Below are 64,218 nucleotides of genomic sequence, written 5' to 3'. Positions count from 1 at the left end.
ACTTCTTATTTGAGCATTTTTTTACCAATTGTTATTTGTGTTTGTGTGTAATGGTTATATGATTTAAATTGAAACATTTTTAAGGTTTTAAAATTTTTAAAATTATATGTTTTTTGGGATTGAAAGGTATTGATCATAAGGTTTAACTTAAAATCACACAAAACCATCCAGTGGTCTTCTAATTCTATGGCATTGCTTGCTATCATTTATAAGGAGAATTGGTGTTCAAATTCCCTTCCCCCAACTTATCAACTTATCCAAAAAGATATTAAATTGTAAATTGTACCCTTCAAGCTAGTTTGGGATAATTTTGATTTTCTTCCCAAAAGTTTCAAAATTTTGATTCTCCACTAAAATTTTAAGCATTAGTATACTAACAACAAATACAAAAAACATTTATGTGATGCCATGTTGAACTTAGGTTAAACAACAACTCAAAAAATTGAAACTCGGATTAAAAACAATAACAACTAGGATTAAACACAACAACAACTAAGATTAACAACAACAACAACTCACACCCAAATTAAAAACCTAAAAAAATTGAACTTAGATTTTTGAACTTACCTTAATGCAGTTCTAATTCTTTGCACAGACAGCAAATACGATAAAACCCACACTAGCTTTAACTCTGGTTTCTAAGGTTGATGGTGTGGGTTGCGGTGAGGGTTACGGTTAGGGTTTTCGGTTGCGTTTTGGTTTTAGGTAAGGTTTTAGTCTATTGATAATAGCAAAGGGCTTTGTCGCGATTGAGGGAGAAAGAAGAGGAGCTGGGCTAATGATTGGGAGAGATTGAGGGAGACAGAGAAGGCACTTTGGAGACGTTACATTCAAATGTTGTTTTTATTTTGTTCAAAACTCGATTTTCCAATTACTGAGTTACTAACTTTCTAATTGGAATTTTTTAATTGGAAAAAGCCACGGTTTCTCAACCGGCGTGGCCAAAATATACCTATAACTCAATAATCATAACATCGAGTTACCTTGGAACTCGATTTTATGATAATCGAGTTTATGTAAAACTCGATCTTTTAAAAATCGAGTTTCAAAATAGGGACATAATGCTTAATAGTTTCAAAACAGGGGCATTGGGCTGAGTATTTTTAAAAATAAGGGCAAAGGCCCATTTCCCCTTATTTTACTGTTTAAAAACATTTTACAATGAAACAAAATGCAACTTTTAGAGCATTCACATCAGTCTGTATATAATAGAAAAATGTGTACAATTTACACAGTTTTGCTTAAAAATGACCCACATAAGTCTGTGTACAATGTGTAAATTTATAAGTTTTCCACAGTAACCATGAACAAAAACACTGACACTATTTATTTTGCATTTAGTTATTTATTATTTCTTTATGTATCTCGATGATGAAGGATGAGAGTGGACGATGGTTGTTGTATGTGAAGAAAAAGAAATGATTAAAAAAATTAAGAAAATTTGATATTTTGATGAAATGTACTATAAAATAGTAATTTGACGTGGGATTTTTTTTTTTGGTGGCCAAAATTCAAAACTAACCCTTTAAGTTTCACATTTTGTCATTTCAGTCTTCTAAGTTTGAGTTTTGTCATTTCAATTCTTTAAGTTTCAAGTATAGTCAATTCAGTTCTCTGTTAGTCTTCTATTAAGTGTTGCTGTCTACTTACCAAAACAATGCCGTTTTGGATTTTTTTTCTTAGTTTGTTTTAAAAAAAAAAAGAAAAAAAAGAAGAAACTAAAGGGCTAAGTGGAAGGATTTTTTTTCTAAATAACCAAATCCCTCAAACAATTTTATTAGTTAGCAAGGTTTCGAAACAAATTAGCAATCTAACAAATCGAGTCTGGGGCACTTGATTTTGTTTTCCTAAATCGAGTTGGGAAGAGTCGAATTCCGTGGAAATCGAGTCTCAGAGACTCGATTTCCATGAGACCCAACGAACATTAGACTAGAACAAGAAAATACACCAAAGAATCACCAAATCGAAAGACCCAGACAAGAAAAACAACGAATGTGTTTGCCTGGAGCTTTGTCGCCGTTGTCGTTGCCGTCGCCGCCTCCTGGAACTGCTTGTTTGTGTTTCTTCTTTGTTGGTTTGTGTTTCTTTTTTGTTGGGTTTTGCCTTCTTCGTGTAGTTCGTGTTTCTTCTTTGTTGGGTTTCGCCTTCTTCGTGGTTCTTCATTTGGGTTTTTTCGTCTGGTGTCCTCATGGAACTCAAGTGTGAAACACTCGATTTGACTGAAACTCGGCTGTTCTCCGCTCGATTTCAAAGAGCAAAATTGAGTCATTTGGTCTCGATTTGTTAGATACCAAAATAGTTTCAAACATTGGCTAACTAATAAAATAGTTTGGCTTTTATAGTTATTTTCAAAAAAAATCCTAAGTGGAACGACGTTGTTCCCCTAGCCCATTGAATATAAAAAATCATTCCCATCCCCACCCCCACTAATACGTAGTTGTGACCTGAGAAATTTAAGGGATTGTGGGAGAAAGAAAGAGGTGGTAAGAGAGACACCAAGGGATTGGGAGAGGGGGAAAAGAGACCGGGAGGGAGAAGGAGAGATTTCGCGGTGGCTCCACTCCACTCTATCGGACTAGGGTCTACCCAGCGGCTCCAGCTAATACGGATTTGGGTAAGTTTTGAAAACAATAATTTTTTTCTTTTCAATTTGAGTTGTGTTTGATTTAGGAAATTTTAAAACTCTTTTATTGTTCATTATATTTAAGAAAGAAAGAAAAAAAAAAAAATCATTTGGTGAATTTTTGGTTGAGGCTCAGTTCAATTAATTGATTTTTGATTGTTGAAGGAGCAAAATCCATACCCTTGGCTTGTTGTGGAAGCTGCTCTATGCTAAGGAACTAGAATTCCAAAGTGATTACCAATTGCAAGAGCTTAGAAAAGGCTTTGAACAGCAAAGTGAAGATGCAGTGGAAAGAAAAAGTTTTTAAATAACGGTTTTTAGTTTTTTGAAAAAAAAAAAAAAAATCTAAAACAACGTTGTTTTGGTTAGTAGATGGCAGCACTTAATAGAAGACTAATTGAGTACTGAATTGATCATACTTAAAATTTAGAGGATTAAAATGACAAAACTCAAACTTAGAGGAATGAAACGAAAATTTTAGAGGGACAGTTTTGTATTTTGGCATTCATTTATTTTTTTTTTAAATTTTTTTATTAATTTATAAAATGTGGGATATTTTGAAAAGTGAGTATTAGGGTTTGTTTGGATACTGCTTAGTGTTAGTTTGGATACAACGTTTTTTTCTCAACGTTTGCGTTTGTGTTGTTACGTGCGTTTTTTAATGGGTCTCGTGTATTGTTCACAAGACCTGCAAGTATTTTTTTTAGCGAAAACAACTTTAAAACTAGGTCCCACAGTATTATTCACACATTTAAAAATTATTTTGTTATAGTATTTTCAATTTTCAGTAATAAGCGGTATCCAAACAGACCTTTATTGCTGAAAACTGAAAATACTGTAGCAAAATAATTTTTAAATGTGTAAATAATACTATATGATCCACAAAAAACGCCAAACGACACTGAAATAATTTCAGTGCGATCCAAACGCAGGCTATGTGTTGGTTTGGATACAAATTATTCACGTTTGCGTTTACACTGTTGCGCGTTTTAGCCATTTTTTTTTCTTTCTCAGCTGTGCCGTGATTGTTGACTTTGGTACCAAACTTATCGCACACCTCAGCAACTTGTCAGCACTTTAATCAACTTTTTCTGTGTTTAAAAATTATTTTAATTAATTTTTCAGTACCTTTTACACAACTTTTCAATTATGGGGCTCATAAATCTCATTTTTTAACAATTTTTTCCATTAAAAATGTGTCTCACGGTACTATTTACACATTTAAAAATTATTTTATTACAGTGTTTTCAGTTTTCAGTTTCAATCAAATATGTTCTATCCAAATAGACCTTATTATGCTAAAAAATTGACAGAAATTTTTGCACGAAAATGCTCTTACTTGGAAAAAGAAAAAAGAAAAAAGAAAAAAGAAAAAAGAAAAAGGAAATGGTAAACAAAATACTGAACATACGGAAATGGCTTTCTAGAAACACAAATTCAAAAAGCCTCTTTTTTTAAATAAGGCGGGGGAGATTGAGGAGTCTTCTCGAGTACGCTGAAACAAATTCCCCCATATATACCAAAACCCATCTCTCTCGTTCGCTCGCTCTCTCTCTCTCTACCAATTTTTATTTTGGTTAGTTTAATTTTGTTGTTTTTCTGAGAATGGAATTGGACCCAGATGATGTGTTCAGAGACGACGAAGAAGACGCCGATAATGAATTCTATCGGGTATTTACATTTTCCCTCTTCATTTTTTACTGTGAGAGTTGGGTTTTGAGTTTTGATATAAATACTATTTTTTGGATCAGGAAAAGGAGGCCACCAAAACGCTTCTGGTTTACCTTGTCGATGCTTCCCCCAAAATGTTCTCCACTTCTTGCCCTTCCGTGAGTTTCCTAACATGCCTCCCCATCAGTTTGATGATTCTGTGTTTCTCATTGTTGATTTTGGGAATTGTTGGGTGGCAGGGAGATCAAAAGGATGAAACTCATTTTCAGATTGCTGTTAGTTGTATCTCGCAGTCGCTGAAGACCCAGATCATTAATAGATCGTATGATGAAGTTGCTATTTGCTTCTTTAACACCGTAAGATTAAATGGTTCTGTTCAACTAAAACATATGCTAGATTTTTTTTTCTTCTTTCAAATATGAATTTCTTGGCCATGATTTGCTGTTCTATTGCAATCTTTATGTTTTCAATAGCATGGATGATGTAGGATAGAAGCTTTAGTGGGCTCTAATACCAAATTTGATGTATGATCTTTAGGAATAAAAGGAAGCACGGTCATTTATTTAGGGTGCCGTACCCGTGTCGTATTTGTGCCATATCAGTGTTGTACTGTTTGTTTTATGTTATAATTTTTCAAAAATTGCTCGTGTCACCACGTTGTACCAGTGTCCATACCCATACCTGTATTTGTGTCCATGCTTCCTTATTCAGCACTAAATTAGGGTTCTTGATGAGATCTTGAAGGGTTCTCTCTTCAAATAGGGTTTGATGTTTAAGGGTTTAGGTAATAAAAATATTTAATCATAAATGAGTTTGATGGCTGTTAGGTGATAAAATAGAGAATATAACAATAAACTAAGAAAGATAGACCCTAAGCAATCTTGACTATGCTTCCCAAACAATCACACTTAGGAAGGAGAAGGAAATCATGCCTTAAAAACTTAATAAACTCTAGGACTCATTTTAGTAACTATTAACGCAAACAGAAAAAGGACTTAGAAAATCGAATAGACTCGTGGGTCTTGTATCAGACTACCTTATTTTAGTAAAACTTTATTAAAACTGAACCAACAAATTTCTAACCTAAATAAACTTAATGCTAAGACTCAATAATATCTAAAGGGACCTATGAAAGGTGCCAAGAAGGCTTCACATTGAAACTGGACTGTAATTCTTGGATCTTTTGGTATTTAATCTATATTTCCCTCAATGGAGGCAAGTTGGTCATTCATTTAAGAGTAGAGAGATGATTTTCCTCTTTGAAAATTCTAAGATGTCAATAGCATGAGTGTGGCACTATAACTGGACAAATGAGAAAAGAAGAAAAAAAGAAAGAAAAAGATGTGGGCATTTGGCACTATAAAAAAATATGGTTTTTTCACTCTTGCTCCGGACTTTGTATCGTAGCGTCTGCCATTCTGTATTTTTTTTTATAATCTCCATAATCACTTGCAAGTGAAAAATATCATTCCCACATGGAGACATGTGTTGATCATGTTTGTTCTCAATTACTCCATTCTTAGGGGCACTTCTGATGAGTTTGACTTCGGGTTTACACTAGGCTTGTTAGGTCAAGGCTATATTTTTGTTATGAATCATTTGCATTGGGAAAAGAAGAATTTGCTGGACTGGAATGGTGTATTTGTATATAATGTTGCAGAGTGAGAGTATCTTGACAAGCCTTATACTTATAAATGAGTTTTAATTTTAATCATATTTATATGTTCTAGACAAATCATAGCTTTAAAGTTATAAAGTTAGTACTTGGGTCCTAAATACTAATATAAATAGTTACACACTCTGAACCCTATGACTTTTTCAGAAATGAGTATACTCTTAGATGGAGACTTGTGTGTTGATAGTATATTTAACAGCTTCATAGAAGGCCTGATTTGATGCAGGGAATGTGAATGGGTTGCTGTTTAGGCTAGATTGAATTTGGAAATGAGAGTTGCTTAGAACAAATTGATAGTTGGTTAGGCACTTCTGCAAAGAACACTAAGGGTATGTTTAGTAACTGTTTTTTCCCCTTATTTTCTATTTCCAAAAATAATTTTCTATTTCTGAAACTAAAAAACTTGTTTGGCAATTCAAAATGGACAGAAAACAAAAACTGTTCTCAAAACTGAATTTGTAAAGGAAACTGAAAACATGCCAAAAACTGTTTTCAGTTTCTAATTTTCAAAAGTTAGTGAAAACACGCATTTAATTTAATGAATTTATCTCATTTAATTAGTTAGCATTCGAGTTCAAATCTTAGTGACAACATATTTTAGTATTTTCTATTTTTTTTCTTCAAAAAACTATTTTTTAATATCAACTAACCAAACATATATGTTTTTGATTTCAAAAATACCAAAAAATTGTTTTTTGTTTATATTCCCCAAAACAAGTTTTTAAAAATAGAAAACAAAATCGGTTACCAAACATAACCTAAGTTTTTAGGGAAGAGCTCTCAAAGGCTCATTTTGTTCACAAACTAAAAGACCTCCTTTACAATGCTTATACATGGATATTTATAGCCTAGGAGTTAGTTATTGGCTATGACATCATCCATGAATAACTCACATTTATCACATGCTAGAATACAATTGTAACATATTAATCACATGCTATATTTAATATAGCACATGGCTTCTACTTCTTACAATTTCCTAAAATCTAGCATGTACATGTGCCTCTAACTAATTTTGCCTCCAATTTTCAAATATTACAATGCTGATGTGGATTTAGCTACAATAGCCATGTGGGATATGTGAAATACAGCCCTTAGGCTTTGCTGGCCTTGTGCTTTGTCTCTCCCTTGTGCCACGTCACCATACCATGTCAACATCTTCCATGTATTGCAATAAACTCCTGCATCATAGTTTTCGTTTGCTTTGGATCTGCACTTGGCTTGTTTAGAATTAAGGCTTTTATTTTTTAAACAATATGATTTATTCTCTGTTGGGATCCTATTTTCTGAATTTTTTGCAGAGGGAAAAGAGAAATTTGCAGGAGTTAAATGGAGTTTTTATATTTAATGTTGCTGAGAGGGAGTATCTAGACAGGCCAACAGCAAGGCTTATAAAAGAATTTGATTGCATAGAGGGTAAGTTCTTGGCTGAATAATTTGTGTTTCATGCTGATAATGGTGAATGTCATATTTTATTCGTGGCTTCTCTTTGTTGGATATACTATTTTTACATTCATATACAATTTGGATATAATGAGCCTATTTTTATGCTATTTGGATATTAATGAGCCCATTTACTACGTGCTTGTGTTTCCTACCAATGAAAAATAAAGAGCCTGTTCCAGTTGCCTTCTTATTCCCTTTTCAATCTCATTTCTCTTACAAAAGTGATCTTGGGTGCTTTTGTAACACACTGATTAAATAAATAAAACTTTTAAGAGATTATAAAGAATTTCCACGAAGAAAGAGCTTGAGGCCTTGAGGGTGTCAAAGCTTTTTAATCACTTTTAGATTTTGTTGCCAGCTTGTTCCTGGTAATTGCTGCTTTTTTTTTTTTTGACATAGTTGTTCAGTATAATATTATAAATATAAACCATCCGTGGATGTTGATGGAAAATATGTGAAATACTGATAAAAAATGCTTAAATATTTGTTTTAGTTCCTGGAGAAACAACTTATTATTAATGCAAATTGCTTTTCTACCGTTAATATTCTTGTTTTATAGATATAATCTTAGCTTTGAGGATAAAGTTTAGTGCTGCTTGCATTTCAATGAGTGGTGTTCTATTGACTGCGTGCCTCTTTGATCTACTGAGGGCAAGCCTGGTTCTTGGAATGTTTTTCATGCAGAAAGGTTTATGAAAGAAATTGGGAGTCAGAATGGTATTATCTCTGGGACTCGAGAAAATTCTCTTTACAATGCTCTTTGGGTAGCACAAGCACTTCTGCGTAAAGGGTAATTCTACTTTGTTACTGCTGTTCAGTTTTCTGTTGAACTTTCTTGTAGCTTGCCAAGTAAAAAAATTAATTTTGTCCTATGACTCCCCCTCCGTGAGTTTTGATAATACTTGTTAGATAACCTATCTCAGATCTGCAAAGACAGCTGATAAACGGATACTTCTTTTTACAAATGAAGATGATCCTTTTGGGAATATCAAGGGAGCGACAAAAATAGATATGACAAGAACCACATTGCAGAGAGCTAAAGTACTTATTTGCACGCGCTTCATAGTTTAACGGTTTTCTTTGAAGGGATTTTAATCTTTTGAAAGTCACTGATACTTTCCTCTTCTCTCTCTCCCCACAGGATGCCCAAGATCTAGGCATCTCAATTGAACTTCTTCCCTTGAGTCAGCCTGATGAGGAGTTCAATGTTTCACTTTTCTTTGCTGTATGGACAGCTTATTTTGATTTATTGAGTGACTTTCTTGTCTGATTAGATTAGTTACATTGCTTACTACTTCAAACTTTATTTGTTACAGGATTTGATTGGATTAGAAGGGGATGACCTTGCTCAGTTTTTACCCTTAGTGGGAGAGAAGTATGCCTTCCTATCTAGTTTTTCTTAATGGTATTCCTTATGTGCTAATTATTGTTGCATACCACTAGTTACACACTACTGTACAAAGCTTTTGAAATCGTGTTTTGACAACATGATTTCACAATTTTAACTGAAATTGTGTTTTCAAAACATGATTTCATCTGTGTCTCATACACACAGTGTGTAACTATCACCACTCTTCCTTATGTGCAGTTTTCAGGACTACCACGTATCATATTTGAAGTGGGGGAACTGATTGGTGCATTATGAATCTGACATTGCTTAAATTTCTTAAAGTTTTGATTTCTGAAGTCTGTTTGGCTTTAAATTTGAAAAGAGTTATTGTTATGTGAAGTTGATGATATCTCAAGAGCTGTAGGAACGTCAAGGTTTTAAGCAGAAAATGGTTTGACTCAAAGAAAGCTATAGAAAAGTTTAGATGAACATTGAGCATATATGTTGATAAAGAAATAATAATGAACATCAATATTTTTGAAAATAGTGCAATGTACTTTGAATGCAAAAGATTGTAATGTTTTTGACAATGGTGCAATGTACCTATTGAAGAACCATCATACTGAACTCCTTAGTCCTTATGCAACACTTAGCAACATAATTTCAATGTAAAAGATCAAAAAAAAAAAATCAAAGGTATGCCTGAAAGGCTGAAACATATCAATGCTTCTACTGTTTTCTGCACCTTGTGATGCATAAATAATCATCAACTTCTGATAAGTATTAATCACGGTTATATTTGAAACAGTAATAGAAATGTGATTTTTTGTTATTCAAATTTATTCCTTCCCATGAAATGTACACAGCATGCTACAATGATATAATCTCCAGGTCAGGTTTTTTTATATTGGGTTGAAGATTTTAGAGTATTCAATATTGATGCTGGAATTTATATTGTCAAGTTCCTTTTCCTAGTCTTAAGTATTTTCCCACTTTATGCCAAGAGTCTTGTAGCTTAGTGGCACTCCCTCCTCTCCTTTATTAGGAGAACCAAGGTTTGGATCCCCCCTCCCCCATTATTCTAACTATAAAAAAAAAAGTATATTCCCATAAAATATCTATATTCCAATTTCAGGTTGGTAGATATGAAGGATCAGCTGAGAAAGCGTATGTTCACGAAGCGCATAGTTAGAAAAATTGCATTTTCAATTGCTAATGGATTATCAATTGAACTGAATACATATGCTTTGATACGTCCCACTATTCCAGGTATGTGTCACCATTTTGTGATAAATTTTAGTTATTAAACAAGAAGTGAGTTTCTGCATATCACCTTGTATACACAGTTAATAACTGTGCTACCCTTGGTTTTGCAGGAGCAATTACCTGGCTTGATTCTGTTAGCAATTGTCCCTTGAAGGTGATACCACCCTATTAAATTTTCTTTTGATGGCATATACACACATAAATCTAGCTACATTGTAGTTTTGATGAGGCCCAAATAAATGACCATTGCTTGCACATCACACACATGCACACAAAAAGGTACATCTGCATGCCTCTTTAATGGGTGATACCAAAGAAGGTGATTGATATCTATCTTATTTGGAAAAGTTTGTTTGGTCATAATATTGCTTCTTTTGGGGTGCAGTCCTTATTTTCCCTATGTGGCTGATCTGTATAGAGGGGGAAAAAAGTATTTGTGAGGGTGTTGAGAAGTCTATTTTTGAGGTTAAACTGGAATTTGGATCTCATGTGATCTATGTATTCAGTTCAACTGTCATTGGTGGAGCTTCTTTTCCTTTAGTTGATTTGGTAGATCATAGATTTTAGATTTTAATTCCTTAAGAGATTCTTGTGTATGCCCAATTAGAACTTGAGTATTTTTTCTCATTTAATCTTTTGTTAGTTATAGAAAAAAGAGTCTTGAATTGAGTGATTCTAGAAAGTTGATGATTAAGACCAACAAGTATTTTTTCTCATTTAATCTTTTTTTAGTTGTTGAAAAGAGTCTTGAATTGAGTGATTCTAGAAAGTTGATGATTAAGACCAACTGATGTGGATTTTGTGATTAGACTACACAAATGGGTGTTGGTGAGTGATTCTATGAAAACATCTCTAGAATGTTGGAAATTCTCAAATGCCCAGAAAGGATACTGTTTATTTTTTTCTTTTAATTTTTTTAAAAGGGTTGGTGGGTTTTGCTTATTAAAATGATTTTGATATGGTGTTTCATACTTTTTGCCTGTCATTTAATGTTTTTCATGTTTGTAGTAATGCTGTAACCCAGATTTTAATTAGTTCTATGTGTTGATCTTGCATAGGCTGAAAGATCTTTCATCTGTTCGGATACTGGTGCATTGGTGCAAGAACCTCTTAAACGCTACCAACCTTACAAAAAGTAAGTGGATTTTGCTTTTTCCATTATAATAGCATAATAGAACTGCAGTGTTATAGATCTGTAGTTTGTGATGTTATTTATTGGGGTGTGATTTCCTGGATAAATAGTAGTGTTGTCAGTTTGCAGATTAAAAGTAATAAATCAGATTGTGTTAGGTTTCTAATTTGAAATATACGTAGTAGCGTTGCAATTTCTAATTTCTCTATGTTAGATTTGTTTGAGCATTGTAATTTGCGTGATTGACTATACTGTTCTTATAGTATACCCCGTGTACTTGGGATCCTTTTTCTGTTCTTATAGTATACCCCATGTACTTGGGATCCTTTTTCTGTCATTAATATAACTTTGTCACTTATCCCCAAAAAAAAGAAAGAAAAAAAAAAAATTTAAAGCCTCATTGAGTTAGGGTCATAGCAGGGCTTTATTATAACTCAAACTAGATTGCTTAAAAGCCCTTGGATTGATGAGAAAAACTGCCTATGAATTTGCGATGGCAATATACATGTTACATAGGGGATTTTGAATTATTGACTGTAATGGAGGAGATTTGACTCAGCTGGAGAGAATAGAAGACCAAGACTGGGAGAGAAGACCCTTCTCCATCAGGGTTTGCTTGGGAACCATACTAAAACGCCTTTAAATTTCTATACTCCAAAGAAATCAACAGCCCCTAAAGTTATCCTAAACCTATCATAGCATTTAAATATGGTCTACTTATCAGTCTAAACTATGGGATTGTTTGCAATATGCACCTAAACTACAAAATATTTTGCAATCAACACTCTAATTTGAGATTAACATGCTCACTAATTTGCTAATATAGTGACTCATTTGCATCTAGGAGTTTGCATCTAGGGTTGGCTAGAGTCATTACCAGACCATTTGAATAATTCCACGTGAAATTTTATCATTAATCAAATTGTAAAGAATTATAATATTGTGCATATATAGACTACTAGGAGTAAACCCTAATCCTATCTGACTACGAAAACCCTAATTCTAATTCTAATTGAGGAAACCTAATTTTAAATGACTTGGGAAATCCCATTTATTGAATTACAAAAATACCCTTGGCTCTAGCTCAACTGACACCTTTTCTCCTTAAAATTTCTAGGTGGAGGGTTAGGTTGTGGGGGCAAGACCTGCTAGGTATGCATGTAACTTATGAATAAAAAAGGGACAAAGTTTGGAGCCTTGAGCTCCAACTACCAATAGGAACTAACATTAGTGGTTGTCATGTGCAATGCACACGACTCACTTAACCCAACCAACTAAGTGAGTCATGTGCATTGCACATGATGAGAAACATGTCATCTTTTGATTGGTGGTTAGAGCCGAAGGTTCCAAACCTGTTTGGAGCTAAACCTCTTCCATAAAAAAGGCTCTTGACTCTAGGAGTTATATAAAATTACTAATATACCTAACTAACTACATAGACTTGAGATATAATACAGGTGACCAGTAAAAACACAATTGACTCCCAAAATTAAATGAAACTAAATTATAATATATATTTCTTTTTGCTTCCCAGATTAGGATAACCACATTTAAACCTGATATAAATATGATATTGAGTAAAAGGCTAATTAGTTATGCAATGTGTTTTAACTTTTAATGCTTCTAGTAGCATTCTGTAATCCCGCTGGTTCTGTTGGTAGCTCTCATGGCATCACTTAATTTTTTATGCAAATAGATACATTACATGTTCTCTCTCTTTCTCTTGTAAATGCTGTCATGTTAGTTTTCTTCTTCAAATTTTGGTCTAACTTTTCCACTCTCTCTAGTGAGAATATTAAAATTTCAGTGGAGGAGCTATCAGAGATAAAAAGAATTTCTACTGGACAGCTTCGTCTTCTAGGATTCAAGCCATTAAGTTGCTTGAAAGATTATCATAACTTGAGGCCATCGACATTTATTTTTCCCAGTGATGAGGTTGCTTTTGTTCTGATCCTGTTATGGTACTGAAATATATGTTTTTTTTCTTGCTTGTGCTGCTTGTTTCTTTTTAGTTTATTGGTTGATTATTTGTTGTCAAACGCATATCACAATTCTATTAGTTGCTTATTTGATGATGTGGCTTGTGAGGTGCTCAGGTCATGGTTCAACAGATAGAACACACATTTATAAAATAGTCTATTATGAAAATAATTTTTTTGTTCAGATACATACTCCTAACTTTAGTGTTGCTGTCAGTTTGGTTCCTTTTCATAACTTGTAATTGGTCTTTTGAATCTCAAATTTCTATCAGTGTGGCCTTTCCATTAGGATTTGTTAACTGTTGAATGTTAGGTGCCCCAAAATTATGCTAATTTTTTTTCTTCAAAAAATTAGAAAAAGATTAAAAAAGAAAATAAATACAGAATAATCCAAAATTACTCTCTTTCTCTCTCTACCCTGCCTGTTACCTAGTCAGCACCAATACCTCCCTCTTTGACAACCCATCATCCCTACTCTTAATCTGAAATCTCTCTTAAAAAATGTGGGTTGTGTATAGCCCTTTTTAATCTCAAAAGATCTCTCTCTCTCTCTCCCCACCTCCCTCTTTGACAACCCATCATCCCTACTCTTAATCTGAAATCTCTCTTAAAAAATGTGGGTTGTGTATAGCCCTTTTTAGTCTCAAAAGATCTCTCTCTCTCTCTCTCTCTCTCTCTCTCTCCCCACATGAAAAATGCCATTACTACCATCCCTCTAGTCCCAAGACAAACCCAAAACCCCACAAAATTCATTTTCTAGAAACCCATGAATCGGAACACCAACCATTGTGAAATGCTGTCTACATTTTCCCTACACCTAAAATATACCATCACCAGCATCCAACCTCGTCGCTGGCCTGTGTTTCAAACCTAGAGATGGAAGGAAAATAGCAGAAAATCAAAGAAAAGGGGAAAAATTGACATATCTTGTCTTCGACATAGAGGAAATCTAGTGAATGGTTGGTGATGGTACTGACAACAATCAGAGACAAAACAGTGGTGACTGAAACTGAAGGGGATCTTCTGAGCTCAGATGTGATGATTACAGTATAGGCTAATAGTGGTGGTTGTGGGGAATGGGCGCAAAGGAAGAGAGAGAGAGAGAGAGAGAGAGAGAGAGAGAGAGAATGGACAGGAGATGGTTTGAAGGGAAAAATGGGGTGGAAATTTTGGCAAACTATATTAAAAGGCTAATATATTAAAAGAGGGAAAAATTACCAATACAACATGGTCATTTGGGGAAGTTAATTGTCAACATGCATCCTATCAAAAGGGCCAAATTGACAGCGATTCATATGTTATTGGGGGTTAATTGCAAGTCTTGAAACTTGGGCAACCAATTAACATATAACTACTGGATATGTACTCATTCATTTTCTTGATAATGATGTTCCCAGTTCCCTTCTTCTTCTTGTCCTTGCTGGTCGGAAAACATTTATAATTTTATCGATTCTTTACTTAGCATAGATGTGATACTTTGTGCTGTGATTAGTGATATAAAAGCAACACTAACACAATGTATATGTATGCTGTTATATAATGATGTTTATGTATTTTGAAATTTGCATAATGTGCTTTCCATGTGAACCTTCTGCAACCAACAGTGCTGTGAGCTTTTCTTACTCTGGTTCTTGGACAATTTTTTGTTGTTGTTTATGATGGATGGCTCTGTTGTTGGTTTTTTTTTTTTTTTTTTTGTTACAGGAAGTGTTCGGTAGTACTTGCATTTTCATTGCCCTGCACAGATCGATGTTACGGCTCGAGCGGTTAGTACTTATAACATACAATGTTTTATACTACGGCAGTATAATTTTTCTAACTTTGACCACTAATATCTATTATATAGATTTGTTGTGGTTCTTGATATATTGTTGTTGACATCTTTTACATATGTTAGTCATGAAATTTTGTTCTCAGTGTGGTTGACATTTTACAACTGGATGATGCATTTTCCTTATTTTTTTCTTTTAATAACAATTTATTAGCATGCCGCATGCAACCATGCAAACTTGATGCATTCTTGATTGCCTAGCTGTTTATTTAACTTGAGTTGTATTACAGCTTGTTGATTAACTACTTAAAAGATTGGTGTTGGATGGTATTGAAGTTGGAATCCGTCACAAGTTATTGTGCACTACAACTTTTGATGTTTTTATTGTTTCCAGATTTGCAGTTGCATTTTATGGCAGTTCTTCTCATCCTCAGCTGGTTGCCCTTATTGCTCAAGTAAGTTGTAAATACTTTCAGAGGAGTTTTATATTGATGTATATTTTTCTAAAATCAGTACATTCGACCTGTACATCATACTTTGCAGTTACTTTCATTGTTAACTGGTACCCGTTTTTGCTCTATATGACCTGTAATTGCTCAATTATATTTAATTTTCTACACTACGTCAGTGTCTTTGAATCCTCTAAATCAATATGGCATTGGAATATTTAGTAATCAGCATCATTTATTAACAATGGTCACAGCTGCAAAACCGTCTCAATTGCATTCTTCCTTCCTGGTTTTTCTCTTTCACTTCAAAATTTTGGTCAGAATTATTTGAGTTGAAATATTCTTTTGTTACGCATTATCTTCTTGATATAAGCATTCTTTTCTATTGCTCAGTAATAATCGACTTGGTACATTATCCTCATTTTTAATGGTTCTAAACTTTGATATTGCAAGCCAAATAAAACATCATCAGGCAACTGACAGCAGTCATTATCATCCATTAGAAAAGCATTAGCCCTTGTGACTAAGCACAGTTGCAACCAAACAACCAGCTTTTGATAAGTGATGAGATTTTATTGAATGGAAGGGATACTCCTGAGAGAGAAAATCTATAAAATTTACAGCTGAATGCATGTCTTTTATGCCAATGGTGTGGGATAACTCAAACAATGATCTTAAAAATGCCGATTTCAACTTTATGACTGATGCAAAAGAAAAGTTTGATGCTTCAAAAAAAGAGAGAAAATTGAGTTGTGAGAGAGAGAGAGAGAGAGAGAGAGTGGTGACAGAATGAGAGAGAGAGAGAGAGAGATCTCAGATGCCATTTCTGATCACAAAGGAAATTCTCATACAATCATAAAGTGAGATTACATTGGTGAACCTTCACTATTTATACACCAAGGATATGGTTATGCTGACCTCATGTGGACCTCATCCCTATCTAACTAACAAACTATAGTTGGCACTAACTACTACAACAATAAACCACATATCTAAAACTGTTAACATGTCTAAAACAATCATGTTTAAAAGAAAGTACAAGAAGTAATTCCCCACACGTGGAATACTTGACCGTGTCATCATGCATGTGGAATTTCCATGTTGAAATTCCTTACGTTAGAGGATTCCCCCTCTAAAATTAAATAGCACATTCTTACTTAAATGCTACAAGTAGTATAGAAAATGTTGGTTCTCAGCCAATCTTACTTGGTTTGAAGATTTGGTACAAGGGGAGTCTTCTTCATCATAAGTGCTAAGTCTTCTTCATTACCTATAAAAAAAAGTGCAAAGTGTCCATTTGGGAACAACTTATTTAGTTTTTTACTAAAAGTGTGTTGAAATATACTTGTACTTAGAAAAAGTGAGAAAGTAAGAAAAAGTGAAGTTTTAAAAAGCTGTACATAGAAGCTAAAAAGCAATAAGCTAGCTTATAAGCTGTACCCAAACACACACCAAGCTAGCTAAGCCCTCTTCAACTTCAAAATATCCTCCAATTTCTTCACTTTTGATGCTGATTATAAATAGGTGACTCAATTTCCTTTTTCGTCTCCTCTATCTCCTCCAACAAGATGCTTTATTGCAGTTTCCCATTGTTTTTTGTACTACCCAAAGATAGGTGACCAGGTTCTCCACGCTTACAAGTTGCATCACTTGAAGCTTACCCATTAGGGCTGTTTTTTAGCAACCACATTTTTGGGATTTGGCTTGTTGGATGAAGGCACAAGAAACTTAGTGGTTCTTGCTTGTTTCTCATCAAGATTGCCACCTATACCATCAGTTGAAGTCAAAGAATCAGCCTTGAAGTAGTTTTGAACATGCTTTCCATGCCTGGAAAAACTTCGATTTTGTTGCTTCTCCACCAACAAGGCTTGGTTACGAGGCTTGTAAACAGTTGAAAGGCAGTGTAACACGAGGATACCTTGCATGTATGGCTTTAAACCATTGAGTTACCTTGCCACCACTTGCTCTTCGTATCAAAGTCTTTCACCTCATTATTGTTCCTTTGTGTCCCAACTATCTTCAGTTCATATTCCTTAATAGTGTACATGATGCTCTTGCTGAACCTAGGTGGAAAGATGCTATGATTGAGGAAATGACGGTAATGCATAAAAACATTACTTGGGAATTGGTTCAGTTTCCTAAAGATATAAAGACAATGGGTTGCAAATGGGTATATACAATTAAGCAAAAGGCTGCTGGGTCTATCAAGAGGTAAAAGACTAAACTGGTTGCAAAGGTACACTCAGCCCTATGGGATTGACTATCAAGAGACATTTGCTCTTGTGGCTGAGATGAATTCCAAACATATCCTTATGTCATAAGCTGCCAATTTGAACTGCACACTTTATCAACTTTACGTAAAAGAATCCTTCCTCCATGGTGATTTAGAAGGAGGTTTATATGGATGTTCCTCCAAGTTCCAAGAGTATTTCAACTTGCAAGAAGGTATACAGCTGAAGAGATCATTGTATGGATTGAAATAATCTCACATGGCTTAACGGTTTAGTTGCATCATGTGAGCCTATGGATACATGCAAACACAGAGTAATCACACTTTTCTTAATCAAACACTCACCTCTAGTTAAGGTAGCTCTTATTGATTATGATGATGATATGGTGGTAATAGGGAATGATCTTGAGGAAGTAAAATAATTTAAAAGGAAATTTGGCTAGGGAGTTTGAAATTGAGGACCTTGGAGATTTGAAATATTTTATAGGAAAATGGCAAAATCTAAACAAGGTATATTCATATCCTAGTGGAAATATGTACTTGATCTTTTATAAGAAACAAGAATGCTTGGTTGCAAGGTTAGAAATACCTTGATAGAGCAAAATCATAAATTGGATGAAGATCCAAAGGGTGTATTAGCCAATAAAGGGAGATACCAATTCCTAGTCGGGAGATTGATTTGTCTGTTCTCACACTTGTCCAGATTTGCTTATTTTGTTAGTGTGGTTAGCCAGTTTATTCATGCACCTTGAGTTTCCATATGGATTTTGTTTACTGTATCCTTTGATATATGAAGTCAAGTCTTAGTTGAGGATTACTTGTCTCCAAGCATCCTCACTTATTAGCGGAATCCTATATAGATGCGGTTTAGGTAGACTCTATTTCAGAATCCGATATAGCAGGACTAGTGCAGCACTAGGTTGAATTTCATGCAATTGCTCTTGGTATATTTGTGAACTTTGAGTGAAGATGGTGTTGAAAGAGTTGGGGTTTAATACACAAGAACCTATGCTATATTGTGACAACAAGGAACTTATTAATATTGCTTGCACTACTATACAATATGATAGGACTAAACATGTTGAGATTTACGGTCATTTCTTCAAGGAGAAGCTGGATGATGCCATTATCTATACTAAATTAGAACCTATTAAAAAAAAATCTATACTTAATTTGTGAAAACAGAAAAGCAACCAGCAAATATTTAAATTAAAGGTAGTCTCGAGTATAGCTTTTATACCATTCTAAGCAGGCTGGGCATGTGCAATATCTATTCCTTAGCTTAAGGGGGAGTGTTGGAATATAGAGTCTAGATAGAATTTGAATTTGTAATTTTTAACCCTTGTGTATGTATATTCATAATTTGCATATTATTATTTGTGTATAATAAAATCGTTGTTAAAGTTAGTAGAATTAACCTTACACATTTTTTCCAAAATACAATTGAAGCTGTCACTCGCCACCATTGGGAGGCCACCTCTTCCATTAGTCCGTCACCGCTGCCTGGGCCATATAGTTGCTTCTTGCCTTGACACTCTCACTCATAGCAATCGGGTTAAAAGCCTCTTTGAGTGGTCGTTGATGATGTCTTTAAAGAGTATCAAATGTCTTGTTTGCAGTTAGGTCGTGAGCTTATACCAAGAATAGATTTAAAATTAAAAACAAGAGATATTTCCTTGTTGAGCATGTGGATTTGGCCTCCAGTCAACCTTATTACTAGCTGGTTAGAGCCAAGCCATGCAGCTCAGCAACTCAAGCCATGGTCTTGTAGCCCAATTTTAAAAAAATTAGCACATGCCTATATTGGAACTCCCGCCAAGTGTTCACTGCTCCTGCACCTGCTCATGGTTGTCTTTCTGGCATATTTACTATCTTCTTATATTTGTTATTTCATATGTGATATTCTTCTTCTCTAGAATAGTTGAATTCAACTTGAATTTCTATTACTTCAAATCCAGCATGACGTGTCAAGAAGTGTAGTACCCCGACCCATCAAATAAAGGCTATACACTCCTGTTTTGGCTAATTCAATATAACCATATAAACAAAATCCCCTATAGACCAGACAGATGACCTTCACTCCAGGCTGGAAATGATCCATTGAATAAAGGGAACTCCACATCTGGAGAGGATACAACATATTGAAATCATATTTCTATGCTAGTGCTGATTAATAAAATTTATGGTGGGAGGCTGCCACACTCATCACCTCCAACAGACAGTTAGACAGTTGGCATGATTAATAAAATTCCATTTAAACTTTCTCAATGGTCTGGTGCTAATTCCAGCCAACACTAGGTTTCTAATTCCTAGGTTCTGCTTTCTTGCTTGGTGCCTATTTTAAGTAAGCCTAGGTGCTGATTCCTAGGTTAGTTTTATTTTTTGGTTCTTCAATTTTGTTGTTGTATCTATTTTGGTTTTTTCCTGCATCAAAGGTCTTTAGAGAGATCACTAATTCATTTCTTAGAAGGCTATATGGAAAGAAAAGGTACCAATAAAGTTAACATTCTTTGTATGGATTGTGTCTTTGGGAAAATTCTCACGATGGATAATCAAATTAAGCAAGGAATGGTTATTGTAGATTATTATTGTATGTGTAACTAAAGCAGTGATAATATGGATAGTTTGTTATTTCATTGTCCAATTGCTATGGAGTTTAGGTATTGTCTTTGTGCTATTTGATGTTAGATGGATGATGCCTAAATCAGTGCAGAGGTAGCTTCAATATTGGAGAAAGAGACAAAGTTCTTTCAGATATGAGAGTTTGGAATTTAGTACAATTATGTCTCATGTGGACTTTTGGAAGGAGAAACAAAAGAACTTTTGAGGGTGAGGAGTTATCGGTTGTGAGATTTTTATTCCATTGCTCAATGTGATCTCCCTCGAATCAGTTGTTAAGCAATGAGTTACACCATCTAATATTGTAGACTTCTTGGATTCTTTATATGTTCGAGATGTTTTATGGGGGATGGTTGAGTATTGAGCCAGCAAACTATATCTTGATTTGTACTCTTTGTAAATGATCAATACAATTATTCATTGCTTATTTGAAAAAAAAAAATAAGGGTTTGCTTTTCTTAATGGAGGAAACTAGTTTCTGGTTCTCAGTCATCTTTTTTCTCTAAGTACTAGTTCAAATTACAAAATAAAGTGAGCTGATTTCAAATTTCAAGTGGATTGTAATATTAATTTTGTTTATTTTATTAAATTTGACATTGTGTTAGTTTTACTTTTTTGGTTAGCATTACCAATTTCCTGAAAATTCTCAGAAAGAGATTATCAGCCATGGTGGTCAGGTTGAGCCGCCAGGAATGCACATGATATATCTTCCATACTCTGAAGACATCAGACATGTTGAAGAGGTAAGAGAAATAATTGAGCTGGTTAGTTGACTTCTATTAACATATCAGTAATAAATACAGCGACATCTTGCAGCTTTATTCAGATTCAAATGGTGCTGCACCAAAAGCAACTGATGATCAAATTGAGAAGGCTACTGCTTTAATGAAACGTATCGATTTGAAAGATTTTTCAGTATGCCAATTTTCTAACCCTGGTATGTTGCGTAATAGCATTGCAGTTCTGTAACTTTAAAAAAGAAAATAATATTCAAGGTTTATTATTTTATTTCCTAATAGCTGGTTGTCATGTAACTACCTTTCAGGTCTTAATTTAAATTGAATATCACTTGAAAGGAAATTCTCATTGTTCTAATAAATGTGTTAGACCTGCGGGTCTGATTGGTTCAAATATGAACAAGGAGATTGATCCTGTCCACACCACAGAGTATCCTATAAAAATTGATCAAAATCAAAGGACTAGAGGTTCAACTGCCAAAACCGGTTTTGACCTGTTTCTTACCAAAAACTTTTTAGCTTACCAAAAAGAAAGAAAAGCAAGCTTACATGCATTACTTCTTTTACTGAGGGAGTGAATGGGCCAAGTAACAATCACAACATTGGACTAAAGATTTTTAGGCCTATACAAAACCTAGCCTAAATGTATTCTAGATGGATAGTGATTTATATAGAGGTAGAAGCATAATATCTTTTATTTTTTCAATGTTGGGCTTTTGATAATTCTTTTCTCACAAGCTTGTGACAGACAGGATTCAAAGCAATATGAATCACTGCTTGATTGTTACAATACATAGTCAAAGGTAGCTACACATTAAGCTTTAATTTTGTAATTAGATGTTTAATCCACATAAGCACATAAGATGCATGAGCCATGGCTCTATACTGAACCTCCGCACTGCTGTGGAACATAACACTGCTTCTTACTTTTGCAAGTAATCAAGTTTCCCACTAAGGTGCAATATCTAGTAGTTGATCTTCTATCTGAGGGGGATCATGCCCAATCTGAATCAGCAAAGAAGTCCACAATTGGTGTGTGCTTTCAGATACTTCACAATCCAAAGAGCCACCTAATGTGGATGACAAGGAGCAGACAAACACTGACTTACCACACTCACTGCAAAAGATATATCTGAATGAATAATTGTGAGATAATTCAACTTGCCAACTGGACGTCGATATTTCTTAGGATTCTGTAACTTCTCCCTGTGATCTGCATGCAGTTTAACATTGGGGTCAATATGAGTCTCTACAGGTTTAAGCCTAACAATCTAGCTTCTTCCAAAAAATCCAATACTCATTTCCTCAGAGACAAATTAATACCTTTTTTAGATTGTGCTACCTCAATCCCCAATAAATACTATAAATTTCCTAGATCATTAGTTTATAATGAAATTTGGAGGAATTCTATCATTTCTGCAATTTCCTTTTTATCATCACCTGTGATAATTATATCATCAATATTAATTTTTTTAAAAAAATTGAGAAACAAGGGTATCTGACTCTCTGAGTACTTGACTATTCCTTGGGTGTGTGCAATTCCCCCTCCTACACACACCTGTTACATGGAGAAATCCCTTGGATGTCTCCCCAAGATGCCAAATAGAGGTTTCACAGGTAGGACCTCATGGATGTTATGAAGCCTTATGAACCACCAAGCTAACAACCCCTTGGGGTTTCATCAATATAAACTATTAATAAGATCTTCCACTTAGAAGTGGAAGTGAGGACGAAATGATTAGACTGGCAGCGGTAAAGCCCAAACCGGACTAATGTTTCACTAAATCTGCCAAACCAAGCTCTAGGAGACTATTTAAGGCCTTAGATAGCTTTACTTAATTTACACATCTTAGAAGACCCCTGAGCAACAAACCTTGATGTTTTCTCCATGTACAATTCCTCTTGCAAATCACCATGTAAGAAGGCATTTTTGACATCCAACTGAAACAAAGGACAACCAAGATTAGCAGCCAGTGATATGAGTTAGCTTCAAGGAAGGTGACACTAACAAAATGAAACAAAGGCCAACCAAGATTAGTTTCAAGGAAGGTGGCATCAGCACTCACAAAATGATGACGAAATATAGGAGAATAACTAGTACCATTTTTGTGTACGTGAATACCCAAGAAAAATACACTTAAAGAGAGCGAGGATTGAGTTTGGCACTGCCAGGGCCTAAAGCTATGATCAAAGTAAACACACCCAAAAATCTTAGGTGATAATTGGAATAAGGGTTTATCAAGGGACAAAGCAGTAAAAGGGATTTGACCACAGAGGGCACTAGAGGGCATGTGATTGATAAGATAACAAGTGGTTAGCACAACATCAATGCAATATGATTCATGAACATTCATATGAATTAAGAGTGCCTGAGCCACTTCTAACAAATGTCGCAATATACGTTTTGCCACAGTATTGTTCTGTGGGGTAAAAGGACAAGAGGACTGAAAAATAATGCCATGGTCATCAAGAAATTGAGACAGAACAGTATGAAAGTATTCACCAGCATTATCAAAACTGAAAACATGAATTGAAGCATCAAATTGAGTCATTATTTCCATATAAAGTGATTTGAAAATAGAATACAACTCTGACATTTCCTTCATAAGGTAAAGGTAAGTGACTCGAGAAGTCAACAAAATACCTAAATCCCAAAGGGGACTTCTATTGGAACCCAAATGTCTGAATGACCTAGTTGAAAAGGGCTACTAACTTGAGTCTCACGTCTAGACACATAGGGCAGTATATGTTTTTTACTCAATTGAAATGCCTCACACTGTAAGATTCAATTTGATGACATGCTGGAACTAACAGCTTCAAGGTCTTAAGAGAGGGATGACCTAGGCAACAATGCTGCTGAAATGGAGAGACGAATGACTGAAGAGCCTTTGAATGAGAAGACTTATTAAAATCCATATAGTACAGACCATCAGACTCATGCCTGCCACTGATCTTCTTTAGACTGGGTGGCGGTTAGTTTTGCCAATGACCTATAGCTCAAATGGCACTTACTTAGAATGGGTGGCGGGTAGTTTGGGTTCAAAACCCACAAGGTTCAATGTGGCACGTGTAATTAAGCATTAAAAAAAAAATTATGCTGGTAATTTTGCAAGTTAACTTTGTTTTAACAGAAAAGGTTTAGTCAAAGTTTGTCTCACTGAGTCTGACTTCAATGTTTTGATTGTGATCACATTGAACTTCAAGTTATTTATTTATTTTTCCAAGTGTTCAAATCCATAAGAAGTGTCAGTGCATCTGTTAAGTGAAATTAACAAAAATAAGATATAACACTACTGGTAATTCTGATAGTTTAATGCATGAAATGCTGTTTCTTTAATGTGTCTCTAATTATGTATGTGTCCCCCAACTACTTTTATTTTTTACTGTGTGGATACAATCACTTTCTTCAAGACCTTTGTTAGGATTTGGTGCCCTTATCAATTGTCATCGAAGATGTACATTTCTTCTGAGAGAGTGAAACATGAAGCTGGATTTGATGCCTGTCTCTAGCTTGAGAATTCTTCTGGGATTCCCTCAAGTTACAAAGTAATTTTTTTGCAGCCTTGCAGAGGCACTATGCAGTATTGCAGGCCTTGGCTTTGGAGGAGCCCGACATCCCAGAAACAATAGATGAAACCCTCCCTGATGAGGAAGGCATGGCTAAGTAAGGATGACTTTAATGTAACATGTTTTTCTGTATGATAATCTTGCTTCACTGCCAAAATAAAAGAAAAAAAAAAATGAAACCAAAGAAAAATCCATGACTCTTGCTTCCATATTTGCATTCATGACTGCAGACCAGGGGTAGTTAGTGCAGTAGAAGAATTCAAGCTTTCTGTCTACGGCGACAACTATGATGAGGAAAAGGAACTTGTGGGAAATGGAAAAGCAAGTGAGGCCTCCAAAAAACGAAAAGCTATTGCTGATAATGCGGTTAAGGAGTCTGCAAACTATGATTGGGATGACCTTGCAGACAATGGGAAGGTGAAATTGGAAGTCTATTTATTATCTTTATTCCTAGTGGTTTGTTCTGATCTAGAAAAGAAAAATCCACATTGTTTTAATCATGTTTTTGCATGCGAAGTTGTTAGAATTGAGATTAGAATATGTTGCGCCTGACAAGAATTTGCACAAAATTACAACTGCTTTCATTTTAGAAATTCTGTTGATGAATATAAGAGTTTAGGCACCTTTGAGAGTTTATTTTGTCAAAAGTCAAGCTTTCTAGATTCTTTTTTGTTAAGGCTAATTGACAGAAAATTTCCTAAGCATCATTCTTAATTATCCACCTAAATATGGGCTTGGTAAAAAATTCAAACATGTTAGCACGCCTATGAATTATTATTACTTCTAATATTTCAATGATTAGTCTGGATTATAAGAAATACCAAAAGGTGTTTTTCTTTTTTTGGGGGTGGGGGGATGGTTGGTGGAGGTTTGGGTTGACTTTTAGTTTCAGCTAAATTTGGTTAAGTGGTACCTGTGGAAAATGTGAAAAGCTAATATGAAGGATCTTGACATCTAGGTTTTGGGGCAGGTTTTAGAATTTGACTATCCACAACAAAAGAGAAAAAAACCTGAAATATTAAACCTTTAAAATCTAATGAATTTAAATGCCAGTAGATGATTGGTTTTAGGATTTACTCGGTGTTTTTGGATATTAATAAATTCTTTGTTCTGCAGTTGAAGGATTTGACGGTGGTGGAGTTGAAATACTACTTGACAGCACACAGCCTTCCTGTTGCTGGAAAGAAAGAGGCTTTGATCAGCAGGATATTAACTCACATGGGAAAGTAAGGAACTTAAGGCTAACTCAGTGTATCTTTTGCAAAAGAGACTAAAGCTTTTTGGCAAAGACGGGGGTGATTATAGGACTTTGATAAGGATGGTATAACTTAGCTTGTGAAGATTTTGGGTTCAGACAAGAGTAGGAAGCTGTAACTGAATTGTTTTGTAGCCTATCATTTTGTGTAAGTATTGCTTGTGTAGCTGCTCTGTTTGTTACTTAACAGATGCCTTGTGTTTGTGCTTGTATTTTTCTGTATTTATTTGTTTTATAATTGAGTTCATTCCTCTGGAAAAAAAAGTTTTTATACGCTTCTCATAGAACTTTACTGGTATATGCAATTTCTTTGGATTTTCAATTGATCAATGCCCCTTTGATATTTATAGATGTCATTAAACAAGTAATATTTGATTATTATCGAAGTCATATATACATTTATTTTCCATTAATTACAATTTTTTGAGGCAATCACATCTTGCCACCTCAATAAGTTAGGAAAAAAGTTCTCTCTAAACTTATTTAGAGACAAAATGATCTTGAAGTTTAGCGATAGATCAAAAATGTATTGAATAGAAAAATCAGGTAAAAGCAATATTTCTTTAATGGAAGAATAAGATAAAGAAGCCAAGGTAATTCCAAGTTATTGGTGATTTGGCTAAGTCTACTAATTACTGGTAAAACATTATTTGGACACATCCTACTCAAAATGTCTCTCACCGAAGTGTTTGTTGAGTGATTATTGATGACTACAAGGAGGTTCAATTCAACAAACAACCCTCTAATAAGCGCTTCGTTATGCGAAAAGGTTTGCATGTTACTTGATAGCTAACAACTAAGCAGAAAAGACTAACTTTAAACTGAATTTGTCGATTTCTCATGCTCATTTTAGTCTTGAATCGACAGGGTCAAGTCAAGGCTTTTACTTTATATCTACTACTGCCTGTCCGTCCATCACTTCGAGAAACAAAAAAAGGTTGTCCACATATCTTACTAAATTGTACGCCACTTGCTTGCCTTATGCCCTTAACAATTATTGAAGGCTAATTTACAAGCATCATTTCGAGCTTTTATGAATTTTGACCTTTACAAAATTAGGATGCCTTTTTTAGTGGCCTCATTTATTATTGTTTCTTTTCTATTAAACTGGTAGGTACTACAGAACATATCTTGGAGGTATTGCGCCTTTGTTTTTGTTTCCTATTTTCCGGAAAGTGTGTGTATATATATATATATATATTAATGCAACATTCCTATTATATTTTGTTGCATGCACTTGAGAGTGAGATTATATTTATCTGATATGCTAATTATTGTTGTATACAGCTAGTTACACAGTTGTACACAACATTTCAAATTTTGATTTGAAAATACGATATCAATTATAATTGTGAAATGGCTAAATTGTGTTTTCACAATTTTAATTGAAATAAACACGGTTTTAGCTTGTGATGTGTGTGGTAATCATTGCTCTATTTGATATAGAAAATACTGCTAGTGCCTCTACCTTCCCTCCCCTCCCCCTTAAACGTAATACTTGCGTAACTGAAATATACAACATTGTAATATCATTCTCATATGTATTTGTGGCTCATGTATGTGGACTCCATATACATGTGAAAGGAGTGTTGTATAAAATAGTTTTTATTGTTCTATTCAAAAACAAAAAAAAAAAGTCTGTATAATTAACTTGTGCAAGATAATTTCAATTCTAACCTTCAACATGGTCTTTTTTTTTTTTTTTTTTTCACAATTTTCTAAAAAAAAAATCTTCTATTTGTATAGGCTATTCAAGGTCAACAGCTTTCTTGCTTATGCGGCATTTCTTCTTCTTCTTTTTATTTATTTTTTAATTTTTAATATAAAGAGTAAATTGAAAATTTTGAAATTCTTTTGTATGATTTGCCAATTCACTACCACAATATCAAGGAATTTGGCCTAAATTAGGTGGTTGGTAATGGATCCGTTGTTGTTTACTTTTCGATCAACAAAAGAGAGAGAAGATTTAAATTTTAGATGTCTCCATTAAAAATACTATAAAGTACCAAGTATAGTTGAACGTCAAGGCTCTTAGTTGTGATCTGCTGTTATCTACTTGTACCATTCTCTTGCTTTCTCCATACCTATTTTTCTGATTAAAACAAAATGCACGCTAAAAGCGTATAACGCGAAGTAGTTGAAGTTCATTACAACTTGAATGAAAATGATGGGAATATTTTAAAGAAACAAGGGACCTTGCCTTAAAAAAGTTCATCTTTTACTTTGAGAGTGCAAGGCACTCGGACAAGCAAATAAGAGGTACCACACACTTTGCAATCAGTTAGCGATTATTAGATAAACAGATTAAAAAAGATCCTTTTCTGATAGCAAATTAATAAAGATTTAAGTCTCGGAATATGACACTTTAACACCTGAATTGGATGAGGCAGGTTCTTCTTAATTTTGAGTGCAACATTCCACCTAATAATAAGATTGAACATTGTAAGGCCAGACTTTAATTTATTCAGCTTTGCAGATCAATCATCAACCACATTATTGTTAGGACTAAATATTTATGGATAATACTAACAATGATATAATCTTTACGAAGTTTCCTATCTCTTTCCCATTCTTGTCTTGATATGTCCTTCGTTGTCCTGCTGCTTGTACTGGGTGTAAAATAGCTAATACTCGAACCTGGGTTGGATTAGTTTGAATTTGGATCTTAAACCTTGGCATGTATGGCCTGTGATTTTATAATGCAGGATCTAACTATGCTCTTCATGTTCGGGCGTTGACACTGGACACTTGTTTGAGTGGATAAAGCATAGACGTCCCACAAGCCTGATGAGACAATTACAATACTAAAATCCTAGAATTTTCAAATTCGAACAAGAGAAAGAACTACTTGAAATTGATTTGAAATTTTGAATGAGTAGGTATCTCATGTAATTGATATATGCATTATTTTTTCTCACAGTAATAGGGATGATGTATATATCAAATGTATAAAATAGTTATTGCACATTTGCACGTAAAGGAACGAAACCAAAATTTTAATTTTATGGGCCAAAGTATAAACCAAAATATTGTTAAAAATTAAGAATGCATAATATACTAATATTCAGAAATCAGAACTAAATATACTAGATATATAAAAATAAAAATAGTTTGCATTCAGTGTAAACAAAATATTAACAAAAGAAAATAGACACAGTTTGTTAGTTAGGTGAAATTTCCGTTCAAGGCAAGGCTGAAAGGATTTGAATTTCGAGGTTGGTTAATAGATAAGAACCAATCAAAGGGTTGTGTGAATCACTATAAGTGTTGCACTAATGCGGCCATTGTCGTGTGCTTGGCACATAAAGTTGGATTCAGGGCATGACACTAGGTTTTGGTGTCCTTTAATAAGTCTTGCTTCACGAGTCTTTACAAAACATTCTCACTGGCATAATCGAATGGCATATGCGAAAGTCTAGTAATCTCTAAAACAACCTTCCCAATTTTACTTGTAACATGTGCTTGCTTCATCTATAATTGTACTCCCTTTGAAATACAAGTTACTTTGACGTGTGACCCTCACCACTTCCAATACCCCCCCAATATTACATTTAAATTGTAAAGAATCTACTGAGGTGAGATTCTTTATTAAGTCTGGTACATATTGAACTTCAATCAAAGGATGAACTGTTCTATCATCCAATTTCAACTTGATTTTGTCTATTCCCACAATCTCACGAGTTTATTCAATACTTATGTTAATTGAACTATCATTCAACTTATCAAGGTTGTAAAATCATTCTCTATTGGGACACAAATTATAGGTATAAGTAGAATCTATTATCCCCCTTTTAAGTTATAACAAATAAGAAACCAATCAGTGCTAATTAAATTAGAATCACCGTCATTTCTATGTGTTACATTTGTCTTGCAATCTTTCATGATTTTAGAATTTCAAAAAATACTGTGTGTAACTGTGTATAGTAGTCCTTGTACATGGAATTTTGTCTTTTAGAAAAAACCTGAACTGACCTACACAAATCAGTTGACTTATGGCCGGTTAGTCCATCATAGACGGTGTGGTGCAGTTTGTAATTCCTCCAAATCAACCTTGTCGGCTCGGTGAAAAACTCTCCCGGCCCTTACAACCCGTCAAACCACACTATATATGCTCACCCTTAGTTGATACAAACATGTGAAAAGAAATTAAGTAGAAAAGGCAAACATGTGAAGATCCTCTATACTGGTTATATCCTTTCCTTTTTTAGGATATTACAAATGTAATTCAAATTCTTTACCAAATATGCAATGCAAAATAGTTTTCGAAATTACTGCATCATTTTGATCTAACTCATGTCAAAACAAACACTCTTTTATTTTAATTTTTATATTAAGTAAAGGGAGATTCGAATATATAAATTCTCCCAGAGAAGAATCAAATTCAAACAGTGTTATATATCCAGCCACATGTATGTTTGTTTATTTTCAAATTAAGTGAGACACATGGCTGTTGCTATTGGAACACGGCACTTTGAAAAGATATTTGAGATTGAAGGTAAAGTAATGTATATGGCTTGGCATATTGCCTTTGGCTTTGGATATGATGTGGCCCTTGGTTTTGGGTTAATTAAGTTTTGTTTAATTTCTATTTTCTTTTTTAGAGCAAGAAAAGATAGAATTTGCGTGAATTCGTCACATATTTGACAAGGCTTTTACGGCTCCAATATGGAATTAAACTTGACCATTTTTTTAAAATAAAAATGTTGTATATATTGTCATTCTTTTTTCATAGTTAGAACTTGGAAGAATGATTGTCCCTAGGGCATTTGGCAAGATTTTGCTATTCCTTTTTTTTTTTTATTTTTTTTTATTTATATATATATTTTAATTTTTACAAAATATAAATTCTATTCTAGCCTAATTTAAGTGTATATATGTGTGAAACTCTCTCCTAAAAACTTGAACCCTAACATTTGCCCCTCACACCCTATAAACACTTATACTCGTGGAGTGACTATCGCATTAATAGTGCGTGGTAATAGATTTTGCTATTCCTAAAAGCAAAGAAAACTAAAATGTGCTGTTTTTTCGGCTGCCTTAATTAGTTTCAACTTTCAAATCATTTTAGTTATTGGAATTCAACATTTAATGTAACGAACGTAAGTTTTAGTTTAAGTTTGTTCTTTTAGGAGTTTCTTGAATTGTTTATTTCTTTGTGATCCTTGCTTCATCTATATGTTCTTATTAGAAGCAATCAGACATTATCCAGTAGGAAGGAAAAAAATAAGTACATATATATAAATAAAAGATTCAATTAAACATATACAATTGAACATTAATAAAAATACTCCATAACCGAGTGGTTAGGTAAGCATTTCTAGCCACAATCTTGGAAAGCCCCCAAGGATGAGTTCCAATAAAACAAGTGCCGTTAAACATATTCAATTGAACATTAATAAAAATACTCCAGAGCCGAGTGGTAAGGTAAGCCTTTCTAGCCACAAACTTGGAAAGCCCCCAAGAATGTGTTCCAATAGAACAAGTGCCAAAAAATTGATAACCTATTCATTTCAGACTTTATTCTGTGTCAAGAATGATTAATCTAGGTATCCTATTCTTCTTTCTCAAAAAAAAAAAGGTATCCTATTCTTTATTGCTAATGACTTTTATATGGAGAGAAATTAATGTTGTCTCTCTCTCTTTTTTTTTTTTTGGTTGGGATATGAAGACTCCAACAGCTCATTAATATGGGCTCCTTGAATTTGACAGAAAGAAATTAAAAAGAAATTATTTTTGTGGAATAGGTTAAATGGTATTGTTATCCATCGGATCACATGTCAATGATTCAAATAAACTTAATTAAAATCTAAAAAAGAACTTAACCAAAACTAAGAGCCTTGTATCTTAACCGACATTTTTTAGTATTTTCAACAAAGATATTTATAGTCCATTAACAAAAAAATTGAGATATCTAGAGTTTAAATTCCTCATTTCCTAATTATTAAATTCCTCAATATTCAATAATTATCGAATTAAAAAAAAAAAAAAATCAAAGAAAACATATCTCCTGTATGTAGTTGTTAAACCAAGTCATCCATGTAACTATTCAACAAGTGAATATCACGTAATTTAATTTTATGTTAGAGTTGGTCTTCTCAACCTTTTGCATGATATCCATTCATTAAATTATTAAATCTTATAAAAGATATTTAATTCTTTAGATAATTCGATAGTTATAATGTATATGAGATGGGAGATTTAAATTATAAATGTTTTCATTAGAAACAATAGAAAATATCAGTTTAGGTATAAGACTCTTGGCATAAAAGACACTTTTCATTTGCGGGGGAAAAAGAATGGAAAACGAATAAATAGAAAGATGATGCTGGTCTATCGACGACCAAGATCGATGAGCTTAAAGGCGTTTAATGATCAGTGGTATTTTCCTTTTTGTGGTCCCCAGTCTGTCTCCATTCTTATTAATATATAAAAGCAATCAAAGTTAATCAACGATATTATAAAGAATCATATAAAATCATATACAACACTGCGTGTGGACTATTTGAAGCCTCACCCTGCTTGAAACTCCACAGAGTTAGGCCCCGTGGATAATTTCCACTTGGGCCAAAATTTCGGTTAGCTAGCTTCTCTAATCAATCTTTATCAATTGTAAAAAAAGAAAAAAAAAGAAAAAAAAAAGGAGGATGAGCAATAAGTGGAAGACCCTGTCTGGACCTGATTAATTAATTAATTAATTGTAATATCACTTCTGCTGTGAGTAAGCAACAGTAACACCTGATAAACTTACATAATAATTTCTATCAAATATCAATTATTTTATTATTACTTGAAGAGATTAATTTAAGTGTAGTTTAATTTTTTTCTTTTCTTTACTTGGTAAGCAATACTAGAGTAAAGGGAGAGAGAGACAAGAGTGGAAACTCATAGAGAGGAGAAAGGGATCGAAAGGAATAAAATAATGGAGTAGTGATAATAAAGAAGAGAGAGCGTACGTGGTGAGGATTGAGAATGATGGGGAAGTGAGCGTGCATAAGTGGGATGTAGTCAATGACACGAATGTCTTTATCTCATTTCTTTTAAACAATATTAAAGGCAAGAGGAGAAAAGAAAATTTAGTTTTTAGAGAAATTAGCAATTGAAAACTAACAAGTAACCGGGCTTTTGGTTAATTGATAGTAGAGATCAATACAGATTAATTGAGTTGTTATGCCAATTATACACGCACTATTCATAGTGAGTGCATGTCATATCTCACAGCTTACTTGACACTACATAGCATTATACTTTAAAAACTAATCTCAGCATAAAATTTTGTGACCCATGATTAAGCTAGCTTGAGTCTATGGAAGAGTTCATATCTTAGTTCAATACTACTCCTAATTAAATGAGAGCAGAGGATGTTGAAATATTCATATGTAAGTGTTATAATTAATTAAGTCATGAAGTTTCACGTTAAATAATAATAACGAGAGTAATTAATTGGTTATATTACGCAAATTTATTAACTTCACTTCTAGGTTAAGTGGTGTTCTTAAATGTATTAACCTATGGAAGCTACCAATTATGAAAGAATGATCCGCTCAAATATCCTCTGCCATATGAGGTTGGAATCATACAGTAAGGTTGCTTTGATTTCACGGTTTTATAAGCTATAATCATTATTGTCTGTACTTTTGAAGCTTTAGGTATTTATCTAAAAGAAGAAATTGAAGACAAAAAAGATATATCAATATTTGCGTCATATATATGAAAATGCCATATGATAAAAAAACACTATTATATATAGAAGCAAGTTTATGCTTCATGCTCACCACTCCTTCCCTCTCTCTCTAACACAAACACATACACGACCATAATCACGTACACAATGCCAATATTCTCCTCCCATGCACAACCCATAGGTAATAATAAATGCATAGCCTTACTATCTTTGCTCTTAAGCATGAAAATTCTACTGTTTTTGGGTTTAGCAAGTTCTCTTCCAACACCTTCACCATCCCATTTCTCCAAATTCTCAGACGCAGACATTTTTTCAGCTTGCAAGCGCACACCCCACAAAGCAGCTTGTGAATCCATGCTATCATCAACACTACTGAGTGCACTTCCTGAGACCCCAGAAGAGCTCTTTGACCATTCGGTCAAGTTTAGCATGGACCGAGCTTACTTAGCTCGAGCCCTTGTCTATAACCTTACCCTTAATTATGAAAAATCTCGTAGCAACAACACAACCAGTGCAATGAATGACTGCCTCGAGTTGCTTGATGACACTCTAGACCAACTCACCAATGTTGTCAACAACAACAACAAGAAGCAAACACAAACCACCACTGATGACATCCAAACATGGCTTAGTGCTGCTTGTACCAATCAAAACATGGCTTAGTGCTGCTTGTACCAATCAAGAAACTTGTCTCGAGAGCCTTGAAAATGATAAAATTGTGGTAGAGAAAGGTGTAATGGATTCTACAATCCAAAATTTGAGCCAACTCGTTAGCAACACACTAACACTCTACATGTCTAGTAAAACTTCAATTATACGTGGTGGGAATCGAAGATTGTTGTATGATGATTTTCCATCTTGGGTGTCGGTATCAGAAAGAAAGCTTTTACATACTTCTATGGGGGAGATAGAAGTTAGTGCTGTGGTGGCCAAGGATGGAAGTGGGACACACAAGACTATAGGTGAGGCACTTGAGGCTTCCATGGAAGGTGGGGGTAGGACTGTCATTCATGTACAAGCTGGTACTTATCATGAATACATTAAGATTCCAACCAAGCAAAAGAACGTCATGTTAGTTGGGGATGGAAAAGGCAAAACAGTAATTGTTGGTGATAGGAGCCATGGAGGAGGCTGGACAACTTTCCTATCTGCCACTGTTGGTAAGATTTCTCTCCCTTATTGGTTAATTTTACGGGTGTGTTTGGATAGAACTTATTTTGCTAAAACTGAAAACTAAAAACTGAAAACACTGTAGCAAAATAATTTTTAAATGTGTGAATAGTGCTGTGAGACTAATTTTTAATGAAAAAATTAATAAAAAATGAAATTTGTGGGTCCATAAACAGTGCACGGGCCCACTGATTGACAGAAATGTAAAAAAAAAACATGGCCAAACAGTACTGAACAGTACTCCTCTGTTGCACTTGTCCCCTGAAACACGTGTAGAAAAAAAAAAAAAGGAAAAAAGAAAAAGAAAAAGAAAAAGCAAAACGCAAAAGCAAAACTCAGACGTTGGAACCAAACACACACTACATCACTATTCTTGTGTTAATTGTATAATATGGATGCGACAGACAAAACATGTGTTTATAATTGGTCACCTATCAATCTTGTGTCTCCTTCAGTACTCAATCTTGTGTTTTGTTAATTTTTGTATAAATGCAAACATTTTATTGTTGTGACTTCTCTAATTGAAAATTCATTTTTGAAAGATGATTTTTATGTAAATTATGAATGAAAAATGACACCATTCATTATTGTATAAAAGTTAGTCAAAATGAAAATCCTCTTTCAGAACGAAATATTTGTTATAAAAATAATGGTGTCAAAAGATATAAACTTATATGTTACATTTATACTAACTTTGGAAATTTGTCCATAATTTAAAGGAGCGTTATTTTGTGCAATTTTAAGGGAGGCATCTATTCTTTATCATTTTCATTTTCTTTTTAATCTCTGTTAACTTTTAATTTTTTTATCCACGCTCATAGGAGCTGATAACTTTGAAGATAGCTCAAGGCTTGCTCAATGCAACAACTTAAGAATCACATCATTCAAGTAATGTAATTCGTCTGTACTCTAAAATCACACCACTAATTAACTACTGATCACATCCTAGCTTGAAACTTCTAGCATTGAAATTAAGTTGGGTGAAGAGGCCATGATGTACGTCTGAGTTAAGAACTTAACATTATCTTGTGGACTTCGTAATTAATGTTATCCTCCTGGTTATGGCTTTTCCTTTTCCCATAAACTATTTTCGTCCAAATATATGTCAGTGATGTTATAGATTTTAGTTTTATTATATAATTCTTATAAATTAATATATCACTAATTACAAAAAGTTAATTCAAACATTGGTTTATTAGTTGTTGAAATGACTTTAATCACGTTAGTAGTAACAAGGCCTCTCCTATGATTTTGACAAGGAAAAAAAAAAAAAAAACCGCTTTAGCTACTCAGTTACATTTTACAAATGCCCTCTCTTGAGATCCATTTGGGCCTTCTCAAATTTTAGAATTGTTTAAAACCAAAAAAAGAAAGAGGAACGAAACTTGGACAATTGAACCCAAAATAATGCCCATTCATTAGCCCATAGCCGGAGTCGATCCATTTAGCTTTCCAACTTGCTATTTATGTTATAATATTATATTTGGTGTTAAGATTAGTGCCATTTGTTTTGACAATTAATAGAGAATTTTGACATCTTTTAATTTGTATGTGTTTTGGACTTTTTTTTTGGGGAGAAAATATGTGTTTTGGACTTGTGAACTTCCACTATTAATGTTTTACTACTTACTAAAAAAAAAGTTTTATTATTTGCATTTAAATTTACATTTAGTATCATTTATCTGAGATATATATATATATATTATTTTGATAATAGTAATATGTATTCTTATTAATCAAGTATTGAAATTAATTCAAATTCATTTTAATTGTTTGGTTTTATTATAAATAATTTTAGTACCATATATATAAAAAAAGTAGGGTACAAATTAATTGAGTTAAAATTAGTTTATGATTTTTTTTTATCTTATAAATATATGAGTTTGTTTTATATATTATCTCTATTATCATGTTAAGATATTAACTAGTTTTTAGTATAAGCGGATATCTAATTCTAAATTTCTTGTTCAATGATAAAAGACTTTATTAGTTGAGTTAACTAAAACCTACTAAAACATATAATATCCAAGAATTTTTTTTTTTTAATACTATATTTAGCTTGATCCTCCTTAGAAAAAATTTTGATTTTGCAATTGGTTTTAACTTTAGTATTTTTTCTAAGAGCATGTTAACGGATGTCTTTAAGGTAATCGTTAAAGAGAATAGAATTAATCCCACACACATTGGAAAGAAATAAAATAGAAAATTAATTGTTAAATTTTTTTTTATTGAATATGGTTCGACTGTATCTAAAAAAAATGGATCAACTGCGTTGAAAATTTGACCTTAACGTTTGCTTTCAGGCCACTTAGTTACCGGACTAGATTCCAATAAATAAAAAATAAATTTCCTACATTTCTTTAAATTAAGTAGTGGCTTAAAGGTGGATTGCTATGGAGCTCTTGTAGCCACACGTTGGGTTCTGGAAACCATGATCCAGCTCACAATATTCCCTGGATCATAAAATTGACATAAGCAAAAGTAATAGACATATGAGAAGATAAGATTGTTTAATGCACACATGCGTAAGGCTAAGGACGTATTTACTCCCACATGCATGCCAATTAATATGCTATACATGTCTCTTTCAGCCGCCATGGGAGATGGATTTATAGCTCGAGACATTACATTTGTGAACAGTGCGGGTCCAGCCAAGCAACAAGCTGTTGCACTACGTGTAGGATCAGATAAGTCAGTAATCTTCAGATGTTCCATTTTGGGCTACCAAGACAGTCTCTACGCTCACTCTAAACGCCAATTCTATAGAGAAAACGATATCTATGGCACAGTAGATTTCATATTTGGAAACTCTGCCGTGGTTCTGCAAAACTGTAACATATATGTGAGGAAACCTTTGTCCGGACAGAACAATTTCATTACAGCACAAGGTCGGTCCAGCCCAGATCAAAACACTGGCATTTCTATCCACAATTGTAAGATACAAGCTGCATCAGACTTTGCTGGTGAGAAATCTAAGTTCGCTACATATCTTGGAAGACCATGGAAGCAATATTCTAGGACAGTAATCATGCAGTCTTTTCTGGATGACTTAATACACCCATCAGGATGGTCTCCTTGGTCTGGAAGCTTTGCACTAAAATCACTTTATTATGGCGAATATAAGAACTCAGGGCCTGGTTCTGCCACTTCTAGTAGGGTCAAGTGGTCTGGTTACCATGCTTCACTCACTTCCACTGAAGCTCAAACTTTCACTGTAGCTGGTTTTATTGCTGGACATCTTTGGTTGCCCTCCACTGGGGTATCTTTTGATTCTGGACTTCTTGGATGAACCATCTACTTATGAAAATTATTATTTCACATTCTCAATTTTCAAACTCTGTACACACCACTCACAGAGTGTGAACATCGGGTATTCATTTTCTACCTAATGTCCACATTTTGTGAGTGGTGTACATAAAGTATAGAAATTGAGAGTGTGAGACAATCATGATCCTTCTCCTTGTAAAACTAGCCATTAAAGAATAAGCCATTGCCTAAATGTGTTGGTTTTCAGTTGTTTTTGTTTTGTTTTTTTCTTTATGGTTTTCTTAAGAAATAAGCACACTTGCACATAAAACATGTGCTTGTATCTGCCAATGTGCTGTGTACTGTGTATAGATTTGTACTGTTTATAGATTTCAGCATCAAGCAAGATGACAATGTTGTGTAACCATATTTCCTTTTTTCTTATGGCTTTTCCTTAGAGACAAAAGAATATTTAAATCGAGTACTTGTTGAAATGGATAATCAAAGCATATATACTGCATTCAAACAATCTCTGAGACAGAAAGTTTACTCACCGTACACATATCAAGAACTTTTAAATTTATAAATCAAACACAATTAATTAATAGCATTGTAGTTTATATATATAACCAACAAATATATCTTTAACTTGTTCAGAATACGTTAAAGATATATTTTGACGTGCTTTCAATCAATCCAAGCTAGATTCACATCATTCCCGACAATTGAAATATATATATATTTCAATTGTCGGGAATGATGTGAATCTTGCTATATATATATATATATATATGATACATACACAATTTTTGGAAAGGGAAAATATAAATATTTAGAGGGCAGGGAAATATAATTTTGGTTGTTTCTAATGAAACACTTGATACGTAATAAGAAAAAAGGATAACAAAGGGATAAAGTTTGGATTTGACTGAGGAAATCCCGACTTCTGTAATTGATTAAGGAAATTTTGACATCTGGAAACCAATTAGGAACCAATTTGATTAAACTTATCTGATATCTTTATTCGATCATACTTGGTTGGTTTTATACTAGTTGTTACAACCCAACCATCAAAAAATAAGGACTCATTACGTTGACAATCTAAAAACAAGAAACTGCCCATAACGTGAGCTACAATGACTCAACTACCCAGCCTATTAGGACTCTTAACAATTGAAAACAAACTCTAACATTACAATAAATAAAAGATAATAACAACAATAGCAAATGCTAAATTCTAACGTTAATAAAACAATAGTAAATCAATTAAATTACTAATGGCACCTATTATTTCTCACATCACTTAGTTGTTGGCTCATACTATTTCTCAACATCCCAACTCTTCCAGTGTTATCCGTATGGACACCAACTACACAAACACACATCCCCTTCATAGAAAATCACACTCCTATAATTACTCTAATGGACCTATAATTTCAAATACATGTACGTACCAATATATTATCTTCTAATATCTTGTAAAAAAAAGTTTACACCATATTAGTTTTTTAGTAACTTAATTAAAACTAGTATTTTCTTTCATAGACTAACTTGATAAAGTTACACTCAATACTCTTTCATCTTACTAAGATCATTTATAATAATTTTAAGCTAAATTATATTTTTGGTCATTGAATTTATTGGGGTAAGTTCGATTTTTTTGATCTTCAAATTTTAAAAATAGCTACTAAATGAATCATCTGCCTAATCCAACCCTTTACGTGAGTCGAAAGGCAAAATTAAAGCCTTTTCGAATTTGATAAAGGTTGTGATGTTTGTTCCTTGACAAAGCCAAATGGGTAATCTCACGGTAGGAAAATTAAAGCCTTTACGTGAGTTAATAGGTCAAATTCGAAAAGTTTCATGTCACATGTGCACCTATAGCCAATTCAGGACCACTCTCTCTTTATCTTTCTTTTTGTACATATTTCCCTCACTTTTTCTCAATGTCTAAGACTCTTTAATTTGTGGGAAGCTTCAAGCAAATTTATACTCAGTATAAACTTTAATGTATAAAAACTTTAATTTGTCTTTGAATTAGGTTAATATTTGTTACACACAACATTGAAAATTGTGTATTCAAAACATGATTTTAATTATAATTTTGAAATTGTGTAACTATGACTTGAAAACACGATTTCACATTTTAATTAAGTGGACACCACACACTCTATGCTTAGTGTATGTAATAATTAACGCTCTTTGAATTAAGTGGACTTCAATTTTTTGTTTGTTGGAATGCTCAAAGCGAGTTTGGTTTTTGAGATTATAGGCCCATGATGGCCTAATAAGGCATATCCTTTATTTTTATTTATTTATTTTTTTTTCTGAGGAATAGGCATATCTTATCTTACAAGTTATCATAACACCGCGACATCAGGTTTAGCCCGTGAATGGTAGACCTTATTCTGTGCATAAGCCCGCAGCACAGGGTGAAGTAATGTCCAAATGCAGACACCAACCCTGTGAATGGCAGTTATTGGTATCTTTGACTTTAAATCATTTCTGCATTTTCAATTTTGTATCATATATTTATTTACTTTTTAGAGGGAGAGAAGATTCCTTGATGTCCGGCTTTATGTTTGTGTGGATGTGGAAAATCATATTTCTTAAAGTTTATTTATTTAATTATTTTTGTTGTTGTAATTTTAGTCTTTTTAAAGTTTAACAATCATGTCAAATTAAATCATCATTCCCTCTGTTACCATCTATGACATATATGAATATTGTCGGTTTTATAAATGACAATAGACGGAAGGATCAACTTGATAAGAATTTGTTAAATTTAAGAATTAAAATGATAAAAATTAAAATTTAGCGATGGAAATGATAGTTCACCAAACTTAAAGGGTGTAATCAAGATTTTATCCTTAGTTAGTTTGATAACAAGAAGTTTGATGGTCCCTAACTTTTAATTTGTCAAATTAGCTCTTATTAAATGGTTAAAAAATTTAAATATAAATTAAGTTTTGCTTTTAAGCACTACAACTTTTATTTTTTTGATCATCAAGTACTACAAATTTTATTATGAAAAGACTTGTTGATTGAGTAATATATGCTAGCGATATTATAAATATTTTACATAAATCTTATAAATTCGTATGGTTTTTATTAGGTAAAAGCAGTTTAAAAGAAATTATATAAAAATAATTCAAATATTTATTTATTATATTGTTGAAGTGACATTCATTATCGTATCAATTTGTCGTAATAAAGTTCGCTAAAGTGGAAACTAAACCCTATTGGAGCTAATATATTTTCAATAAAAGTTAGTAGTATGCTTAACATTTTCCATATTCTATTACTAAAATATTATCTCGAGACTAATGAAACAACATTTTACCATTATTATTCGGCCAAAAAAAAAAAAAAACCTTTTACTATTATTACTCTCCGTCCTTCACCTCCAATAACACTACCACTACTGCCATAATCAGAGAAGTAGAAGAAAAAAATCATTATCCTTTTACAAAATGATAATCTATTACCACAATATCAAAATCCTAAATCTATAATTAAAAAAAAAAAAAAAAATTTCAAGCCACAAAAATAGAAAAACTTTCCCACACTTTCTTTTTCTATTTTCCATGACCTAACTGATAAACTATTCATACCAATAGGGTTATGTCCATTGATAAGTTGTGAAGAGTTTATCCTACAAGTCTTGTCACTTCCTACTAGTTAGAGGAAACTCTAGCTAGAAATCTTTTCATCAAAGAAAAAATCATTATTTCTTTTCAACTTCTTCCTTTCGCAAATGGATGATCAATTGTGGCTTTCTTTAGACCCTTAACAAAAGTATGAAAAAAGGCATGTATGGTATGATCCTCCCGTTAACCAAAAATGAATGAAGTGATCTTGTAGTTTTTGGATTATGAAGATATGCTCTAAGGTGCTCCACTTTATTTCATAGTGGAGGTATTTACAGGTTCCTTGAAAAAATATGTCGGTCTAGCAAAAACCATTAGAAGATCAATTAGGGTTAATAAAAAAATGGAGAATTCTATCTAGGGCACAAGGTAACAACGAGGCACTCTCTATTTCGAAAAGGGTGGTTAGAGTGTCAAACAACACCATGACCTCTAGTTTTACTAAATTTCTGTTTTTTTCTAAACCTTTTTAGGAATTTGAAATTTTAGTATTCTTTGAAATTAAATTCCTTTCTCAAAAAGAAAAAAAAAAAAAAAAAAAGAAAAGAAAAGAAAAAAAAGTTCCCAAGTCCCTAGTCGACTTAAGATCGCGTTTTTTGTAGTGATCCCTCCTCTATTAGAAAGGAAGGGGCATCTGAAAAGGGACAAGAATTCCTAGTCTAATTAAGCACAATTGAACCACTACCCAAATTTTCACTCAACAAACACAAATATTCAACCATTTTTGTTCAATCAACACACTCAAAGCCATTATTTCCAGGCATACAATCAATTAATCAAAGCCTTAGCATTCAACAAATACCTTTATCAACTTACTCTATTCACGTGTGAGTAGTATAATTGAGCAAGTAGTAAAGTTTCATATTGAATAGTAATGAAAATAATGAGTGATTAATATAACATGATTGACTCATATCCATTGACTTAAGCTTTAGGATCAAATGATGTTTCTATATGTTATATTAACCTCTCAATTGAAGTCTCTCCATAACATTCTCTCCCCAACAAGTGGTGTTAAAGCCAATGTTTTGAGGCCAAGTGTTTGTTAGTGGGTCCTATCGAGTAAAATGAGGAAGATTCCCATGTTTGTTCAACCATGTTTGAGTAAAGGTTCTCCTAGCTAGGTGTGTTGGTGACTCCCATAATTGCGCAAAGAAGACTCCCATGTTCGCTTGCTAGAAGCGACTTGATAGAAGAAACACATGAATGGGAGATTTGTTGTAATATTAATGTGTGAGTAGTGTGGTAGGTTAAGTAGTAAAATTTTGAATTAGATATATATATTGATGAGAAGAATAAGTGGTCAATTAATATAACATAATTGACTCATATCAATTTACTTAACTTTTGGGTCAAGTGGTGTTTTTATAAATTATATATATTAACTTCACAATAGGAGTCTCTCCAAAATGTTCTTTTCCCAACACATTACCGGTCCGTTTGGGAACAGCCTACTTAGCTGAAACTGAAAACTTTTTGTTGAGAATATAGGAAAAAAAAAGGTTAAAAGCTAGTTGAATAATACAATGGGAACCATGAATAGTACCAAAAAGTATAATAAGATTCATGAATAGTATCAAAAAGAAGCTAAAAATTCAAATAAGCTTAAACTTGGATCACATCGGCTCTACATTTACTTTAGCCAAAAAAAAAAAAAACACTACATTTACATTTACACCACATACATCCATGGTTTTCAGAACCGAACCGGACCAGGAGGTCGGACTGTGAAAATCAAAAACCGGGATGAAAATCGGTTTTTTAATCCTACAGAACCGGATCTTTTGTTAATTCTGTGAACCCCTAAAACCGGGGTTGGACTGTACGAACTGGTGAGACCCGTGCGGTCCAACCCCTTAGCAAATTTTTTTTTTTTTTTTTAAAAACAACTTAACACAATTTTATTCTACTTAATTAAATTATCCATCTCTTACAAGGAATAAAAAAAATTATAATTAAAATCCTTCAAAGATATTCAACTTTACTTCAAAAATTAATCATAAATTTTAATGTTTTCATGGTCATTATTTTATTTTATTAACTTTCTTATTTAATTATTAAATATATACTTGAAAATCATTAAATTTCCCTCACATATATAGATATATTGTCAATTTTGTAGTTTTATAAATTTAAATCTATATTTAGGATTTAATTAATTATTAAATTAATTATGACGTCATCACGGTTTGATCCCGGTTCGACCTTAAAAACCTCGAATCTCTCCCTTTTACGGTTCAATAAACAGTCCAGGTCTGAAAACCTTTACATACACGATCTAGTACAATCTCGTGAGAATGGTTTGTAAGTAATGATTGTGTGGAGGAGAATAAGGTGATTCCAGAAAGTGTTGATCAACAAAGGACCCAATGGTAGACAAATCATCATCAAACATCAGTACTGAGGAAAGGATAAGCGTATGTAGGTATAACTCCAGCCCAATTTAACTTTTAAGTGTTCTTTTGAATTTTGTTTGCCTTAGATTTGGCATAATTTTTATTGGAGAATGATGACCATAAACCATAAAAAAAAAGAAAAGAAAAGAATTAGAATCGGAATTTTGGGGATTGTATTATATATGATTTCAATATATTATACATGTGATAATAGGAAAGTGTTTTTTTTTTTTTTTTTTTTTTTTGATAAACTATAATAGGATAGTTTTAAATTGGATTTTCTTTGCCAAATATTTAGGTTAGATTTGAATTCTAATTTTCAGTTAGTGAACATGACCTTGCATCATTGAAATATATATAGTTTAGCACATGAAATAATAAGATTGCATAAAATAAATTTTTATATAAATTAGTAGGTTTTGTGCATAAAATGATGAGTTTTTACATGAAATCATAGGTTTTTCATATGAAATAATAAAAATATGACGTACAAAATGCATCTTTCATTCAAATTAACGTACTACGCAGCATTTTGGAATAAGTCATGAATGTCATTACATGAAATACTAAAATTAACGTAAAATATGAAATTTTAAGTATAAAGTAAAGATTCTCACGAAGTAATTCGATCGATCACAATGCAAACTTGATTTCAAACTTGAAATAATTGTTTCGTAGTTTCATGCAGCATCTCATCATCACCTGTGTTGAATTTACACGTATGAGTGAAGTCCCACATTGAATAATGATGAGAAAAATGAATAGTTAATATAACATAATTGAGTATATATCCTTTGAATTCTGGTCTTTGGGGTTAAAGTGTGTCTTTATATGTTAATTAATTATTTAAGAAAACGCCCTTTTGGTATCAGGTGGCAAGGTTCCCTTTTGTAGTTGTTACGAGATGGTACATTGCATCAAGCAAGTCCATAAAGCTCACACAAAAAATCTTAGAGAATACCCAACAAATGAGTATTATTGCCAATGTGTTAGGCAATGACAACACATTGGCAATACCCAAATTTTGAGTTTAGTATGGATATTCAACAAACTTATCAGGCTAGGCCACACATATATGCTTCTCTATCATTCAATCCTATTTTCTATCACCTCTTAAGTTAACATGTGTTTCTTCCGAATTCTACAATGTTTTTGAAGTTCTTCTATATATATATATATATATATATATATATATATATATATATTTCCATTCTACTTGAATCAAATAATCCATTTTCACTAGTACATTAATCGTTTTCCATATTTTATGAATTGATTACTATGACGATGAGGGTAAAGTAAAAAATTTTAAAAATGGGAAAATCAAACAATTTGACATGAAAAAATCACTTCAGTCGTATCAAAACTACTTAGCCTTATGTTTACTCACCAAAAAGAAAAAGAAAAAGATGATGATTTTCAAAACAAATTTTCTTCCTTTTTCCTTTTAACTATATCAACATCCAATCAGACAAACATAGCTATCCTTCACTTTTTTTAATTTTATAACTTTAACTAGGGAAACTTTTAGTAAACAAGAAGGGAATATTTTCCAACCGTGTGAATTAAGCATTTTCCTATTGCTTGAAGGCAATGACCATTTTGACATACTAATAATTAGCAAAAGTTTAAGGTCTAAATTGATACATAACTTAAATGTTAAAGACCAAATATGTAATATATCATAAATTATTTTCATATTATTTTACTTTTCACTGCATTATACAGGTTAAACACTCATTCTCAAAATACACAGTAATCTATATATATATATATATATATATAAAACCGAAACTTCTGCTGGCACCACAATTTTCCACGCCAGCACAATATTTAAAAAAAAAAAAAAAAAAACATTATAACACCTCAAAACCCTAGCAACCTTACCCCTCTCTCAAGTTAAGAAATATAAAGCCACAGTTTCTGCAAATCTCTCTCTCCAAATGTAAATATCAAATTCAACCCCTTTAATTTCTCTTTATATTTTTGAGGCTTCTATAGAGTTATAGTGAGTTATGCTGATTTTGTTTTGTGTGTGTGTGTGTATATATGGTCATAATACTCCGGTATTCCAAGAGAAGTTTGTGTTTTCGTTAATTGAAGGCCTTAGAGAGATAAGTGCTGCAGTTTGGAACAACAATACAAAAGACGATTTCATTGGCAGCGGAAAGTAATTACTTTGTCTCATATTTTTGTTTTTTGAATTGATTTTGTGTGCTTTTTAGACCCTTTTGGATCAATTTTGTTAATTGGGTGTTTTTTTTTTTTTTTTTTTTTTTTTTTTAGGGTTCAATTGGGGAAGGTTCTTTCAAAGGGTTACGACGACTGCACTTGGTGTCTGTATACTAATAGTGGGGGGTAAGTGCTATAAATTACTAACCCTTTTAAGTGTATAATATGTTTCTAAAATTATCTATAATATTTTGTTCTCCGAAAATTTTATCTCTTTAATTTTAGTATATTGTGTTTCTTAAGTTATAGACAGATTTTCTTTGTTTCTTATTTTCAATAATAAATCATTTTATTGTAATACTGGAAATTGTTTGAGAAATCCAATATGTTCATATCTCTATAGAATAGAGAATAGTAGAAGCCAATTTTATTACAACTACTTAAATTGAGTTGACTTAATTCCGTACAATTACAAAGTATAGCATGAAAGATAATGAAATTAATTGTTGTAATTTTTATTTTCTTTCCATATTTTGAATTTCCATGTTTTTATTATTGATGAGAAATTAAGGTTCAGTTGCATAATATGCGTAAATTCTTCAGAATACTATTTTAAATAGTAAGTCAATGTGTCTCTTACATTTAGGTATTAGTTAGAATTATTTTCAATTATTTTCAAATGATTGTACCAATAAAAGTGAATATGTATAAATTTTATTTAACTATCTCGTGCATCGCACGGGTTAGTGACTAGTGTTTATTATTCTCAAACCATTTTACACATTCCAACTGAAATCATAACTTAAAAATCATGATTTTTACTCATGAATCGTAATTTCAGTTGGGTATGCAATAAGTTTAAGCCTAAAAGAAAATAGTCGGCACAAGATCCAAGAAAAAAAGAAAAAAGAAGAAGATCTTTTTCTTTTGTGGGATATAGTATTTAATAATTAGAATGAGATGTCATAGTCAGAAGCATTAAGCAAGAAAGATCCTAGTGGAACACCGAACACGGGGGGGATTGGATTGTCTGTCTCGTAGAATTAGCCGCCTTTCTGAAAGATGAAAAAGCAGCGAAAGCAGACGACACCCGTGATTTTTTAGGCACACATTTCAGTTTTTCATTCGCCAATGCCCTACCTACCGGTACTTGTTTGTTATATTTAATCCATTATCTGTAGTTTTCATGTGAATTACTTTGTCAATCAAAGAAACCTTCGAATTCGGTCAGTGAGACAATTGGATAATGAATTTTGACCTTAGGTTTTTAGTTAAAGTTACACTTTAACGGTAAACAAACACAATTTAATACTGACTTTTTTTTTGTTTTTATTTATTTTTAAATCAGTGAAAGGAGTTATTCAAAAAGTGCCATGTGAACCTAAATTTATAACATTTTGGTTGTGTGGGGATGAAGAATTTTTTTAAACTTTTGAAAATGATAGGCTTTGAATGGATGAGAAATGAAATTCCAATCAATTTGAATTTCCACATATCTTTTGAATGAGTAATATTACAAGACAAAAAAAAAATTAGTATTTTAGTTAAAAGGATGATGATAATTTTGGATAATATGTTAGAACAAGTGGGCAGAGAGAATTTGAATCTTGATTTTCTTTATAAAAGACCAATACTACTAAACTATAAAAGTTTTGATGATATGATAATTATGGTGGTAATGAATTGATAACAATAGTGGTACAATTTAATAGTGTTATAAGTCGCGGTGACCATAATACGGACAATAGTGATAGTAATGAAGGTTGTAAAGCTAAAAAAAAATTCAATGGAGGTAGAAAAAAAAATCCGAAATTAAATAAATATTTCTATAGTGGGTATAATTTATTTATTTTTTAAGATCTAAGAGCCAAAATGTACCATCCCACAAAATCAATCATTTTTAGTTTAACTAAGTTAGAAGGGATTTCTATGGGTTTCAAATAACTCAATTGATAAAGTCTCTTATCATTGAATAAGAGATTTAGAGTTCAAATCTCGCCAAAATTTAGGATTAAAATCTCTTTTACACAAAAAAACCAATTGATATTTTAAACTGATGATAAATAACAATTATCATGGAGCAAGCACCATGTGTTGAATTATTTTCTAACTTATACCCTAAAACAAAAATTTGTTTTGTTTTGTTTTGTTTTTTGTTTTTTAAAACACAATTGTTTAGTTTTTTTTTTTTTTTTTTACATAAATACAATTGTTTAGTTAGAAATAAAAGAATCTAGCTAAAATTTAAGTAACTAATATGGACACTAACATAATATTGAATATATATATGGATGCTAAGAACATTCATAGCAAGTTATCCAAATTAATGTTTAAAAATATAGCTAAACCCACTTAAAATGCCCTTGCATCAGGCTTAACACTCTATTGCACACTAATAACAAATGAATAGAACCTTAAAAGTTGTATATAGGTACTACTCATCAATACACCAAAATTTATTTATTTATTTATTTTCTCTCACTCTTATTCTCCACCTAGGGCTCTCTCTCTCTCTCTCTCTCTCTCTCATGCACCAATCCACATAGATTGACAATGGTGGTGTGATTTGGTGTTCTAATGGTGTTGCGAGTGGTGGAGGACTTGGTTCTCTTTATTGTGATTTGGTGGTGGTGGTGCGATCTATTAGGATCTTGTGGTGTTGCGATATAGTTTTCTCTCTTAGCTGTGTTGTTGATGAAGGACTTGGCAACATTTCTCTCATTGGATATGGCAGTGGTGTTGAAGGAGAGAGAGAGAGAGAGAGAGAGAGAGAGAGAGAGAGAGAGAAGGATGGGTGGAAAAATATATATTTAAATAGAATAATGATAAAATATTGAGACTGATGTAGTTGTATGTGAATGGTATATTAGGTTTTTTTGAAGAAAAAAGGAAGCTTGCATATGTAATCATCACTCCACGCCCCGTGATATATTGCTACTTAGTATATTGCCACTAGCGCATAGCAGGACGATAGTAAGTTAATTAAACTAACAAAAAGTAAAGTTATTAGACTAAGTGTCTGTTTGAGAATAACTTATTTAGTTGGAACTGAAAACTTTTTGCTAAAAGTGCTATAAATAATGCTAAAAGGTAGTTGAAATAGTACAGTAGGATCCATGAATAGTACCAAAAAATGCAATGAGATTTATAATAGTAGAAAAAATAAGTTGAATAGTAAAAAAAAACTGACTCTTTAAGCCAATACCAAACGCACACTAAATTTGATTTTTTTTTTTAAAAGGTAGAAATTCTACTTTAACTTAATCTAAGTATAAATTTGTGTGAAACTTCTTCCTGGATATTTGAACTTCGACTCTTGTCTCCTACACTAAATTTGATTAAAAATGCCTTAAAAGACTGATGTGATTAATGTTGTGTCATTATACTAATAAAAAATGGGTATAATTGTCATTGGGACTAAAGAGAGGGGTTAGCAATGCAATGAAGATTCTTTAGACCTAACACAAACACAAAGCATTAATTGACAAGGAAGTAATCGAAGATTAGAAAAGAGAAAAAGGTTCCATATCAGACAAGTGGGTAACTGAACCATGTGCGAGCATGTGGTGGTTGGGCCTTGGTGGGTCCACTAATCCACTTCTCCAACCCTATTCCTTGAAAATGAAATTACACACACACACACAAAAAACTCGGTTTAATTAGTGCACGTGATCTCAGAGCAAGTGTCGTCCACGCTATTCATCCACTGGCTTAAAAATCATGGACCCCATTCCTCTCCTCTCCTTGCACCTTTTCTTGGTGGACTAACATTACATTCTTTAACAACATAAAGCAATCTGTCATCGCTGCAATAATTTTTTATTAATATATGTCACAACTTTTGTCAATCCTAGCGTGATTCCCACGCTCTCTTTGGCATATGCACAAATGGCACCTCTTTATGATAAAGATAACAAAAATTGAAAAATTATATAATTTTTTTTTTATAAATAAAACAATGGTTCCAAAGTCTAAATTCTCTCTAGCCTTCCAATTTCAATCCCTCACCTAGTCCAACTCGTGCCCCTCTTCTCCTTCAAATTCCTACCTTCCTCATCAGTATCTGTATCCAAAATCCAAATCCAATATCCATCTCTCTCTCTCTCTTTCTTTTTCTAAGTGTTTGGGCCTTGTTGATTCTTGTGTCAGACCTGAGTTTTTATGTCTTTTTGTCCTTGCAACTTGCAAGCAGGATAGCAGCAAGAGGACCCAATTTGTGTCAGAAGGAAATCCCAACTTCCAATCTTTAATGCTCATGTTTTTCTCTCTCTCTTTCATCCCAAAAGGTAACTATTGTCAGAGTTAGTTGTACTTGGATTTGGATCCCACTTCCAAGGCCACCACAACCAACACATATCCTCTCTTTCTCTTTCAGTTTTAGCCTTCCATTCCTTTTGCTTGCACCAACCATGACTCCAAAGGGTGTAACCCTAAACACCAATTCTCACAAAATCAAGTTTGCTCGGAGGTTCATCCGTACACTCTTGAAGATGAGAAAGAATGCACCCAGTTCATCATCCATTGAAGAAATCCGCAAGCGCAGTCAGAGAATAAAGATCGCGGCGTATTCATCCATGGCTCATGCAGTTGGATCAAGGAGGGCTTGGAGTCGAGCCATTCTTTTCAAGCTTCGAAACCGGGCAAGGCATCACGGTATGATGAGAAGAAGATCCATGAAGAAAAGGGTCATCAAGAATGATCCACCAGGAGATCAAAGCCAAACCAACAAGCTTAGACAACTTGTGCCAGGTGGGAAAGCCATGGATATGTGCAGCTTGTTGGAGGAGACAGCTCACTATATAAGTTGCCTTTCAACTCAGGTTAAGGTCATGCAGACAATAGCAGATCACCTTTCTAAATGAGCATGAAAAAAAGTTTTCAACATATAGAAAATGCTACGGTCAAGGTATAAGATAGAGAGAGTGCAAATGGTAAGTATCTAAAGCACAGAGAATAGCTTATATAATTGGGTTGACACGCACATATATATATATATATATATTATATATATATACACAATTATACATATTTAAAGACAATCATAAGTGAGAGACTCAAAAGCTTCCACGAGCAGGGTTTTTTTTCTTGATTGTACATATATAGATAATCCAGACGGTAATGCAGGGACGGATAGTCCTTTTATGTTATTTATTTTCTCTCTCTTTGTGCGTATTTGTGTTTTAATTTCTCTGTCTTTGTTTGTTTTTATGTATTTTTTGTGTGGCCTGAATAGAATGTTTCTGCTTTTTACAATTTGTCAATTGTTGGTCATACCGTTTAAAGGAGCATTTCAGGTGAAAAAATTGAAGTGTGAAAAGATACACATGCTTGTCTCTGCAGAAACACATGTTTGGTTTCATCAAGTTAGGTACAATTTGGATGATGTTTATGGTAGTGACACACAAGAAGGAACATGAGGCGTGTTACTTCTTCTCAAGGCTGAAGTTAGGGAGGTAAGATTTAAAGCTCCTTGGTAGACAAAGCCAGGATGCATGCATAAATAGTGGCTGTTGATAATCTTGGTCTAGGAATGGACAGTGGACCCAACATATAACCAGGATTTTTACTTTTTGTAGTTAAAGCGGAGAATTATCTGGTGGGTTCAGTTAGTTCATTTAGTAAAGTATTTTGTTGTTGAGTATTTTGTTGTTGAGTAAGACATGAGATTTGAATTCAATATACACTAAAAATTAATTGGTGTTTTGACTTGATGATTGATGATAATGAACAATCATCATATATATAGAACGGACATTATAGATTGAAAATCTAACATATTTATATAAAAACAATGAGGAGGTAGATTTGAACCAAATATCTCGCTAATAGAAGAAACAGTCAATTTTACTAAATTACAAAAATCTTAATACATATAAATATCATTTTATTTCAAAGTTTCATGTCAATTTACATGGTTTTTATCCCTAGGGTTATCATTCATTTAAGCTCTTGAAATTAACTTAATTAAGCTTTTCTTTTTCAACATTTCCACTCATTTTTTTAATTACATCATTTTCTCACCTTAAATGTGGGTATTCAAATCTCTTTAAGTACCCAGTTATTTCTCGAATGTGTGTAATTATCCCATCTATATACTAAGTAATTATAATGAAGTGTTTTTTGGAAATAGCCCCTATTTCAAATAAAAGTGTTTTTATTTCAAAATTTCATGCCGATTTATATGGTGTTGTCCCCTTAGGGTTGTCATTCATGAAGCCCTTGAAATTAACTTAATCTTTTTTCTTTCAACATTTACACTCATGTTTTTAATTGCGTTCAATTTTTTTAACATAGGTGTAATCAGAACTCTTTAAGCACATAACCATTCTCTCAAGTGTGTGTAATCTTATATTTTATACACCAAGTATATATAGGAAGGGATTCTTTGGGATTTGTTCTAAGGTGCTAGTTAGGAGTTTTGAACATAGAATTTCATGGATATCATGAGATCTTAAGTACCCTTAGAAATATTTGTATATATTTATGTTTGATACAGTAACTCAAGCATCTCATCAGAATTGTGATCTCACCCATTACCCTAATTTGATGTTAAGTGTCAGTACCCAAAGGTCATAGTTTTGTTCTATGCATACACATGAAAACTTTCTGGCTGTCATACAATGACCACCTACACCAAAGTCCAGAATGCAGGCTGGCATGCATATCTCACAAAGGAATGAGAAACTGCCACCGAGTTCTTATATATATATATATATATATATATATCGTTTTAGTTGTCAACTTACAGATTCTTCTTTAAGATGGGCCACTTGACAGTTTTCATTGTTGGATGTGTCAATATATGTCTGATCTCTTAAGGAGACGGAATACCTTATACCCATGTCCCAAGTAACATGGAATTATCCTCTTTTTACGTCTAAAATATTTCAGACAGACAGAAAAGAGTAGCAGAAACAAAGGAAAGTACTATTCTCTCCATTGGTCGACCTACTTTTGAGACTGTCAAGGAATGTTTGCTTTGGAATTTGGACAAGAATAAGAATAGCACATTGCACATGGTAGGTCCACCGTTTCTCTAATGTTGACTAGAGAGTCACTAGCTAGTAAACTTATCATTTGCCATGCATCATTTAGCGGATTGGATATTAGGAAAAAATAGAGCATTATACTATATATTATTATTAGTATCATTAATGTCGTTGTAGTCATCTTCATTGTCAACATATGGTTTACCGAAAATTTATTGCTTCAATAGCCGGTTATATCATTTTGTCAAGTGAGCTGTAACCAAAGAAAGGAAATATTGATGGATTTTATAACAAGAAAATGTAATAGAAACAAACTTATTAGGTGGTGTGCTATTCTAATTAAAGGTAATGAAAGATTCAATATTTTTATTAAATTCATTATTTTCTTCCTTTTGTTTTATTGATAAACTACGTACACACTAATTAATTTGAGAGTTTTAAATCACATTTGTCTAATGGTCTTATACCCACCACTTAACCTTCATCCAGTTTATGTAGGGATTATAAGTTAACCTAGCTGTGTCGAAGTTTATATATATATATATGGCTTCAAAAGTTTTGGTGAGTTTAGAGTCCCCATATAAAGCTTAAACTTGAGAAAGCCCTCTCATAATTTTTTTTTCCCACCATGCATGCATTACATGGTGTAAACACTTAATGATAATTTTTCTTTCTTCCATGCCAATTGTATGTGTGCATCATGCATTACTAAGTTTTCAAGTATTTTTCTAGTTTCTAAGTCTTCCAATTGAATGAAAATGATAATTCCAAAGAAATGCAGTGTGTTGGTTTAAGTATTATTCAAATTCATATATTTCATTGTTTTACAAAATTTTATATTCAAAATCGATGTCATGTTATATTGTTTTGAATGTCCTCGTAGAATTGAAAATTTTCTTAAATACAATCTTGGTTATTTAAAATAAATAGAAATTTTTTGTCCTACTTTTCAAATTTCTGTTTATGCTCCACCATTCATAACTTTTATGTGTTTAATTTTTTAATTATTTTTATCTTAAACTTTAGTTATTTTAGAGGAAAAAAAAGAATATGTGACAAGTTATGATTGGTAGAGTATAAAGTGGAACACAAAAAATGGGAAAAATAATTTTTATTCATCTAAAATTTAGTACTTGAATGATTTTTGTCTCTAAAGTTTACAATAATTGCTTTTAGCCATTTAGGTGACATGATCTAACTAAAAACTAACATTTCATTACTCTATAAGGACTAAAACCAATCACTTTGAGTTTATTATTGATTAATTTAAGATTTTAAGAACTAGAAGCTATTACTTTAAGTTTGTTAGAGACTGAAAGCAATCCCTTTAAACTCAAGGAATTAAAGTCACTCATGGACTAAAGTTCAGGAACCAATAGAATATTTTGTCCTTGAAAATATAACAACTGATTTCAATCAAAGAAGCCCTTAAACTACTGATTATTTTAATGTTAAAGATATAGTTAAAATGTGTTAGAATAATGATTAATTCATTAAATGTATAATTTCTTATTAGTTTAAACTACGAGTGCATTCAACCTATCAATCTGATGAAACCAACTCAACCTAACCCTATATCTTGGGTTGGTCTTCGTGGGTTGGTGGGTGGGTTGGTTGGGTTGGGTTGTAATTTTATTTTAGGTCTCGGGTTAGGTTGGGTTCAAGTTAATAGTTTTTTCAATACATCTGACTCAACTCGACCTACCATATATATTAGTTTATTTTATTATTATTATTTAATTTTTAGTTTGATTTATTTTGGTATTTTGAGAATTATTTTTGATGAATTTGAAAATTTGGAATACAATTTATGCATATTATATGAATTATAATAATTTATTAAAAAAAAGTTCTTAAATAGTTGTGTGGGTTCTTTTTTTTTAGCACACAAGTTTAAGTAGAAATAAGGATCTTGGGCACAATACATATTATTTTAAGAGATTGGGCTTGATTCACCGCAGCTAATTTGGGCTGATTTCGAACCAGGTGGTGCACAGAATACAAATCTTACAACACATACATGCTAACATACTGGAAATAATATGCATTGAACAACAAGGAACAGTAATGGAATGAAATGATAAATAAGGAACATAAAATAAAGCATTGATCCTCAAGATAATGTAAAATAATTTATTACTTTCTTGATTGTATAATACACTATGCTCACTAGGACGTGTTACAAGGTTCAAATAAGTTCAAAAATCACAGACTTAGATGACTCTTCGCTTTTCAGGCCTTTAAAACTTGCAAAGTTTGAGTCCCTTTGAATCCAAGTATGTTCTCTAGTAGCTGCTTGAGGATACTGGACGGTATTTCCCTCTTCTTTATCTCTTTTTTTGAATTCTGGCAGAGTTTTCTCTATGATTTTTACTCTAATTCATTGTTGCTGAATGCCCTTCACTGTTGGCTGCTTCCCCTTTTTACTCTATAATTTCTCTATGATTTTTACTCTAATTCACTGTTGCTGAATGCCCTTCACTGTTGGCTGCTTCCCCTTTTATAGTGCCATCCTAGGGTTTCCAGGGTACCACTAATTCCCTTTATTTGTTCTTTTGGGTACCAGAATCAATGTTGTGTCAACAACATTGGTGGCTGATCCTTTCCTGATTCTTCATTATTTCCTTCCTTTTGAGACTTCCTCTTCGAAAGACCCCCGTTGACCTTCCCGTTCTGGGGTGTCCTAGAGGGTTGACCTTTAATCTTTCTTCTTTTAAGGTATCTAGATTCCACCTTTTCTAACCCAACTTTTGGCTACTTTTCCTTTTGTCATTTTTCCCAAGTGAGCTGATTCATTCCTGTCAGGTTGAAAGATCTCTAGCCACATTCCCTTATGGTTCTTCTTCCTGGGTTCCCCAAGGTACTAGGCCTTTACTCATGGGTTGTTGGTTCTTAAGCCTTCTGATCCCCTTTTTGCATCATTGGGTGGCCGATAGGGACATATCTATTTATTCTAGTTCCTTGTGTTTCTCGATACCCACCTTGAACTTTCTTAATCCCAACCTGGTTTTGTGCATGTCCCGAGGATCCCAAGCTCCTGAGAATCCCCAGATATCTTGGCCTAGTTATTTTCCCAAGCCCCCCCCAGCGATTTTATGACCTTTGAGGGCTAGGCTGGGCTTTTTCCTTTTTTTATTTTATGGGGCCTGAAACTTGCCCATTCATGGATTTGGTTCCCTCATTAGGGACCCTTAATGTGTTTGGACTTCTCTTCTTTCTTATTGGAAGCCCAAATGCTTTATTTTTCCTAGGTTTCAATCCTTTGCTTTGTTTTGGGCCTTGGTATAACATTGTAATTTTTTGGACCTCAACAATAGTTTATGAAAGTCCAAATTTTTAATAAAAAAACTAACTCAACCCAATCCATACCCAATGGAACCCATGTGGATTGGGTTGAGAATTTCTCAACTTGATAAGGTCTAGGTGGGTTGAAAAAGTCCTCCAACTCGACTTATATGCTCACCCCTAGTTTAAACTTTGTAATAAGTAGTAATTTATCATAATGGATTCTAGATAGTTTAAATAGTAAATTCTCTTCTTGTGAAGTAAGGGACCTAATTTCAAATCTCGCATGCATAAAAAAGAAACTCATTCATTTCTTGGCCTATTGATAAAGAAAAATCATCATAGAGCAGACGCTATTCTATAGGTTTCAAATCATAACCTGTCTTAAAAAATAGTAATTTAATATAGTATACTATCCAAGTTAATTTGTTGTGCTCTCTCTCTCTCTCTCTGTCTAATAATTTTATTAGATCTATGTCGTTCAATGATATTAGAACCAATGTTATAAATCTCATTTTACAAGCAATTTCAGTTTTGTCTTGAGAAAAAAATATTTTTGTATAGGTCAATATTAGTGTATCATTAATGAGATTACCGTGCATATACATATGTATGAAGTCAAGATAAGTTCGTCTACCACCGCACACTTTTGGCGCGATGGTCACTCTACACATATTAAGTGCTTGTGGGGTGTGGCGGGCAATGGCCAGGGTTTAAGTTTTCAGGAGGGAGCTTTACACATATATACACTTAGATTAGGCAAGAATAGAATTTCTATCTTATATATATATAAAAAGAAAGATAACGTCGTCTAACTCATCATTATATTAGGAATAAACCCATATCTTCTCAATTGAAGAGTAATTATTCTCCCTCATTCAAAACATTCCATCAAGAGAAGCGATAGTTGGTATCAGTCAAAACAACCCAGTATTTACACTGGTACATTTCAAGGGGTGTAATGTATCAAATTTTTGACTAGTACATAATATTTTAGTTGCTATTGTCTAGTATTTAAGGCTTTAAAAGAAGGTGTGTTTTACCCCCCACCACTATTGCCAGCCGCTCTACAAGGTTGAGTGCAAATAAGTAAGGGTTTTTCAAATCTAAGAGCATTAGCATCCAGGATTGTATAAAATGTTCTATTTTACCATCTAAAATGTCACTTTATCTATTATATAATACCACTTTACAATGCACCCAACATCCCATTTCTTATTTTTCTCATCTATTCATTTTTTTATATATTAATTTTACCACCTCTTTCTCTCTCTTCCTCTCCTCTTTCTGTCTCTTCTTAGTTCTCTCTTCCTCTCCATCTCTTTGTGTCTGAAAGATTACCACCAACATAAAAAATAAAAAACCTAGTCACCACCATAAAAAAAAAAAAAAAACCAAACCACCGCTATAAAAAAATAAAACCCAACCACCGCTAGGAAAAAATAAAACTAGTCACCATCTTCCTCTCCATCACCACCTTCGCACCATCACCTTGGCCAACCCCACCACCTCACGACTGCTGCACCACTCACAACACCACCAACAACCCACAAAAGCCACAATCATCGAAAATAAAACCCAACCACCGAACCAAAAAATACCAACCACCAATTCAACCTAACCAATAATGACCCACCACCAGAACAACCCATCGATCCACCACCACCCCGATTTGCAACATTTGCAATGTCAAACCCATGAGCTCCACCACCCTGATCTAGCACATCTACCACATCAAACTCATGAGCTCCACCAACCAATGGGACCCATGCCAATTGGCCACATCTCCACCATGGAGGCTTGATTCAAGGGAAGAGAGAGAGAGAGAGAGAGAGAGAGAGAGGAATAAAGTTAATAAAAAAAGAATACAACTTGCTACAGTAAGTTGTATATGTAGAACTTTACTATAGCAAAGTAAAAATTATAGCAAATACACACCTGGATGTTGCTTGTTTTTTGATGTTTTAGAGGCTAAAATAAGATTTCCGGAGTTTTACAACTCTGAATACTAATGCTCTAAATTCAAGAAATTGCATCTTGTCCCAAAACCCTACTGATCTATTCTTTACCATTTATAGTGTTCAAATAGAATCCCATTGTTAGAGATGTTATGACCCAAGAGGCCTAAACCAATTGTTGTTTCGTATACTTGTAAAACAAGCAAACTAACCCAAATTAATCTAGAGTTAACCAAGACATCACTAGTATATAAACCCTACATTGGATTTATTGTGAGTGATTAATAAACAAAATATAGTTGTTAATAGCTTTTACTTATGGACATACTCAATCACTCCATAACTTAACACCCATAAAGGCCACCATGTGTCTTTCGTTTAGAAGAGTTGTCCTCCATGTGGGTATAGATCTCTGTAGCCATGCACCTGCATGTTCATGGTCCTCCATTTGGCATTTGACTTTCCTTCTCATCACATGTCATTATCACTACTCATTACCACCTTAATCAAGTATTCCATACCATGTGTCTTGAGGAGTATTATTTATTGGAATTCTTTCTAGTCATGCATCTCTACAATCTTGGCTAAGTTTCTTAGACCATTTGTCTTATATTTAGCCTATATCAGCTTTCATTTTAGTCACACATCTCTATTACATTTTTCCAAGTTTTTTAGACCACACCTCTAGTCTAACACTTGATTTTTTTTTTTGGTTGTTGTGGTCATGTGTCATCTTTAGCTACGTTTCTTGAACCACACATCCGCAACCTCTACAATATGATTTGTAGTCCTTTGCAATGTCAGGCTTCAATCACCATGCGTGAAATTTTTTTTTTTCTTTTTTTCCATTTAACTTTAAATTTCTTAGAATTTCATTAGTGGGCATGTTGGCAAAACAAAGTTGGAAACTAGCATCTCGACTTTTAAAAACTTGAGTTCAGGGTGGAAATCGAGTCTTCAATCCTCGAGTTCCGGAGCTAAGAAACACTTGATGTGGAAAATTTTCCACGTGGAACCACGTAGAACTTGAGTTTTAGACACTCGAGTTCCGATTCTTCATTTTCTCATTTCTTCCTTCGTTCTTCTTGTTCTTCCTTTTCTCCTTGTACCTCACCCACAAATTCATCAAATCTTAGCACTGGAGCAACAACCCAAACCCATAGATTCATAATATCTTGGCACCAGAGCAAAAACCCAAACCCAAAAATCACGATTTCGGCATCGGAGCGGCTCCTTAAGCTTGGGTTTATTGATCTTAGCACCAGAGCGGCTTGGAATTGTTAATCTCTGCACCGGAGCGCACTTGGGTTTGATGTTTCTATCTAATATTTTTGGTTGGTTTGTTGTTTTCTGGGTTTATTGTCTTTGGAAGTGGGTTTGGGGTTTTGAGAGTTAGAGAAATCGTTGGCCATGGTGGTCTGAAGAGAACAGGGCGAAGGGAAAACAGAGAAGGAAAAAACGGAACTTGAATCTCTAAAACTCGATTTCCATATGGGTTTTAGACTCCACCTTAGGTGTGCCAGCACATAGAACTCAAGTCTTTTAGGCTCGAGTTGCTACAGTGAACTCGAGTTTAAGAGACTCGAGATGCTATTTTACTGAATCGTTTCTAATGCAATATAACTAAAGATATTCTCTCCCAAATGCATGCTAGTTGGAAAATTACCTCCACCATGCGCCCATATGATTTCCAACCTTCTTTTTAGTTTATCACTTCCTTTATCCAATATGTGCTCTACCGGCCCGATTATATTTGCTTTTCAAAGTCGAGTTATATTTAGGCTTCCACATTGAGTCTAAGGTAGGATGTAAAGAACATTGTCAAGGCTCAAAGTCCATTGTATTACCCTAATCCAAATTAGACTAGGAATTCTAATCCTAGTTGTACAAGATGTCCTAACTATGCTGTGGTAACCCCTATATATATATAGTCGATGGGCCTTTTTCCTATTGAAGCAGGTTACTAAAGCTAAGCAGAACTTGATATTTTAGCTCGAATTTGAGCTCAAATTCAACTTAACTAATGAATTAACTTGAGCAAAGCCGAGTTCAAGTTTTTTGATGTTAAAGATATTTTAGCCCATTAGCATAGGTCCAAGCTTAATTCTATTTTGTGTGCAAGCCAAGTCTTCTATTTGTACTAAAAGTCTATTAGTCTAGGATTTAGTCTACTATATATACACATGTTACGGTTCATTGTAACACAAAATTTATACTACATTCTAATATATTATTGATGTAGCCCTTTAGGTTTTCTTCGTGGATGTAGGCCGTTAGGCTGAACTACGTAACTCTCGTGTATTATTGTATTCTATATTTTATTCTTTCGCTTCCATATTAGTATATTCTACATGGTGTATCAATGCTAATATTTAACATTAGGCTTTTTAACAAACTCAAGTTTGAAAATTGTTAATATGCTTGGTTCTAGCTCAAGCTAAACTTGAATATTTTACTTTTGTTGTCAGGCCGAACTTGAACCCTCAATACTTGAAAAAACTTATCTAGTCTATCACCCCCACCTACCTTAGAAACTGGTTGATCTGTTGAAAAAATATATTGGTTGTTTCTTTTCAATGGATTGGACAGGTCCGAAGATTGGGCCCTATATATACAAGATACGTTTGCTTTCATTGGGCCTTATCCTAGGCTATACACTATAGCTTTTTAGTGGACTTTTTTAATGGGTTTTTTTTTTTTTTTTTTTGAGAAGTATTTTTAATGGCCTTTTTAAAATAAGTCAATGCCTTATCTAAATAAAAACGAAACAGATCAATAAAAATTAAGGAAGGTGGGGGGGGGTGGGGGGCCGGCGGGGTTGTTGAGGGAGGTGAATTTTGGCTCAAAGCTTCGCAAAGATCGGCTAGAGTATAACAAAAGCAGCAATTTGTAAGGCTCGTAAGAGCCCAAGTTAATATCTCTGGTTGAGCGATTCAAGAGCAATAGGAAACCAAAATTATCATTCATTAAAAAAAAAAAAGAAAAAAAGAAAAGAAAAAAGGAAACCAAAATTATCAAGCCATCTATTTCAGCTAGCCTCATCCCAACCTATACGTATAAGCAGCTTTGTACAAAGAGATTGAAGGTACGTCTAATGATGATTAAATTGAGCCAAGGCGAGACTCCATTGAGGATGGATAGTAACTCAGAAGATGTTGAAGCTCAATCGAGAGCGTTATACTATGTCGGATTTGGAAGTAGTTCCATCAAGTTGACACAAAATTTAAAGGTTACAATGGTTCCCAAGGCACAACTAAAGAGTAAAATTAAGAGACCACCAGTAGTCCAACAAGAAGTAAAAGATCTAGAGATGATCGAGTTCGATAACTAGGGCTTGAAATAGGAGTACCATATGGAGTAACAGATTCTAGCCAGGAATCTGAAGAAGAGAGGGAGTATTACCAAGTCCACAAGAAGTCAAAGGTAGTGAAAGTGTTGATGGGCAGGAAAAAAAAGACAAAATAAAAGGCTAAAGTTCAAGAACAAAAGGATCAAAAAACTACAAACTATGCAACTGAAGGAACCGATAGGATCGATTAGTCATCAAATGAACAAAGAAGAAGAGAACCAGGGGATCATAACCATCAACGACTTAAGTGCACTTGAGTGCAAAACAATTTTGTTGCTTCCTCGAGAATTTATGGCACTTCAGGCAGAAAAACCAATCCAAGTTGACGACCAAGGGGCAAGCCTAGTCTTGCCCATGGTATAACATGACTCATCATATTTTAAGGTCCATATGGATGGGAAACCGATGAATTGAGACTTAATTGATAATAGGGTAGCAATAAACACAAAAAACACAGTTGTGGTTTAAAAGTTGGCATTTTACCCACTTGAGGTTCACTCCGTTAAACTTCTATAATCCACCTCTGTACTTTCACCGTTAAAAACACAAAAAACATAACAACAAAATAAAAATCAAGCGCTAAAAGCATATTTTTAAAAATGAAGTTTTGGTTCAAGAACATTCTTCCTCTTCATAAGAACATTCTCAACCCTATCAATCCAAATAAAACTGTCAAGGGGATAGAAAAGATTGAGAAAAAAATTTGTAGTGTGTTTAATTTGGTTTTAATTTTTGGTTGCAATGGCTGTGGGTTTATATTTAAAATTTATGGGTTTAATTTTTTGTTTCTGTTCAAGATTTCTGGGTTTAGTTTTTGGTTTGGGTTTAGCTTGTATATTGTGCAAAAGGCTTATGCAGAGTAGAAAACGCTTGTTTTTTGAATACATGTTTAATTACTCAATGAATTTTCGAAAAAATTATGGACGTGTTTCATTTTCAACTACAGCTTCAATTGGAATTGGTTGGTGGAATGGGAGCCTGAGAACTATTATTTGTAAATTGGCTTGGCTTTGGGTTCTACTTCTACAGTTTATCAAATTTTGATTCAAAGAAAAATGATTATCCACGGTGGTCATGTTTAACAGAGGAAAGCATGCTCTTTCCATCCAATGGGAAGTGAGGTTTCGTTTAAACAATCAAGGAAAGGAAAGTTCAAAAATTCCATTCTTAACATATCCCTGTGCTGTTCCTGGGGCTGGGGGATCTTAAACTCTATACTACATTGTTCAAATACTCTTATATACGTGGACCTATTTACAAGTATACAACTAACAACCCAACAAGCAATCGCTAGCCTTACTTAGATCATCCACAGCCAGATAATCTTGAACATAAACCAAAAATTAAACTCATAAATTTTGAACATAAACCCACAACCATTGCAACCAAAAATTAAATCCAAATCAAACACACCACAAATTTTTTTCTCAATCTTTTCTATTCCCTTGACAGTTTTATTTGGATTGACAGACTTGAAAATGTTCTTAAGCCAAAACTTCACTACTTTAAAAAATATGCTTTTAGATCTTGATTTTTATGTTTTTGTTATGTTTTTTATGTTTTTAACGGTGAAAGTACTAAGGTAAGTTACGAAAACTTAACATAATGAACCTCAATTGAGAAAAGTGCCAACTTTCAAACCATAGATAGGTAACTTAGATTTCGGCCAAATCATAGGTGGGTAAGTTATAACTTGCCCTAAACAAATTCTTTCATAGAGCCATCAAAAAACTAAAAGTTAGAAAGACTTCCTCTTCTAGCAAAAAAGTAATCTCTTCTTAGCCCATATGGGTCACTTCTGCTAGCTAGATGTGTTATCCTATCAATCATTAAATCAATAAAGAAATGGTAATACTCAATAGTAGGTAACTAATTTGTAAGTAACAGCATAAAATGACAAATGCTATGTGTTGTATATGATAAAAACATAAAAATAATGTGAAGGTAACTACTAATTACCTTTCCTAGACTCCACAAAAGTGAGAGTTTTGTGCACTTGGTAAAACCTATTAGTCGAATGAGGACATCAAATTATCAAAAAAGACAAAGTGAAGATATGAAAATTAAACCAAAATAAGGAACTTGAAGCATGTTTGAACTCCAAAGATCAAAGACCAATGTCACATGTAACAAATAATTTAGTAAAAGGCAAAAATCATTATGATACTTAGCAATTAGCATATTCACAATGTTCCTATCAGGGTGGCAAATGGGTGAGTTTGGGTGGGCATAATTGGGTTGGGTATATAAAACCCATTTAACTAATTGTTTCAAATCCAAATTCAACCCAATTATTATGGGTAAACCCCAACCCACCCAGTTACCCAATTATCAAAATTACCAAAATGTTACTAAGGCTGCATTTGAATTGACTTCAAACTGATTTCAAAATGATGAAAATGGGGGTGTTTGGCTGTTACTTCAAATTCGGTCAAACTGAAAAGCATTTCCAGTTGACCGAATTTGAGAGCCAAAACAACAGAAATGATTTTCCGTTTCTATTTTCACTTCAAAGTACTTCCGGCCTTGGAAAATAGAAGAGAGAGAGAGAGAGAGAGAGAGAGAGAGAGAG

General features: G+C 33.3%; 3 protein-coding genes across 7 annotated transcripts; all 3 read left to right on the top strand.

The window, feature by feature from the left end:
• The first annotated feature begins 4,052 nt into the window (after positions 1-4,052).
• LOC115963232 (ATP-dependent DNA helicase 2 subunit KU70) lies at positions 4,053-26,021 on the top strand. Of its 5 annotated transcripts, none has more exons than XM_031082164.1 (19): positions 4,053-4,294; positions 4,375-4,452; positions 4,534-4,650; positions 7,271-7,385; positions 8,100-8,205; positions 8,339-8,456; positions 8,557-8,640; positions 8,732-8,790; positions 9,881-10,014; positions 10,122-10,165; positions 11,070-11,146; positions 12,931-13,078; positions 14,827-14,888; positions 15,288-15,348; positions 20,842-20,934; positions 21,008-21,128; positions 24,490-24,592; positions 24,726-24,912; positions 25,612-26,021. In XM_031082164.1, the coding sequence occupies exons 1-19, from the start codon at positions 4,229-4,231 to the stop codon at positions 25,723-25,725; spliced, it is 1,887 nt and encodes a 628-aa protein (XP_030938024.1). In that variant the 5' UTR covers positions 4,053-4,228; the 3' UTR covers positions 25,726-26,021. The 5 variants fall into 5 exon arrangements, with proteins under 5 accessions (XP_030938024.1, XP_030938023.1, XP_030938025.1 ...); XM_031082163.1 differs by having other exon boundaries at positions 20,815-20,934; XM_031082165.1 differs by lacking the exons at positions 24,726-24,912; positions 25,612-26,021 and having other exon boundaries at positions 20,815-20,934; positions 24,351-24,579.
• A 7,494-nt stretch (positions 26,022-33,515) lies between these two features.
• Positions 33,516-38,284, top strand: LOC115962478 (pectinesterase). Its single transcript, XM_031081322.1, has 3 exons — positions 33,516-34,054; positions 34,086-34,591; positions 37,193-38,284. Exons 1-3 carry the CDS (start codon positions 33,579-33,581, stop codon positions 37,888-37,890), a joined length of 1,680 nt encoding a protein of 559 aa, XP_030937182.1. The 5' UTR covers positions 33,516-33,578; the 3' UTR covers positions 37,891-38,284.
• Positions 38,285-50,032: 11,748 nt separating this feature from the next.
• On the top strand, positions 50,033-51,212 carry LOC115965274 (transcription factor IBH1). The gene has a single exon (XM_031084445.1). It carries the CDS (start codon positions 50,475-50,477, stop codon positions 50,925-50,927), a length of 453 nt encoding a protein of 150 aa, XP_030940305.1. The 5' UTR covers positions 50,033-50,474; the 3' UTR covers positions 50,928-51,212.
• The last annotated feature ends 13,006 nt before the right edge of the window (positions 51,213-64,218 follow it).

Source organism: Quercus lobata, chromosome 10 (genome assembly GCF_001633185.2).
Source record: "Quercus lobata isolate SW786 chromosome 10, ValleyOak3.0 Primary Assembly, whole genome shotgun sequence".
NCBI lineage: Eukaryota > Viridiplantae > Streptophyta > Magnoliopsida > Fagales > Fagaceae > Quercus > Quercus lobata.
The sequence above is the reverse complement of the archived record's forward strand: the minus strand, read 5'-3'. Positions and strand labels throughout refer to the sequence as shown.

Coding starts and splice junctions, on each gene's coding strand:
- LOC115963232 (XM_031082163.1), top strand. CDS start 4,229: ATGGAATTGGACCCAGATGATGTGTTCAGAGACGACGAAGAAGACGCC. Junction 7,386..8,099: donor AGAATTTGATTGCATAGAGG/GTAAGTTCTTGG, acceptor TTTTTCATGCAG/AAAGGTTTATGAAAGAAATT. Junction 10,166..11,069: donor TTAGCAATTGTCCCTTGAAG/GTGATACCACCC, acceptor GATCTTGCATAG/GCTGAAAGATCTTTCATCTG.
- LOC115962478 (XM_031081322.1), top strand. CDS start 33,579: ATGCCAATATTCTCCTCCCATGCACAACCCATAGGTAATAATAAATGC. Junction 34,055..34,085: donor ACCACTGATGACATCCAAAC/ATGGCTTAGTGC, acceptor ACCAATCAAAAC/ATGGCTTAGTGCTGCTTGTA. Junction 34,592..37,192: donor TTTCCTATCTGCCACTGTTG/GTAAGATTTCTC, acceptor TGTCTCTTTCAG/CCGCCATGGGAGATGGATTT.
- LOC115965274 (XM_031084445.1), top strand. CDS start 50,475: ATGACTCCAAAGGGTGTAACCCTAAACACCAATTCTCACAAAATCAAG.